The sequence below is a fragment of the Megascapheus bottae genome, chromosome 7 (genome assembly GCF_031878675.1).
Source record: "Megascapheus bottae isolate mThoBot1 chromosome 7, mThoBot2.hap1, whole genome shotgun sequence".
Classification (NCBI taxonomy): Eukaryota; Metazoa; Chordata; class Mammalia; order Rodentia; family Geomyidae; genus Megascapheus; species Megascapheus bottae.
In genome coordinates this window covers 7,471,012-7,534,326 of record NC_143515.1, presented here as the reverse complement: position 1 = coordinate 7,534,326, position 63,315 = coordinate 7,471,012, and the positions used below count along the sequence as shown (strand labels likewise).

The 63,315-nt window shown below is 43.8% G+C and overlaps 2 protein-coding genes across 2 annotated transcripts; both read left to right on the top strand.

Moving 5' to 3' along the window:
• Positions 1-6,205: 6,205 nt before the first annotated feature.
• Positions 6,206-34,771, top strand: Polr1b (RNA polymerase I subunit B). The gene is made up of 15 exons (XM_090336367.1): positions 6,206-6,412; positions 9,005-9,172; positions 9,595-9,741; positions 10,878-11,010; positions 13,212-13,348; positions 14,746-14,969; positions 15,647-15,818; positions 17,260-17,431; positions 18,939-19,220; positions 22,053-22,186; positions 23,660-23,830; positions 24,353-24,509; positions 28,776-28,972; positions 29,437-29,690; positions 32,078-34,771. The coding sequence occupies exons 1-15, from the start codon at positions 6,236-6,238 to the stop codon at positions 32,958-32,960; spliced, it is 3,408 nt and encodes a 1,135-aa protein (XP_090192493.1). The 5' UTR covers positions 6,206-6,235; the 3' UTR covers positions 32,961-34,771.
• A 2,920-nt stretch (positions 34,772-37,691) lies between these two features.
• Positions 37,692-40,099, top strand: Chchd5 (coiled-coil-helix-coiled-coil-helix domain containing 5). The gene is made up of 4 exons (XM_090336366.1): positions 37,692-37,853; positions 38,496-38,636; positions 38,722-38,884; positions 39,929-40,099. Coding segments are annotated over exons 1-4 (330 nt in total). The 5' UTR covers positions 37,692-37,851; the 3' UTR covers positions 39,953-40,099.
• The last annotated feature ends 23,216 nt before the right edge of the window (positions 40,100-63,315 follow it).

Genomic DNA, 63,315 nt, shown 5'->3' with positions numbered 1-63,315 from the left:
ACAGTGTCCAGGCCCAGAGTTTAAGCCCCACGACCAACCAAAAAAAAATTGCTTAGTTTTTCATATTAATTATGGGACATGGAAAGGACAAGTACAATACTACCCATACACAGAAAGGTAGAAAATAGAAACTGTCCTGAAGGAGCCCAAACATTAGACCTATTAGACAAAGACGTTATCTAGCCATCTAAAATACGTTTACAATATTGTGTATATGTTTCTTTATTTATTTGAAAAAGGGAAGGTAAGGGAAAAACAAGATGAGTGGGAAGGAGTGTGGGGGGGGAAGTGGAAGAAACACATTGGAAGGAGTAACATGTTCAAGAAGTAATGTACCCACTACCTGATGAATGTAACTGTAACCCCTCTCTGTACATCACCCCAACAATAAAATTTAAAAATAAATTAAAAAAAAATAAAGAAGCTCATTGGGATGATGTGTTCTAAAGAAGATATGAATAGAGATTAAAAAGTATAAATAGTTGAAAGTACAATTGCACAAATGAAAAACATTGACTAATGGAAATTCAGGAAGTTTTGACCTGGCCAAAGAAAGAATCACTGAATTTGAAATCACTTAAATTTATCCAGTCTGAGGATCATAAAAACAAATGAAGAAAAATTACTTTTCAGAAACTCGTCTAAAACCATCAAGTAAACCAACACATAAATGTGTGTGTGTGTGTGTGTGTGTGTGTGATAGGAGTCCCTGAAGAAAGGAGAGATACAAAAGGATAGAAAAACACTGAAACAAATGATGATCAAAACTTTTCTTTGAATATTTATTTTAAAGATATTAAAATGTGGGGTCGGGAGTTTGGCCTAGTGGTAGAGTGCTTGCCTAGCATGTATGAAGACCCAGGTTTGATTCCTTGGTACTACATATAGAGAAAAAGCCAGAAATGGGGCTGTGGCTCAAGTAGTAGAGCTCTAGCTTTGAGAAACCCAAGGACAGTGCTCAGGCCCTGAGATCAAGCCCAAGACCGAAGAGAGAGAGAGAGGGAGGAGAGAGAGAAAGAGAGAGAGAGAGAAACAGAGAGAGAGAGAGAACCTGAGAGAGATTTCCTTACAATAGAAAAAATATTAAAATGTGTTCAAGAATTTTAGCACAGGGGCCGGGAGTTTGGCCTAGTGGTTAAAGTGCTTGCCTAGCATGCATGAAGACCCAGGTTCGATTCCTTGGTACCACATACTTAGAAAAAAGCCGGAAGTGGTGCTGAGGCTCAAGTGGTAGAGCTCTAGCCTTGAGAAAGTCCAAGGACAGTGCTCAGGCCCTGAGCTCAAGCCCAGGACTGGCAAAAAAAAAAAAAAAAAAAAAAAGAATTTTAGCACAGTAAAATGGACTTAAAAGAGAGCCACACCATCAACCACTAAGATGTTAAATATGGCGTAAAGACAAGGCATCTAAAACATTGCACCAGCTGGATTCAGTGGCTCACACCTGTGATCCTAGCTACTAAGGAGGCTGAGATCTGAGGATCAAGGTTCAAAGCCAGCCCTGGCACTAAAGACCATGAGACATCTCCAACTAACCTCTAGAAAACTGGAAGTGGTGCTGTGGTTCAAAGGGTAGGGCAGTAGCCTTGAGCTGAAGAGCTCAGAGACAGTGCCCAGGCCCAGAGTCCAAGCCCCACGACTGTCCCCGCCCCCTCCCCCAAAAAATTACACCAGAAAAGATTTAAAAAAAAAAAAGATAGGGCAGGAGTGGGCAATTGGTGGCTCACATCTGTAATCCTGGCTGCTTAGGGAAATGAGCACTAGAGAAGCATTGCTGGAGGCGGACTTCTCAACCCACAGATGTGCAGTGGTGTGGGCCTGTTGTCATGGAATGGCAAAATTGAAGAATCAGGGCAGCCTCCGGAGAACAGTGGGAAACAGAAATAGGATGATGGAGTTCCAAGACCAGCCCAGATAAAAGCAGGAGTTGACAACACAAATCCCTTCGAAGAAAGTATAGGTGTAAATCCTGATGCTCCTTTGAGGCACCGACTAAAGCACAAGCGACAAAGGAAAACAAAACAAAACCTTCAAAACTGCTTTGAAACTTCCTTAAAAACTTGTTTTGATTCAAAACAAAAAAACAGACAACGTATGAAATGGGGGGAGGGGGAAACAATTGTAGATTACATGCTTAAGAAAGATGGGCTGGGTGTGGCAGCTCGCACCTGTAATCCTAGCTACTCAGGGGGCTGAGATCTGAGGATCAAGGTTCAAAGCCAGCCCAGGCACAAAAGGACTTGAGACCTTTATAAAATGGGAAATGAGGCTTGGCTCAAGGGTAGGGCCGTAGCCTTGAGCCAAAGAGGTCAGGGACAGTGGCCAGGCCCAGAGTTCAAGCCCCACGACAAAACAAAACAAACTCACTTGTTTTGCTGTTCAGGTGTTTTGTCACTCTGACAAGGTAAAAATGAACATACACATAAGTGTAATACCTAAGAGAACTGAAAACATGTATGTTCAAAAATGTGTGCACTGATATTATAGCATTGTTATTCACAATAACCACAGTAGAAAAAAGTCCATCAACTATACAATGGATGAAAAATGTGCTATATCCATACAATGGATTTCTATTCAGTTATTGATATCAATAAAGTACTGACATATATTGCAACGTGAATGAACTTCGAAAATAACAATGAGACAGGATAGTCACTCCTTTAATTTGTGTTCTAAAAGGAAGCAGAGAACTGGAGTGAGAGCCCCAAACGCTGAGCAGTGAGACTGGAAAGGACTGGAGTTTAGAAGGCTTCTCCTAACATCCTATCAGAATGCTGAGAGGTTTCCTAGAAAGTCCTAGCTTGATAGAAATTCAGATTTCTATTCTGGGTACAGACTAATTCCACCTGAAACTTTCTGGGAGCTTGAGGGTAGACAAAAGCCGATGCAATTTGTAAGTCATTTATTGCTTACGTCTACTTCCTACGATGCATAAGGCATTTATCACTTGAGTAAGATCAGTGCTTATGACTCCAGAGTATTGAATAAGATTCTATCACACAGTTGGTGTTTCTGATTTCAAGAATATTGTGACCTCACTTCCTGCACGTATGCCCCTGTATCCTACTCTGTAAGTTTTTAGTGTGTGTGTGTGTGTGTGTGTGTGTGTGTGTGTGTGTATGTGTATGTGTGTGTGTGTGTGTTTGCCAGTCCTGGGCTTGAGCTCAGGGCCTGAGCACTGTCCTTAGACTTTCTCAAGGCCAGAGCTCTACCACTTGAGCCACAACACCACTTCTGGCTTTTTTCTGTGTATGTGGTACTGAGAAATCGAACCCCAGTCTTTGTGCATGCTTAGGCAAGCATTCTACCACTAGGCCAAACTCCCGGCCCCTTTACTGTGTTTTTGTAACTGTAATCCCCACCCCTCTCTCTATATATATATATATTTCCTTTTTTGCACCAATCCTGAGGTTTGAACTCAGGGACTGGGTACTGTTCCTGAGCTTCTTTTGCTTAAGGCATGCACTTTACCACTAAGCCACATTCCCAACCTCAGGCTTTTATTTTTCGTTATTCTCATAAAGGTGCTACATAGGGTTACAGTTATGTAAGTCAGGTAAAGACTATATTCCTTTTGGAACAGTGTCCCTCTCTCCTGACAGCCTTCATCTCAGGTTATCCAAGAGCCAGGCCTGGCCACAGTTGTCCATTCCCACCCAAACTGCACATACCCTTCACCCAGCTGCATCAGCAACATGCAGCCGCCTTGGTCACTATGCTCATTCCCAGTTACATGCTATTTCTAGTGTCCAGCTGCAAGATGCCCTGCCCTGGCTAAGTGCCTGGTATCGAATGTTTTCCAGCCACCTGCCAGCTATAGAATGTTCTGCCCTGGCTGTATGCCAGAGACAGGATGCCCTGCCCTGTTTGTCTGATATCTCCAGTGTTCAGCTGGGTCTAGGAAAGACTTCCTGCTCCCGGCCCCTTCTCCTGCCCTCAATCTTCTTACTGCCCCTGACTGAAAACAGACTGCGACTCCCTATCCCGTGAGAACTAGCGTGTCAGCATGTCGGCTGATAATAAATTCTGTCTCTATTCTATGTGACTGTGTCTCTGCATGGTTTTCTGGGCAGGTGCTTACAAGGGCCACAGCTGCAAAGGGTTCACCCTTTGTCCCTCCATTTCTGTGTCCCCTCTCCCCCTCCCAAAGACAGATAAATGAACAAACAAGACAAAAAGAAAACAAAAACAGCAACAAAGGAAAAAAAAACCCTCTTGTTTCCATTTCCTGGAGTTTATTTATCATTTTATATGATCAGATGTACCTTTGTGTTCCTTTAAGAATATCCTCCTTTGGTCTCACTGTGTGTAAATGGCTAGAGACCTGTAATAAGGTATTTTTTCCCCCATTCCTGAGGCTTGTACTCAAAGCCAGGGCCCTGTCCTTGAATCTCTCTGTGCCCATGGCTAGTGTTTTACCTCTTGAGCCACAGCATTACTTCTGGCTTAGATTTGGTGATATCAATTTTTAAAAAGCAAGTACAGAAGTTAACTTTTTTTTTTTTTTGGCCAGTCCTGGGGTTTGAACTCAGGGCTTGGGCACTGTCCTTGGACACTTTTTTGCTCAAGGCTAGCAATCTGCCACTTGAGCCACAGTGCCACTTCCAGCTTTTTCTGTGTATGTGGTTCTGGGGACTTGAACCCAGGGCTTCGCGCATGCTAGGTGAGCACTCTACCACTAGGCTACACTCCCGGCCACAGAAGTTAACTTCTTTGAAAGGTTTGTAGACATGAAAATTTCTGTCCAACATGTTGTAAGGACACTCAGTCATGAGAAATAGAGAAGCTACCACATAAGAGGCTGATTTGTGGACTCTTGTTTCAAAGACTAGCAAGCAGTCTGGAATGCAGCTAGTACAAGAGTTATGTGGGCCCAAACCACTCAAGGTATGTGGAACAAAAGTGTTACACATAAGCAAGGCAAAGAGTTGAATAGAAGCAAACTATTTAGAGAAACAATCAGGGGAAATCAAGGGATGCCAATTATCTAGAAACATAGACTCAGTCTCTTTACTTCACAAGTAAAAATGAGTTGATTGGCGAGAGGGATTCCCGAGGGGCTGGAAGACACTTTGGGGAGTGATAAGGTTTACTCATTGTCCTAATTTTGGCATTGTTTTCCTTGTGTACACACAATTTGCCAATGCTACCATTTTACATATGTATAATGTATTATATACCAAATGCATGCATACCACAGCTCTTAAATACACAGGATCAAGTTAAAAGATAATAGTATTTCCTGACCAATCATTATTCTGAGGAAATGAGTGATTCACAGAAAGACACAATGGGTTGTACTAATGTGGAAATCCATGGGGAACACTGTCTTTGCACCAACAACTTTTCCATTTGGGCCTATCTAAGCTTTTTTCCACCCCACAAGAATTTCAGTTCAGCCCATCTTTGTGGCTCACACTTATAATCTAGATAATCAGGAGGATGAGATCTGAGTTCAAAGTCAGAACTGGCAGGAAAGTCTGTGAGACTCTTATCTCCAACTAACCATCAAAACACTGGAAGTGGAGCTATGGCTTCAGTGGTAGAGCCTTGAGGAGAAAAAACAAAAACCTTAAAAAAAAAAAAAAACCCAGGCCAGCACCAGGCTCAGAATTCAAGCTATATGCCAAGAAGTAGAACTCGGGCTTACATTACTCAGCAAACCCAGAGGAACTGAGCCCCTGCTGCATTGTGTGGGTTTTTATGGGGTCGCACAGGGAGGTCAAACTACAGGGTTGTGTAGGAAGCTTTTGGCGAGAAGCCTATTTACAGAGGCAGAAACAGGTTATCTTTGGTTTAAGCAAATTAGCTGGTCTCTGAATAATCTCCCCTTGTCAGGGGCATGCTGACCTAGGCCTGCTTTGAGTAATTTTTCCTGCTCACCAGGACGGCCATGCAGCTGGGACATCCCCTGACCCCCAACCCCCACCATCTTCCTGTGCAGAAGCCTCACTGGTGAGTGGGGTAGAGAGCACAGAGTCCGCCGCTCAATGTCTGCTTGGTTCGCCATCGCCTTGGCTGAGTGCGATGGGCAACAGGGAAGATCAGCCCGGTTTGGCTGTTTAGCAGGCCCACTTATGCCACAGTTTCAGTTCCAAGCCGACCGGGTTAAACGGAAGCACCGGGGGCGGGCCAAACACGAGGAAACTACATTTCCCAGCAGGCAGCGGGGCCGGGACTCCAGCCTCCGCTCCTCGCGTGCCGGGCCTCTGCCGGCATCCGGGCGCGGGCTGCCATGGATTCTGGAGGCCGCTGGAGAAACCTGCCCAGTGAGCCTAGCCTGAAGCACTTGACGGACCCCTCGTACCGGATCCCGCCGGAGCAGCAGAAGGCGGCGTTGCAGGACCTGACACGCGCGCATGTGGACTCCTTCAACCACGCGGTGCAGGAGGGGCTCGGCCACGCGGTGCAGGTGAGCTGAGCCGGGGCCAGGCGGGCGGGGGCAGCGGTGAGCGCGGGCCCGGCCCGGGGAGGCCTGGGCCGGACGGGCTCGGCGACCCCGAGAGGCAGCGGGGGCTCCAGAGAGAACAGCAGTTGTGCGGCTTGCGGGCGGGTAGAGCAGGGAAGACGGTCGTGGCCGTCGCTGTCGTGGGGCTTGAACCCTGGGTCCAGGCGCTGTCCCCAGCTCTTCAGCTCAGTGCCAGCGCTGTGCCCGCCGCTTCCGGCTTTCAGGTGGGGACCTGGAGCCGAGGCTCGCGGACGTCAGTGCCGGGCCGGCTTTGAACCTTGATCCTCAGGTCGCAGCCTCCCGAGCAGCTGCGATTGCAGGCGTGAGCCGCCGCCCCTGGCAGGTAATCTGTTTCTGTAGGACAGTTTCTGGGCGCTGTGAACGAAGATGTACACCGTTTTGGGCGTGTTCCCAACTATCACAACACACTTGAATTGATGGACTCACGTGAAAGTTCAAGCCCATCCTCCCGGTCTCCTCCCTGCCTGGGGCTCATACTCTTGGGCCTGGGCTTTTTGGCTCAAGACCAGCCCTCGACCACTTGAGCCACAGTTACACTTCTAGCTGCTCTTTCCCCCCACCACCCCGTTTAATTGGAATTAAGAGTCTCAAGGACTTTCCTGACAGGCTTGGCTTTGAACCCCTATCCACAGATCTCCGTATCTTGCATAATAGCTAGGACTCAAGCCTCATCACACACACACACACACACACACACACACACAAGAAAGAGGAAGGAAGGAAGGAAGAAGGAAAGAAGGAAAGAAAATGTAAAATTAGCTATGTGCTAGTGGCTCAGGTCTATAATCTTAGCTACTCAGAAGGCTGAGATCTGAGGATTGTGGTTCAAAGCCAGCCTAGGCAGAAAAGTCTGTCAGATTCTTAGCTCCAATAAACTACTCAGAAAAGGCCAGAAATGATGCTATGGCTCAAGTGGTAGAGTGCTAGCCTTGAGCACAAAGAGACTCAGAGAGACAGTGCCCAGGCCCTGAGTTCAAGCCCCAAGACCAACAAAAAAAAAAGGAAAAAAATTTTGAGGGCTATCTGTATGATGTCTGGAGTCTTATGAGTATATGTCTATAAGAAAAATTATATGCAGTTAAATGTTAATTAATGCTGTGGTTTATCAACATAAAGACAGGAGAATCTAGCATTGAGATTGCTTTATTTTATTTTATTTTTATATTACTCAGCATACACACAAATTAAGTTCTTTGAGATTATTATTATTATTATTTTTTTTTTTTTGCCAGTCCTGGACTTGAGCTCAGGGCCTGAGCACTGTCCTTGGACTTTCTCAAGGCTAGAGCTCTACCACTTGAGCCTCAGCACCACTTCTGGCTTTTTTTTTATATATATATATGTGGTACCAAAGAATCGAACCCGGGTCTTTGTGCATGTGAGGCAAACACTCAACCACTAGGCCAAACTTCCGGCCCCTGAGATTGCTTTAAAATATACAAAAGTTAACATCCAGGAACTGGTAGCTCATGCTTGTAATCCCAGCTACTTAGGAGGCTAAGATCTGAGGATCATAGTTCAAAGCCAACTCAGTTTGGGAAGTCTATGAGACTTTTATCTCCAATTAATCACCAAAAAAAAAGCTGGAAGTGGTGATGTGTGTCAAATGGTAGATCACTAGCCTTGAGCAAAAAAAAACAGGAACAGTAGACTGGCCCAAAAAATAAACAGAAACAAGCAGAGCAAAAAAAAAGCTGGTGGCATGGCTTAAACAGTAAGTCACTTGTCTAGCAAACTCAAAACTCTGAGTTCAAACTCTAATGCTGCCCCCCAAAATTGTTTTAAACAAGCCTTGGAGCTGGCCATTAGTGGCTCATGCCTAAAGAGGATGAGGTCTGAGAATTAAGGTTTGAAGCCAGTCTAGGCAGAGATTCATTACTGTTTAATCAGCAAAAAGAGTAAAGTAGGCCAGGAGCATGGTTTACTGATAGGGTGCTTGCCTGGCATGCACAAAGGTTTGATTTCCTGGTACCATATACATAGAAATAAGCCGGAAGTGGAGCTGTGGCTCCAGTGGTAGAGCTCTAGCCTTGAGAAAGTCCAGCGGCAGTGTTCAGGCCCTGAGTTCAGGACCCAGAACTGGGAGGGGGGAAGAGTAAAGTAGAGGTGGGACTCAAGTGATAGAATACCAGCTGTGAATAAAATAGCCGAGCAAGAATACAAGAACCTGAGCTCAAGCCCCAACACATGCATGCACGCACCCACAAATAGTACCTTCCGACTGTTCCCAATTCTTTGTGTTTGCAGCGGTCCATTTCCTTTGCTCTGCAGAGGATTAGAACTTGGTTTAGAGATGGCAGTTCTTCACAGCTTAACACAAAATCTGACCTACAGTGCATAGTCGAATAGCTAATACATTTTAGTATTTAAGTACCTGCTGAAGTTACAAGATTGAGTGTAGCCTTAACTGTCCGTTTTAGATGCACACAGCGCCAGCATGTTGACTAGCGCTGTGTAATGCATGGGGTTTGTAAGTTTTAGAGAAAAAATGCCTTTGCCCTGCAGGCAGGTAAATTTCTGTGCATTGTATTTCAGGCTATCCCTCCCTTTGAATTTGCTTTCAAAGATGAACGGATCTCTCTTACTATAGTGGATGCTGTCATCAGTCCACCCACAGTTCCCAAAGGAACTATCTGCAAAGAGCTTAACGTTTATCCGGCAGAATGCCGAGGCCGGAGGAGTACCTACCGCGGGAAGCTGACAGTGAGTACCGTGGTGTTACGTGTCTGTCTCCACACACCTTTGACACTTGGCCTCATAAGATTTACGCGAGAATTTCTGCTTTCTTTGTCATCTAAGAGATCCTACTTTATAAATTTTTGCTATTCCTCACTTTAAAATACTTATTAATCCTAGCTGTTTAGGAAGCAGGAGATCAAGAGGACTGTGTTGTGAGGCCAGCCCAGAAATACATCTGCAGAACCTCTCTAGTGAAATAAGCCGAGTGCGGTGCACATGCCCATCATCCTTGCTGTGCAGAAGGCTTAAATGGGGCCATTACTCATTGAGTAGAGCACCTGCCTAGCAGTAATGCCGACAGTCAACTAAAATTTAAAAATAAAATGCTTCTTTGTTCTTGTAGGTTCAGATACTTTTAAGTAATTTTTCTTTTTCCTTTTATTTAGGCGGATATCAGCTGGGCAGTGAATGGAATCTCAAAAGGAGTCATTAAACAGTTTCTTGGCTATGTACCCATTATGGTGAAGTCCAAGATTTGCAATTTACACGGCCTTTCTCCACAAGCCCTCATTGAGCATCATGAGGAGGCAGAGGTAAGGGCAGAGATGGCCCAGGGCTGGGAAACCGTAGTGGAGGCCTGGGGCTGGAAAAGAATGGGAAAGCCAGAAGCTCATCCCACAGGGCCAGTTTCTGCTCCAATTTCAGTACATATGTGGGGTGTTAACATCTCTTTACACTGCCCCTGACTGAGGCAGCAAAATAAAAACGTGGCTGTTTTAGTGGAAGAAGTGGTAGATTTTCCTCTAATTTCCTTTCTCCTCCTGGGGATTGAAAATGCTATGACTCCACAAACTCCAGTCAAAGCCCTAACTTTCCAAATTATAAAGTAAGAGACATACGTCTAGGGGGAAGAAAAGTTTTGTGTGCATTTTGTTGTTTTGTCTTTTTTTTTAAACCTTCCAAACTGTTGTCAGAAGTGCCTGTTTTACAACAAGTAGATGCAGTGAGCATCTTCTGTCCCCTTGTTTCTTTCGGCACTGGGAACTTTGGAATATTGGGTTGAAGGAGTCGGCGTGTTTAGCCCTTGCCTGTCACAGGGAGATTGCCATGCCTTGGGAGGGAGAGTTGGGTGTCAGAAACAGATGTAACACTCAACCCTTCCACCTTTCAGTTGTGTGGCTTTAGAAAGTTTAATTTCTTCAAGCTTCACTTTCCTCTGCTGCAAATTGGCCTAACAGCTGTCTGCCTCCTCATTCTTACAAAGATTAAATGCTGTAACGGATGGTTAATAAAGAGTAACTCTTTTACTAAAGAAATGTGACTGGCCAGAAACTGTTGAAAATGTTTTTTCTCTGTTTAGTTGAATCTAAATTTCTGGTTTGTAAAGCTGTCATATAGCAACATTTTTTAAACCTGTTAGAAACCCTGGAAGAACAAAATGATTATTTTCATCAGGCTTCTCTTTGGGTTAAGTCTTTCATTTTGATGTCACAAGAAGGTGGGGATCATGTTAGGGGACAGGAGACAAGCTAATTTGAGCCCTCTGGTAGATAGAAGTACCCTTTAGTGAGTGCTTCCCTCCCCTGACCCAACGCCTTGCTTTTGTGTTTGGAAAGGTGCTAATTCACTTACCTCTGTGCTGTTGTCTAGAAAGGGATCAGTAATCCCTCTCTGCCATGTTTACAGTTGCTCACATGTCTTTGCCCAATACATTGTCCATCTCTGGCAGGAAATGGGAGGCTATTTTATTATCAATGGCATTGAAAAAGTCATCCGAATGTTGATTATGCCTCGGAGGAATTTTCCCATTGCAATGATAAGGCCAAAATGGAAAAGCAGAGGTCCTGGCTATACTCACTTTGGTAAGTATCAATGATTTTTGGAGTATTCTTTTTTGCCAATCCGAGGGACTGAACTCAGGGCCTGAGCACTGTTCTTGGGCTTTCTCAAGGCTAGAGGCTTACCGCTTGAGCCACAGCACCACTTCTGGCTTTTTCTATATATGTGGTGCCTAGGAATTGAACCCAGGTCTTTGTGCACGCTAGGCAAGCACGCAACCACTAGGCCAAACTCCCGGCCCCCATTAGCATTTTTGTTTGTAAGATTACTAGTAGAAGTAGGGAAGAAGTGAAGAGATATTGGGAAAAGAGTCCAAATTTCCAGTGATAGGATGAGTGTGTTCTGTGCTGGTGTACAGTGTGGCCACATTGTCTGTTTGAAATTTATTAAGACTAGAATTTAAGTGTCCTGATCTCACATGTGCACTTGGGCAGGTTTGGCTTTAATAAACCCATAGTGAGTTGGAAGTATCCTATGTCAAAGATGCCTTAGAAGCTGGGAATATAACTTAGTGGTAGAGTTCGTGCCTAGCATGCACAAACCCTTGGCTCAATCCTGGCATCACAAAACGAAATGCATCAACCCAGCCAGACGTCAAAGCTTAGCCTAGCCTGGCCTGGCCTACGTTAGCCATGCTCAGTCACTTGCATTAGTCTACAGTTAATTTGCCAAGGTCTACTGTATAAAACTCAGTGTCTGTGCATAGCAGGGAGTTTTGTAGCTTGGATGGACATAAAAACACAAAACGGGCTGGGAGTTTGACCTAGTGGTAGAGTGCTTGTTTAGCAAACACGAAAACCTGGGCTCACTTCTTTGGTACCACATATATAGAAAAAAGCCAGAAGTGGTGTGTGGCTCAAGTGGTAGAGCTCTAGCTTTGAGAAAGCCCAAAGACAGAGCTTAGTCCTTGATTTCAAGCTCCAGGACTAGAAAAAAACAAAACAAAACAAACAAACAGAGCTGGGAGTTTGGCCTAGTGGTTAAAGTGCTTGCCTAGCATGCATGAAGACCCGGGTTCGATTCCTCGGTACCACATACATAGAAAAAAGCCGGAAATGGTGCTGAGACTCAAGTGGTAGAGCTCTAGTCTTGAGAAAGTCCAAGGACAGTGCTCAGGCCCTGAGCTCAAGCCCAGGTCTGTCAAAAAACAAACAAACAAACAAAGCCACCACAAAACATGACACCCAAAGCCACTGGTAACACGGTGTATTGAATTCTAGCAGTTATTCACCTTAATGACTGGGAGCCGCCACTTCTTGCTCCTGTCCAGTCATGGGATAATGCAGAGCACTGCAGGCAGAGTGTGACTTGTGACTGTCACTGAATGGAGTAGAATGGATGTGGGTTTTGTGACATTATAACCTTAAAAAAAATCACAAGAATCCTCATTAAGTTGGGCTTTTGTGTGTGTGTGTGATCTACCAGTTAAGTTTTTTCTAAAAATTAAAAACATATCTACCATATGACTTTACAGTAGAAAAACTATTCGTTTGTATATTCAGACGAAAAATTATATACATGTCTGTGTTTGTGTTTTGTACACATAGTAGACATGTAGAAATGTCCTCGGGGAAGCCCTTGAAGGACCCAGCCTCTACTTCAGTGCTCTTTGGGACAGTGTCTGATTTTACAAGACAACATATGGCATTCTTTCCTAACTCCTGACATTTAAACAGTTCTTAAAATGGAGATAAAAATGTCACCTTTAGTCGTTGCCAAACACGACATCTTGAAAAATGGTAAGGCAGTGTGTAAAAATGCCTCCTCATTTATTCTTTTTTTTTTTTGCTTTTTTTATATATATTTTTATTGTAATTAATAAAAGGGTTAGATGATATTTGCCAGATAGAATCCTCATTTATTCTTTTGCTTTGATTGATGCAGTATGTCTTAGCAGTCTTGGACTATACCTAAAGTGTCGCCATTCTACATTTGGATCTCTTGACCAGTCTCCAAGGGTGTGTGTGGGGGTAGGGGGGTGGGGAGACTAAAGTACTGCACCAAGGACAAGGAAACGTGGAACTTGGCCTGGAAGAAACTGTACGACTTGGTTAAATCTATAGCTTCAGTAGTTTTGTATCAGTTTTACAGTGGGAGAGGGGCATTTGGCATGGTGTAGAGACTTTTGGTTGCCATCTTGTCTGTACAAACTGATTTGATGCATTATGTTTAGGAGAGTAGAGTAATTGTAGTTTCTCTCTTCTTTTGCTCTTTGTTTCGGTAGGCGTCTCCATGCACTGTGTGAGGGAGGAGCATTCTGCTGTCAATATGAACCTTCACTATGTGGAAAATGGCACAGTTATGTTAAACTTTATTTACCGGAAAGAACTGTTTTTTCTTCCTTTGGGGTTTGCACTTAAGGTAAGACTTGGGATTTTTTTTTGGGGGGGGGAGGGGGGAGTTTGGTGGTAAGCTTGAACTCTGGGTCTAGGCACTGTTCCTGAGCTCTTCAGCTCAAAGCTACCGCCCTACCCCTGGAGCCACATCGCCACATCTGGTTTTCTAAGGTTAATTGGAGATTAAGAATCTCCCAGTCTTTAGTGCCCATGATCCTCAGATCTCAGCCTCCTGAGTAGCTAGGATTACAGGCGTGAGCTACCGTGTCCGCTAGTGATGTTTTTTATGAAGAGATGAATTGGACGCAGTATCTCTGAAAGTGGGATGGGCTCTCTTTGTTTAATGCATGCTGTGTAGTCTGTAACTCTAGCTACTCAGACTGAGGCTAGAAGATAGTAAACTTTGAGGCCACGCTGAGTAATTAATATAGGAAGGACCTGGCTTGAATAAATAATTAAACATATTCATTCTAATTCTCTACTGGCTTAAAATACCAACAATACTTTCTCAGTTTCTGTGGGTGATTAATTGGTGAATGACTTGAGATTAGCCTGTGACTGGGGTTTTTCACACGGTAAGGTATCCTTGGTCATTGAAGATTTGATCAGAGGCCACCTGACTGATGATTCATTGCTAGGTTTTGGTAGGAGGTCCTTGTTCCTTCAGTCATCTGTTACCAAGAGTTGGCCAACAAACAAGATGCAAGCCAAAGGACCCTCTCCTCCCACCCCCACTTTTTTCTTTTTTCGGTTGTGGGGCTTGAATTTGGGGCCTGGGCGCTGTCCCTAAGTTCTTCAGCTCAAGGCAAGTGCTCTACCTCTTTGAACCACAGCGCCATTTATGGTTTTCTGGTGGTTAATTAGAGATGAGTTTCATAGGCTTTCGTGCCCAGGTTCTGGCTTTGAACCATGATCCTTAGATCTGTAATTTGGTGTGGGAAGACACTATACAAGTTGACCCACACCTTTTTTTTTTTTTGCCAGTCCTGGGCTTGAGCTCAGGGCCTGAGCACTGTCCTTGGACTTTCTCAAGGCTAGAGCTCTACCACTTGAGCCTCAGCACCACTACCGGCTTTTTTCTATATTTGGTACCAAGGAATCGAACCCGGGTCTTCATGCATGCTAGGCAAGCACTTTAACCACTAGGCCAAACTCCCGGCCTGAGACTATACAAGTTGAATACCAGGAAGCAAGCAGGGTCATGCTAGCATCTGACTGTCCTATAAAGAATGCTTCTATTTTGGAGAGTTCAATTTAGTGTAGTGGAAGCTAATATTTGGTGGAGTTTAAAAATGATTAGAGGAGAAATTGGTAACTAAGTGAATAATAATTTAGTGATGATTTGCAGACAATTTAAAAAATAATTTCTCTCTCTCTCTCTGTCTCTGTCTCTGTCTCTGTCTCTCTCTTCCTTTCTTCTAGGCACTTGTCAGCTTTTCTGATTATCAGATTTTCCAGGAGCTCATCAAAGGAAAAGAGGAGGACTCCTTCTTCAGGAACTCTGTTTCTCAGATGCTGAGAATGGTGACGGAAGAGGGTTGTTCCACACAAAAGCAGGTCCTTAACTATCTAGGAGAATGCTTCCGAGTAAAACTCAATCTTCCTGACTGGTACCCTAATGAACAAGCTGCGGAGTTTCTGTTTAAGTATGTGTGCTGGGTTTGGGTTGAGTTAGGGCTTGGATTGAGGGGTGTCGAGGGTCCTTTGAGTGCTATCCCAGAATGTACCTGGGATAACATTATGTTCTCCACTGGCCAGGGCTCGTTTTTTCTATATGGCCATCCTTTCTTGTTATGCTCGTTCATTTCATTTTGCTGTTTAACTTTTATTTTGAGATAATTTCAGACTTCCAGAACAACATCCAAATAGGGGATCGGACACTTAGAGTCGCTAATGTTCTCTCTTACTACATTCGCCCGATTCCTTTGTGTTGTTCGAGTCTTTCTGAATTGTTTGGAATTGTAGGCAGCATGCCACTGTATTTCCCCAAAGGAAGGACTTCATCATACATAATCATTGTATAAAGAAGTAAAGGAACCCTGCTCCAGACATGCTTGTCCGACTTGTCGCTATAGCCATGTACTGAGGAATTGAGATACGGCCAATGCAGCGGAGAAACTAATTTCCTAATTTTACTTAATTTTAGTAAGAGATGGCTGCTATGATTAATTGTTTACATATGCTAACACAGCTTTATGATATTCTTTTGTTATTTTGAGAATGCTACCAGAAAAAATAAAAAGTAAACATGAATTTGAGTCTTTGGTTATTAAGAAAGCTATGTAGAATTGACAGCTTTAAAGGCTTTTCTTCTGTTTTGCAGCCAGTGCATCTGTATCCACTTGAACACCAATACTGAAAAGTTTTATAAGCTGTGTTTCATGACCCGGAAGCTCTTTGCCTTAGCCAGAGGAGAGTGCATGGAAGACAATCCTGATAGTTTAGTGAATCAAGAAGTCCTTACACCTGGCCAGCTCTACCTTCGGTTTCTCAAGGTAACTATGCTGTTTTGCCCCGGTCCACCTTATCACTCATGCCATGTGGTATTGTATGAATGGTAATCATTTCTAGTTTGGGCATTTTTCAGTCTTTGTAGTTTAAGGGACTTAATAAGAAATAATCTAGCTTAAAGCCTGTGCCTTTGTAATGTACCAGCCATTTTGGGGGGTTCCTGAACCCCCTAATAGTAGTTACCAGAACTCAGTGAATGGAGCTAGGAGTCATTTTAATAGCAGCCCAGCGGCTACTCTACACCTTCGGGCTGAGAGCAGCCCCCACCTTCCCTGGGGCTGAGCTTTTAAAAGTAAACACAACACACAGGTGGTAGTCACCTTATGATGTCACCTTACGATGCCCGATGCCTATAGTCAACTACAAGATGAAACCATCCACAGGTGGTCCTAATCACTTGCAGGTGGTTGAGCAGATTAAACATTTCTTACAAAAAAAAAAACTTGGGCCGGGTGTGGTGGCTCACGCCTGTAATCCTAGCTACTCAGGAGGCTGAGATCTGAGGATCAAGGTTCAAAGCCAGCCTGGGCACGTGACCTGAGACTCCAGTCAATCTCCAGTTAACCTCTAGAAAACGGGAAGTGCGACTTGGCTCTAGGGTAGGGTGGTAGCCTTGAGCTGAAGAGCTCAGGGACAGCACCCAGGCTGAGTTCAAGCCCTACCCCCCGTCTCCCCCCCCCCCCAAAAAAAAAAAAAAAAACTTGGCAGCTAAGCCTGCTGAGTTATTATACCATTTGCTCATGCCTATAATCCTAACTACTTAGGAGGCTGGGATCTTAGAATCATGATTTGAAGCCAGTTCAGGCAGGAAAGTTCATGGGACTCTTTAGTTAACTAGCAAAATGCCTGTGGAGCTATGGCTCAAGTGTACAAGCTCACTCACACAAACATACACACACACACACACACACGCTTAGCAACCAAGGTTCAGAATTTTATTTTTTCAACAAAGTTTCTTGCAGTCCTGTCTATCCGCCTACCTCAACTTCCCATGTGCTGAGATTACAGGTGTGTACCAGGGTTTGAACTTGGGACGTTAAGCTTTCTCAACAGGCACTCTACCACTTAAGCCTTTCTATGGTAGATACTAGGTAGGTGTGGTGTGTTGTTTCTCATACTGTCTCTGGCTTCTGCTCAAAGGCTACTGCACACCAAGGGAGGCTTTTTTTTTTTTTTTTTTTTTGCCAGTCCTGAGCTTGGGCTCAGGGTCAGAGCACTGTCCTTGGGTTTTCTCAAGGCTAGAGCTCTACCACTTGAGGGACAGCACCACTTCTGGCTTTTTTCTGTGTATGTAGTACCGAGGAATGGAACCTGGGTTTGTGGTTTCCACATAAAATGTATAAAATAGTGGCTTTCATTTTGTGTGAGTAAATGATATTTGTGGATATTAAAACATTACTGTTTCAAATGTAATTTTTCTTTTAGGAAAAAATGGAAGCTTGGTTAGTGTCTGTTAAAATAGCTTTAGATAAAAGGGCCCAGAAAACCAATGTGTCCATAAACAGTGAAAATTTGATGAAGATTTTTACTATGGGAGCAGACCTTACAAGACCATTTGAATATCTCCTTGCTACTGGGAATCTGCGTTCAAAAACAGGTGAAATTAAGTAGATGGGCCTCATTTTACTTTTTTTTTTTTTTTCAAATTAGTTGCATAATTTGTATGTCTGGTTTATAGGTAAAGTTACTTTCAGTATAGGCAATTTTTATGTTAAAACGTCTGTTTCTTGGGCCAAGAGCATACCCTAGTGGTAGAGTGCTCTCCTAGCATGAACATAGCCCTGTGTTCAGTTCCTTGATACCGCATACACAGAAAAAGCCAGAAGTGGTGCTGTGACTTAAGTGGCACAGCACTAGCCTTAAGCAAAAAGTGTCCAAGGACAGTGTCCAGAGCCTGGCACATGCCCAGGGCTGGCAGAAGCCAAGGGGAAAAAAAATCTGTTTCTTTGAAAGGTTTTGTCCCCATACCTTTAAAATCCTATTCTTGTGAAAATGTATTTCATTGACTCATCTAGTTTTCAAAGTTGGATCTTGGAAAGCCTGGGAGGCTTATTGTGCAAGTCTTTTCCTAAACAAGTTGTGTCAGAGTGAATTGACAATCTAAAGCTGTGCTGGAGGTCCAGAAATCTGTTTCATTTTGTTTTTTAGCTTAGTCATTACTGATGCAGGTTTTTTTTGGATTGGGGGGGGGTCATGAGACTTGAACTCTGGGCCTAGGTGTTGTCCCTGTGCTCTTCAGCTCAAGGCTATTGCCCTACCCCTTGAAACCCTTTGAGCCACAGTGTCACTTCCGGTTTCCTGGTGGTTAATTGGGGTGTCACCAACTTTTGTGCCTGGGCTGGCTTTGAACATCGATCCTCAGATCTCAGCCTCCAGAGTTGCTAGGATTATAGGCCGAGCCACTGAGCCCGGCTGATGCAGAATCTTTTGTTAGCATGTTAACACGTGCTTGTGTGTCATGACTTCGTCAGATTAATTTTTGCATGTTTTTATATGCATTTTATGTTTAAAAAACCTTTTGACAGCTCTGGGACTTGAACTCAGGGCCTGGGTACTGTCCCTGAGTATCTTTTGCTAACATTCTAAGGCTTGAGCCATAGCACCACTTCTGGCTTTTTCTGTTTCTGTGGTCCTGAGGAATCGAACCCAGAGTGCATGCTAGGCAAGCACTCTACCACTAAGCCACATTCCCAGCCATTTCAAATGAATGGAATGCTGTTTATCATTTGGGTAATTTTCTCTCAAAGGAGTGAAAGTAGTACTAGAGGAGACAGGCTGGGTCAATGTTATAGTCTGTGAATCCTAAATTTTTTTTTTTTTTTGGCCAGTTCTCGGGCCTAGGCACTGTCCCTGAGTTCTTTTGCTCAATGCCAGCAGTTTAACACTTGAGCCACAGTGCCACTTCCAGCTTTTTCTGTGTATGTGAAACTGAGAAATCAAAGCCAGGGCTTCATGCATGCTAGGCAAGCGCTCTACCAGTAGGCCACACTCCTAGTAATAAAAACACATTCAGTAAGGGTTTTGTCATCTTCTGCAGTTTTGTGGGGGTTGTTTGTTTGTTTACATTCGGTCTGTTTTTGAGTGAGCTTGTTTTTTTTATTAAGGTCTTGGCTTCTTGCAAGATTCTGGACTATGTGTTGTGGCTGACAAGCTGAACTTTGTACGCTATCTCTCCCATTTTCGCTGTGTGCACAGAGGAGCTGCTTTTGCCAAGATGAGGACCACGACAGTCCGCAGGCTGCTGCCAGAGTCCTGGGGCTTCCTTTGTCCTGTGCATACCCCAGACGGGGAGCCCTGTGGACTGATGAACCACTTAACTGCCACATGTGAGGTCGTCACACAGTCTGTGTACACCACGTCTATTCCAGCCTTGCTCTGCAGCTTGGGTATGTGGTTTACAGCCATAAGCCGTCTCATTTGGGTTGATGGCTTTGAATAGGTGCAAACCATTAAGTTATGATCAGCTAGAAGCCTTGAAAGCATGCTTTCTCAGTGCTCCATGCAGGAGTTAGGTTATTTCCATGGCTTCTAACTTGAAAAATGAGGAAACGTTGTTGGCATTTTCTTCTCTTCCTTAAAACAAAATATTAAAATCTAAAACAAGCTGGGCGCTGTGGCTCACACCTGTAATCCTAGCTACTCAGGAGGCTGAGATCTGAAGATCAAGGTTCAAAGCCAGCCCAGTACAAAAGAACCTAAGACTCTTATCTCCAGTTACCTCTAGAAAATGGGAAGTGGGGCTTGGCTCAAGGGTAGAGCAGTAGCCTTGAGCTGAAGAGCTCAGGGACAGCACCCAAGCCAACTTCAAGCCCCACAATGACCAAAAAACAAAACAAAAAACCAAACCTGAAACAGACTAGCAGTTAGTTTGAAGAGAGTACGAGGCTTTTGTGCATCTTCCTGGATGATTTGATGGACTCCTGCATTTCTAAGTGGAAAGCAGTGTTGGTCTGCAGGAAGAGTTCAGTGTGCTCATCCACTGTATATAGCCTGCTTTCGCCAGGTAAGTTTGAGACCTTTGCTGCTGTGTCCTCTCAGCTGCTGTCTCCGCTTTGACCAGAAGCTCTCAGTTTTTTATTTAGGCTTGATATTGGGTTTGGTTTACCTTCCAGTTGAAGATATCAGCCTTGTCTAATTGTGAGGGGTTTCTTGGGTGTCACTTGGAAACCAGAAGTTGGCCTTTGATGGTCTGTGGGTGGTTGTCCAGTGGGATTTACATTTATACAAGACAGCTTGCAGCTCATCAAGGGGGAGCTGTTCTCGAGCAACCAGATGGAAACTTCTGTGTAAAAGTCTATCTCCAGTTAGAGTCATTAGGGAAAATGGAGCCCCAGACAAAATGAGAATCAATACAAATTTGTCCATTCCGTCTCTACAAGGAAAAGAACGATCTTGTTTTCTACTCGTCATTAAGAATGCAGTAAGGCAGGGCTGGGAGTTTGGCCTGCTGGTAGAGTGCTTGTCTAGCATGCATGAAGACCCGGGTTCGATTTCTCGGTACCACATACATAGAAAAAAAGCCGGAAGTGGTGCTGTGGCTCAAGTGGTAGAGCTCTAGCCTTAAGAAAGTCCAAGGACAGTGCTCAGGCCCTGAGTTCAAACCCAGGATTGGCAAAAAAAAATGAAGTAAGATAAAGGACATGGCCCAAGTGGTAGACACAGGTCAAGGCCCTGAATCCAAGTCCCAGTACTGGCAAAAATGGACATCAGTCTTCAGAGAGGGTAAACGGGTAAAGCACAAAAAGTAGAGAGATAAACGGTTATAGAAGAACAGGTAGGAAAGATTATTTGCTCTGACACTGAAGAGGAAGATAGCAGGGGCTGGGAGTTTGACCTGGTGGTAGAATGCTTGCCTAGCATGCATGAAGACCTGGATTCAGTTCCTTGGTACCACATACATAGGGGGAAAAAGCTAGAAGTGGTGCTGTGGCTCCAATGGTAGAGAGCTAGCCTTGAGGAAAGCCCAACGACAGTTCTCAGGCCTTGAGTTTAAGCCCTAGGACTGGGGATGGAAAATGGGAAAGATTAGCTAGATCTGGTCATATTAGAGTAACATATAATATCCCAGCCATTTTGGGGGGGCCCCTGGAACCCGTCAATAGAGTCACCAGCATCAGTGAATGGAGCTAGGAGTCAGTTCAGTGCAGATCATCTGTAGGGCTGAGCTTCTGAAGGTAAGCACCACACGCAGGTGGTAGTCATCATGTGTCACCAGGGATGAAACCGCACACAGGTGTGGTTGCTTCTAACCACTCGCAGGTGGTCGAGCAGGTTAAGCATTTTTACCAAAATAAAAACGACTTGGCAGCTAGTCCTGCTAAGTTATTACATAGCAGAGGAAACACCGGATACCCTGTGACGCTCAGGAGAACACTTGACGCTTCAGAAAGTAGCTATGGTCTGTGGGAAAGTATGCTTTTCACCTTAAGGATAGTCAGTTCTTGCTATTTACAGTCCTCGGATAGGTTGTTTGGGTTTGTTTGTTTTTTACTCATTGCCTGGCACTTGCTAGGCTGACAGTCTACCACTTGATTCATTCCACCAGCCCAGTACGCAGTCATTCTATTCTGTGACATCATCACCAATGTAGTATTAACAAATACTGACCCGCTGTTCTTAGGGATCCCCTAGGGCCCAGTGTCTGTGGGCCTAACATTGAACTCTAGGCCAACAGTATTCATAAGTACACCTGGCACACATATTTTCTCTGTAAATATACCACCCTATACTTAGGAACACTAGACACTGCACTTGAGGGCTACCATAAGCATGCTCTAAAAAACAATATTGTGGCATTGAGCACATCTCTGAAAGGACACTTGTTTACCTTGGGAGTGCTGAGACCAGAAGGCAGAGAATGCTCAGGCAACTCAGATGTTTTCACCACGTTACCTTAAAGTGCCCATTTGTTAGTTTTGTGGTTACAGGTCTAACCAGCAGGCAAATTTGCCATTAATGATCACCTGCAGTTAGAAGTTTTTTGGTCAAAGAGGCTAATACATTTATGTGGCTCAGAAATCAAAATGTAGAAAGCTACACAGTGCCAGCCTCCCTCTGTCCCCAGCTAGTGTCGTCACCACAGTGGTCTACACTTGGGCCACGATGCAAAGTCATGCCCGTCCTGGGGATCCAACGAACTGGTCGTTGAACGCACCTGGAGGGGATTGGCTGTGTTGGATGAAACCTGTTGTGGTCATTCCATGTGTTCCCTTTGCCAGGAGTCACCCCGGTCGATGGAGCGCCACACCGGCCCTATGGCGAGTGCTACCCTGTGCTGCTGGATGGTGTCGTGGTGGGCTGGGTGGATAAGGAGCTTGCTCCTGGGATTCAAGAGTCACTCCGGCATTTTAAGGTGATCTGGAGTCTTTGTGACTTATCCTATCTCTGGCCTTCAGTTTTAAGTCTTTTTCTTTTTCTCTTTTTTCATTTTCCTTTGCCAGTTCTGGGGCTCGAACTCAGGGCCTAGGCACTGTACCTGAGCTTCTTTTGCTCAAGGCTAGTGCTCGAACACAGGGCTTCATGCATGCTAGGTAAGCTCTCTACCCCTAAGCCACATCCTCAGGCCTAGTTTTGAGTCTTTTTCTAGTTAATGAGGTGGCCCTGAAGCTCCCTGCAGTGACCCCCCTTCCCCTAGGAATTCGTTTGTTTTCATCTCTGAGTGGAAAGGTCTGCTCCTATGATGCATTGAAGTGAAATCAGTAATCTGTATTTCAGACTTCTGAGAGTAGATTGGCTTGCTTGGGATAGTGATGCTGCAATCCCAAAGTGCCATCTCAGAATGTGGGGTGGGTGGCCCTGGATGTGGATGTGAGTGGCTTTGGAGCACATGCCTGATTTAATTTCTTTCCTTTTTATTTTATTGTTGGGGTGATGTACAGAGGGGTTACAGTTATATTCGTCAGGTAGTGGGTACTTTACTTCTTGAACATTGTTACCCCTTCCTATGTTTTTCTCCTACTTTGTTTTTTCTTTCTTTCTTCCTTTCTTTCTTCCTTCCTTCCTTCCTTCCTTCCTTTCTTTCTTTCTTTCTTTCTTTCTTTCTTTCTTTCTTTCTTTCTTTCTTTCTTTCTTCCCTCCCTTCCTTTCTTTTTTTCTTTCTTTTTTTTTTCCAGTCCTGGGGCTTGAACTCAGGGCCTGAGCACTGTCCTTGGGCTTTCTCAAGGCTAGAGCTCTACCTTGTAAGGCACAGCACCATTTCCCAAGAATCGAACCTAGATCTTCATGTATGCTAGGCAAGCACTCTACCACTAGGCCAAACTCCCAGCCCCTTCTCCCACTTTGCCTCCCACACACACACATACATGTGTTTTTCCCTGCCCCCCCCCCTTTTTTTTTCCCCAATTCTGGGCTTGAGCTCAGGGCCTGAGCACTGTCCTTGGACTTTCTCAGAGCCAGAGCTCTACCACTTGAGCCTCAGCACCACTTCCAGCTTTTTTCTATGTATGTGGTACTGAGGAATCGAACCTGGGTCTTTGTGCATGCTAGGCAAGCACTCTACCACTAGGCCAAACTCTTGGCCCGCCTTCCCTTTTTCAAATAAACATATATACAATATACCAGGTACCTCATTCAGATATAATAACATGAGATAAACCATAAGGGGAAAAGAAGAGAAAAGAAATAGCTTCACATAATACATTAAGAATAACAATCACAAACATAAGCCTCTTGTTTCCATATCCTGGAGTTCATTTTGCAAAGAAGGTTATCACATACTGATTTAATTTCGTGGCCACTGGTTTAACCTGCCTTCTGGTGGGGGGTGCGTGGGAAGGGTGTGAAGCATTCCATTTATTCTTCATCGAATTCTCTTGGTTGAAAACAGGTTTTGAGAGAGAAAAAGATCCCTCCCTGGATGGAGGTGGTTCTTATCCCCATGACAGGAAAGCCCAGTCTGTACCCTGGGCTGTTTCTCTTCACCACTCCTTGCAGACTAGTACGGCCTGTGCAGAACTTGGAGCTAGGCAAAGAAGAACTGATTGGAACTATGGAACAGGTACCTAGAATGTGTGATGAGTGGCTGGGTGTTTGACTCTTATACAGCTGTTAGGGGCCTACCTGTTCCTTTTAAGGCACTGAAGGAAAGCCAAACTCTGTTTATCTCCTCTGTGAGCATTTTTGATGTCTTGCCTCACTCCATGGAACCTGAGGGGAAGTTGGTCTTTGTTGCCTACCCTTCCCATTCCACCCAGCTCCCAGGCCCCTTTGCGCCTGGTCCTGCCCTGCCTGGGGTCAGACACTATTAGACTCACTCGGTCTGTGCCTACACCTTTGCTGTGGTCTTTGTGCTACTTAACAAGAACGATCTTTGTTCCTGTCCCATTGGCTGCCCCCGCTCTCCCATGGTAGTAGTGTCTCTATTGGGAGCTTTCCTGGGCTTCTCTTTAGGGTTCTTGGTGCTGGGTAAGGAGAATGTTTGGAGCGTCGGAGTGCTACCATCTGGGTCAGTGGAAGCGTTAAGATGATGGTAGCCCTGCTTACGGCATGCCTTGAAACTGCTTCATCTTCTCTCCCGCAGCTCTTCATGAATGTTGCTGTCTTTGAAGATGAGGTCCTCGCGGGCATTACCACACACCAGGAGCTCTTCCCCCATAGCCTGCTGAGCGTGATTGCCAACTTCATCCCCTTCTCCGACCACAACCAGAGCCCCCGGAACATGTACCAGTGCCAGATGGGTAAGGCGGATCAAAGGCGGTGATGGGAAATGCACAGACAGAAGAAAAGCACCTGGAGTTTATTACGAAGGGTTTTCAAACCAGGCTGGGAGTGTGGCTTAGTGGTAGAGTGCTTGCCTAGCATGCATGAAGCCCTGGGTTCGATTCCTCAGTATCACATACACAGGAAAAGCTGCAAGTGGTGCTGTGGCTCAAGTGGTATTCTCAATCCTAGAGGAAAGTGGCAAGAGTAGTACTGAGAAACTCACAGATTGCTGTTAGTGTGCCCCCCAGGTTTCGCTTTGGTTTTTCCGTGAAGTTACTGGAACAATGGTCCTCTCCCTGCACACAGTTCAGTATATGTCCCCAACAAAGGCCTGCACTTGCACAGTTTAGAGTAATTGTCAAAACCAGGATATGTAACAGCAATACTCTTTATTTTAGGTTTTACACCCAAATTTAGATAGTCCAGCTTATGACTTCAGCAAGCACCCAGCTGAAGATCACACATTTTATTGTCTTAGTCTTCTTTAATATGGAATAACTGTATAGCCTGTTTTGGGCTTTTTTTTTTTTTTTTTTTTTTTTGCCAGTTCTGGGCTTAAGCTCAGGGCCTGAACACTGTCCTTAGATTTTTCTTAAGGCTAGAACTCTACCACTTGAGCCTCAGCACCACTTCTGGCTTTTTCCAAGTGTGTGGTACCAAGGAATTGAACCCGGGTCTTCGTGCATGCTAGGCAAGCACTCTACCACTAGGCCAAACTCCTGGCCCTATTTTGGACTTTATGAATGTTGACTTTTTTTGGTCTGCTCAAGGTTGTCACTCTACCATTTGAAACACAGCTCTACTTTCTACTTTGTGATGATAAATTGGACTTTTCTGCCCAAGCTGGCTTTGAACTGTGATCCTCAGGTCCCAGACTACATAAATGATGCTGGGAATACAGTGTGAGCCCCTAAAACCTGACTAATGTTGACCATTTTACAGAAACTTACCTTGTAGATAGTACATACATTTGAGTTTCCCTGAAATACTGTTGGCTGGGTTGTTGGCGGATATAGCCATTAGAGTCACTCACCTAATTACCATTTTAGTGTCCCTTATATCTGTTTGAACATTCAACTTTTTCCCACACACAAATTCCTTTACACGTGAAAAAATTTCTTTTTAACTTCTTTTGTGTGGGAGGGCAGGATCTCACTTTGCCAAGTGTAGTGTCCCCTCCACGCCTGGCTCCCCTTGCATTTCTTATGCAGGTTGCTGTATTTTTCTGAAATCTTCACAGCCTATGCCGATTTTGATTGATGGTTCTTTTTTTCTATACTTTAAAGTTGCTATCTTGTCTCTTCTGTCATTTCTAATTAGAAGGCAGTGCTTATATCGTATTTCCTAGTGTACACTGTTATCATTTTCCCTCTGTCCTTAAGATTTTACTCTAGTTTTTTGTTTGCTTGTTTGTTTCTAGGAGATTGACGATAGTACACGTAGATACAACTTTCTTTGCGTTTGTCCTTGTCAGGGGAATCTGTTAGAAAGGCAAGTTGATCAACTGGAGAGTTTTGTGCCATTATTCCTAAAATTACTGTTTGTGCCTTTTCCTTCTCTTCAGATATTCCATCATGTGTCATGGTGAAGCATTTGACATCTCATAAGCCATTGAGTATTGCATTTCCTCCTTTCCTTCCTCCCCCTTCTTCCTTCTTTCCCATCTCTTCTCATTTTATTTTATTTCTATTTTTATTTCTGTTTTATGCTCCCATCACTGATAGTGTGACAAGCACATGACATGTCCAACTTTCAGTTGAGAACAGTGTCTGAGAACTTTGTTACTTGATCTGGCCTTGTATTGAAATCCTCCCAATCTTATCACCAGTATCTAATAAGATACTGGTGCCTAGCTGCATGTTTTCTTTTACTTTTTGAGTCTTACTTTTTACAATTGTTATGATAGAGGTGTTGCATAGAGGGGTGACAGGTATATAAGTCAGGTAATGAGTACATTTCTTTTTCGACAGTGTCCTTTCTTCCCCACGCTCTCCCAGTTTTCCCTTCCATCCCCATCCACAAGTTGTCTAGTTCATTTTCAACATAGTGTCTAATGAGTACCATTGCTGCATTTGTGGATCCTTTGTTGCACTTTTTTTTGGGGGGGTGGGGGCAATCCCGGGCCTGAGCTCAGGGCCTGAGCACCGTCCTTGGACTTTCTCAAGGCTAGAGCTCTACCACTTGAGCCTTAGTACCTCAGCACCACTTTCATCTTTTTTCTATGTATGTGGTACCGAGGACTCGAGCTTGGGTCTTCGTACATGCTAGGCAAGCACTCTTCCATTAGGCTAAACTCCCGGCCCTCTTTGTTGCACTTTTAAAAAAAAATGCACATCAGGGTTTGAACTCAGGCCTCCAGCTTTGCTATTCAGGCACACTACCACTTGAACCAGGCCTGCAGCCTTTTGTTTCAGTGGTTTATTTTTTCAGATAGGATCCCATACTTACGCCAGTGTAGGCTGGACCTTGATCCTCCTAATTATACTTTCTATGTGGCTGGGGTGACAGGCACATGCTGCCAGCTCCAGCTTACTGATTGAGATGAACTTTTTACCTTGGTTCACCTCAAATCATGATCTTTCTCAATGTCTCCTCCCTGGAATTACAGGTATCAACTCCTATACTTGTTTTTTTTCGCTTGTTTTTCCCTTGAGTTTACATTATGTTTTACTGTTCCGAATGGCCAGTGACATTATATCATGGACATTGTGAATAATATTTTTAAAACCATAAGCTGCATGATGCTTTTCTGAAGAGTTGTTGTTTACTTTTAGATTCTTTTTTTTTTTTTTTCCCTTTTGGTCAGTCTTGGGACTTAAACTCTGTTCTTGGGCATTGTCCTTGAGCTCTTCAGCTCAAGACTAGTGCTCTACCACTTGAGCCACAGAGCTACTTCCAGTTTTCTGGCAGGTTTAATTTGGGGTAAGAGTCTCACAGACTTTCATGCCTGGGCTGGCTTTGAACTGCAGTCCTTGGATCTCAGCTTCCTGAATAGTTAGGATTACAGGCGTGAGCTACCCGTGCCCGGCTTATTTGTTCCCTTAGCTGAACATGGCAGGTGATGCACAGGCTTTTAGTCTTAGGTGGGCTGGTTGGCGCTGTCTTGTGCACACATAGTTCAGGAGTCCACCAAAAGTTTGGAATTGGTTTATGTGCAGAATTTAAGGCTCTCTGTAGTTCTTTTGTTTTGAAATTTGTAGTTACTTTCAGTTGCTGTCATGCTTTGAACTCTTTCTTGGGCTCTTCAAAGCAGTGAGGCTGTAAGTTCTCAGTTACAGTTGTTACACTGACTACACCAGGAGGCAAAAGTAAGATAAGTAATTAATTGGAAACTAAAAAACAAGTTCACCCAGGCCAGCACCTTTAGTTCATCTATAAATTCCTTTCATTTTCTGATTACTGCCCCGTGGTTCAGGCAATGGGGAAATGTATATGTTAGTCTTATGTTGTTGAAATCTTGTTTCCTTACTTGTTAAAGCTCCATTAATATATTTTAGTTTTTACGGTCATTTTGTTCTGAAATGATTCTCTATAAAGTAGTACAAAGACACCTGCCTATACTCCTGTATCTTACTACCCAAAACTTACACAGTCTTAAACATTTTTATATGTGTACTGAAGTAATTGGAGAAAAGTACCATCCTTTTTTAACTTTCCCTTTCTCTCAGAAGTGTCCTGTAGCTTGTGGGTAGATTTTATTTGTATTTTATTTATTTAGGTCAGTAGTGGGATCTGAACTCTGGGCCTGGGCATTGTCCCTGAGCTCTTTAGCTCAAGCCTACCACCCTATCCATAGAGCCATATCACCACATCCTGTTTTCTGGTGATTAATTAGAAATGAGAGTCATGGATTTTGGTGCCCAGTGCTGGCTTTGAACTGTGATCCTTAGGTCTCAGCCTCTTGAGTAGCTAGGATTAGATGCGTGAGCCACCACGCCTAGCTTGGGTAGACTTTATTATATCCTTTTAATGGTTCTATTCTTGAGCCCATAAATATAGAATTACTTGGAATGCATCACCAATAGATGTAATAGCATTAAAGATCATTTTGTGCTTCTTGCCAATGGTCTGGTTTTCAAGGTCTGGGCATGCTGATATGTGCATATACTTCCCAGTATTAATCTGTAGCAAGCACAGCCACCTTCTATGATGAATGTTTAGTTGTATCTGGTCTACCTTTATAGTAGAGGACTAAACATCAAAAATGCACAGATTTTTTTTTCTTTTAATTTTTTCTATAGGTAAACAGACTATGGGCTTTCCACTTCTCACTTACCAAGACCGATCTGATAATAAACTCTACCGTCTTCAGACTCCACAAAGTCCTTTAGTAAGACCATTCATGTATGACTATTACGACATGGATAACTATCCAATAGGGACAAATGCTATCGTTGCTGTGATTTCATATACTGGCTATGATATGGAAGATGCCATGGTAAGTTTTGCCAGGTGTAATTCCAGCTCTTTTTGTGTGTGTATGTATGTGTGCGATAACACTGAAGGAATATTTATGTGTCCCCAAGCACCTAGTATTAGGCATATAATTGTTTCATTAACTAGTTAATTCCTGGTCTAAATGGAAAGTGGTAGCCCTTGAGGTAGATTCACTAAACAGACATGCATATCTCTTCCTTGTTTAAGTATATAGCAAATATTGTATGACTGTGTTAAGTACATAATAAATTGACCGATTTGACTATATCTTTTACACTTATGTGTGATTAACTATTAACCATTAATGTGTCTGGGTTTTAATAGTATTGATAATTTGAAAAATAGACAGTTCTAACATCAAGTACTAGTTTTCTTTAATGAAAATCTAGTAGAATCCTCCCTGACTGATTTTATTTTTTTAGATCTTTGTTTGGCCTTACTGTTTGATATTCTCTGATTTCACAGATTGTGAACAAGGCTTCCTGGGAGCGAGGCTTTGCACATGGAACTGTCTACAAGTCTGAGTTCATAGACCTCTCTGAAAAGGTCAAAGAAGGAGATGGTAGTCTTGTGTTTGGGGTCAAACCAGGTGACCCCCGGATTGTGCAGAAGTTAGATGATGATGGATTGCCATTCATAGGAGCAAAGCTGCAGCATGGAGACCCCTATTATAGCTACCTAAACCTCAACACTGGGGAGAACTTCGTGGTTTACTATAAGTAAGTTTTGGGGGTCTGTGTTGGGATTTTGTTTCTTGGGCTAGTTTCTTGATGACACTGGTATTTGAGCTAAGTAAGCTCCTTTTGCTTGCTAAGCAGGCACTCTACTACTTGAGCTACTCTACCTGTCCCTGTACCTTTTTACATTGATTATTTATATTCGTTCTCCCTCCCCCCGCCTCTCTCTCTTTCTTTTTTGCCAGTCTTGAGGCTTGAACTCAGGGCCTGGGCACTGTCCTTGGGCTTTCCCAAGGCTAGTGTTCTATTCTTGAGCCACAGCACCACTTCTGACTTTTTCTGTGTATGTGGTAAGTTAGGCATTGAACCCAGGGCTTTATGTGTGCTAGGTGAGCACTCCACGACTAGGCCATGCTCCCACCCTGAATTGATTATTTTCAAGATAGGATCTCACTGTGCCCGGGCCCAGCAGGATTGAGATCTTCTATTGCTACTTCCAGCATGGCATGTGTACCCCATCCCACCTAGCTGTCGATGGAGATGAAGGGTTTTTTGATTTTTTTTGTTTGTTTTTGTGGGCCATGGGGCTTGAACTTGGCCTGGGCACTGACCCTGAGCTCTTCAACTCAAGGCTACTGCTCTACCCTTGAGCCAAGCCCCACTTCTCATTTTCTAGAGGTTAATTGGCGATAAGAGTCTCAGGTCCTTTTGTTCCAGGCTGGCTTTGAACCTTGATCTTCAGATCTCAGCCTCCTGAGTAGTTAAGATTACAAGCGTGAGTCATTAGCACCCAGCTTAGTTATCCTTTAACCACAGAAGTTTTGAAAAAAGTAAACCATAAGCACTAACTCTGCTTTTGTCTTTGAAGCCTGTTGCCATCACAGAATTAAAGCATCACAAAATTAAAACCCATTTATTTCTGATGGATCTGGAAGCTGGGAAGTCCAGGATCAAGGCACTGCCTGATGAGGACTTCATCCTTTTGGGGCACGTCTCACATAGTAGAAGGTGGAAGCTGAGTGCTGGCTGCTTAAGCCTTTTTCCTAAGGTCGCTGTATTCCTGAGGGTTCCGTCCTCAGGATTTGGTCATGAGATAAAGGCTTTGACCCCACCATAGTGGGGATTAGTTTTCAGATGAGCTTTGGAGGGGACATTCAAACCATGACAATTAGGGTTCCAGTCAAGCTAGACTGGCATTGCTTAAATGGTCCAAAGTTCCATCTGCTTTTCTGGTCAGTCTGATATGTGAGAATTTTCTCTATATATATTTTTTAATTTTCTACATTCTTAACATTTAATTGGAACTCTGATCTCATACAGTGTTAAGGGTTATTTTCTAGAAAAAAACAATACTAAGTTCATTATGCCTTATTAATTATTTATTTATTTTACTTGTTTATTTATTTATTGCCAGTCCTGGCTTGAACTCAGGTCCTGGGCACTGTCCTTGGACTTTCTCAAGGCTAGAGCTCTATCACTTGAGCCTCAGAACCACTTCTGGCTTTTTTCTATGTATGTAGTACCAAGGAATTGAACCCAAGTCTTTACGTATGGTAGGCGAGCACCCTACCACTAGGCCAACCTCTGGCCAAATTTATTTTAGTTTTATGCAGTCTTGAGACTTAAACTCAGGGTTTAGGTGTTGTCCCTGACCTTTTTCTTAAGACCAGCATTGTGCCACTTGAACTACTACTCTACCCTACTCTGCCTCCTGCCCCCCCCCCCCCCCCCCCCGGTCCTAGGGCTTGAACTCAAGACCTGGGCACTATCCTTGGATTTTTCTCAAGGCTAGAGCTCTATCACTTGAGCCATAGTGCCACTTTGGCTTTTTCTGTGTATGTGGTATTGAGGAACCAAATCCAGGGCTTCGTGAATGATAGGCAAGCACTCTACCACTAGGCCATGTTTCTGGCCCTACAAAGATGATGGTGATGATTGCCAGCCCTGGGGCTTGAACTTAGGGCCTGGGCACTGCTCTTGGGCTTTCTCAAGACTAGTGGTCTACCTCTTGAGCCACAGCACCATTTCCAGCCTTTTTTTGTGTATGTGGTACTAAGGAATTGAAGCAGGGCTTTGTGCATGCTAGGTAAGCACTCTACCACTAGGTCACACTGTCTATTTCCTGAGTAGCTAGGATTACAGATATGAGCCACTGGGAAATGAAAATAAAATTTTATTTTTTATAACATGAGATAATGATAGTTATCTTCATAATAATGTTTTGTCTGACTTTGCTTTTGATAATTCATTTCAGATACAAAAAGGCTATAGATTTAGAGAAATATCAGCTCTATTCCTGTTGATGGGCAGAGCGAGAATAAGTTTTATGAATACCTTTATGAGCCTTGATTATATTAATGAAACTTAAGACTATCAGCGATTTTAGGCAAATAGCTTAATTGCTACATGTTGTTTTTATTTTTCCCTAGGAGTAAAGAAAATTGTGTAGTGGATAATATCAAAGTGTGCAGCAATGATTCCGGGAGTGGGAAGTTCAAGTGCATCTGTATCACCATGCGAATTCCCCGGAACCCAACTATTGGAGACAAATTTGCCAGTCGCCATGGGCAAAAGGGCATTTTGAGCAGATTGTGGCCAGCACAGGACATGCCTTTTACCGAGAGCGGGATGGTTCCCGACATTCTGTTCAATCCTCATGGTTTCCCCTCACGTATGACCATTGGCATGCTAATTGAAAGCATGGCTGGGAAGTCGGCAGCTCTGCATGGCCTCTGCCATGATGCCACCCCCTTCACCTTCTCTGAGGAGAACTCAGCCTTAGAATACTTTGGTGAGATGTTGAAGGCTGCCGGCTACAACTACTACGGCACCGAGAGGTTGTATAGTGGCATCAGTGGGGTAGAATTGGAAGCAGACATTTTCATAGGTGTAGTTTATTATCAACGCCTACGCCACATGGTATCTGACAAATTTCAAGTCAGGACAACTGGAGCCAGAGACAAAGTCACCAACCAGCCTGTCGGGGGAAGAAATGTCCAGGGTGGTATCCGTTTTGGGGAGATGGAGCGGGATGCTCTTTTGGCTCATGGAACATCTTTTCTTCTTCATGACCGCCTCTTCAACTGCTCTGACCGCTCAGTGGCACACGTGTGTGTTGAGTGTGGCAGTCTGCTCTCTCCACTGTTGGAGAAGCCACCCCCTTCTTGGTCTGCCATGCGTAACCGCAAGTACAACTGTACCCTGTGTAATCGCAGTGACACCATTGACACTGTTTCTGTGCCTTATGTTTTCCGGTATTTTGTAGCTGAACTGGCAGCGATGAATATCAAAGTGAAACTGGATGTTATTTAGCTTGATTAGGAGATCTAACAAACCCGGGCAATGGTGCTTACATCTGTAATCCTGGCTACTCAGGAAGTAGACATCTGATGGGCATAGTTCCGAAGTCAGCTCAGGCAGCAAAGTCCATGAGACTTGTCTCCTATTAACTGTTAAGAAAAAAGCTGGGGCCGGGAGTTTGGCCCTAGTGGTAGAGTGCTTGCCTAGCATGCACAAAGACCCGGGTTTGATTCCTCAGTACCACATACATAGAAAAGCTGGAAGTGGTGCTGTGTCTCAAGTGGTAGAGCATTATCCTTGAGGAAAGCCCAAGGACAGTGTTCAGGCTTGAGTTCAGTTCCTAAGACTGGGAAAAAAAAAAAAGAAAGAAAGAAAGAAAGGAAAAAGCTGGAAGCAGAGGTATTGCTCAAGTGGTAGAGCACAAAAGCTCAGGAACAGAACCCAGGCCCTGACTTCAAGCCTCAGGACCAGCGTGCATGCTGTGCACACACACACATCTACACATACACACAAAATAATAAAGTATAACAATTTCAGTGAGGATTCCATTGCTTGGTCACTCTGTTCATACTTTAAATGAAGACTACTTTAAATGAAGACTAGGTAACCAAAACTTGAAGGTTTCTCAGTTTCTGGTATAAGTACTAAAGTTTTTTGTTGGTATGCTTGTTTAAAAAAATTCCATGTGTATTTTCTTTAAAATGAGGTATTGGGAAGCTGGACACTGGTGGTTTATACCCATGATCCTAGCTGTAATCCACATAACTCCTCAGCAGGCTGAAATCTGACGATCCCTGTTCAAAGCCAGCTCAGGTAGGAAAGTCTGTGAGTTACCTCCAATAAACTACCTCCCTAAAAAGCTGGAAACAGATATGGCTCACATGATAAGAGGATTCACTTGAGGAAAAATGCTCAGGGACAGCATTTCAAGCCCCAGGACCAGCATAAAGAAAAGGTTATTGGTAAATAGGAGTCATACAAGGAGTCTCCTGCCAGCTCCAGGCTTCCTGTTCCTTTATCTGTTCATCTGTTTAGAGTGGAAGAGCGTGATAAATATAAAACACAAGCCAGAAGGGTGCTGGTGGCTCACATCTATAATCCTAGCTACTCAAGAGGCTGAGATCTGAGGATCGCGGTTCAAAGCCAACCCAAGCAGAAAAATGGAAGCAGCACTGAGGCTCAAAGTGGTAAAGTGCTAGCCTTATGCTGAATTGCTCAGGGACAGCACCCAGGCTCAGTTGAAGCCCCATGACTGGCAAAAAAAAAATAAGCCATATATGTATTTTTTTTTTTTTTTAGTGTCACAAACTAGTGGAAATTTTTTAGCAATGTTGTTGAGTATAATTATAAATCTAATGTACACAGTTTTAAGGCATGTACATAATTTATAATGCCATCACCATGGTCAATGTAAATAAACATAAATGTCATCTCCAGAGTTGTAAGAATACTAAACTCAGGATTTATCCTCTTGACCCGTTTTCAAGTGTGCAATACAAGACTCAACTGTAGCAACTGATACTCATCTATGTACTTTTTGAGCAGCTTTCCATTTCCCTATCTCCTGGCACTCACTGTTCTACTGTCTCTGAATTGGTACTATTTTAGATAATTCATATAGCACTTGTCCTGTGACTAGCTTACCTACTTCACAAGGCTGAACAGTGTTGTAGAATTAAAAGGACTCTTCCTTTAGGACTACAGGTATCTTTATTATACCCCAGGTATCACTTCAATATGTAAAGAACATTAAAAATTTGGGAAATCTATGCCTCTAAGATTCAATGTATATTTAATAGTCTTACATTTTTATATTGAGCTGACTTCATACCTATTTGTTGATTGTGGGTTTCTTTTTTACGTCTTTTTTGGGGGGCAGTACTGAGGTAAGATTCTTGCAGTCCAGGCTGGCACAGACTGCAGTCGTCTTCTTTTTTGTCAGTCATGGGGCATGAACTCTAGGCCTGGGCACTGTACCTGAGCTCTTCAGTTCAAGGTGACTGCTGTACCCATGATCCACAGCCCCACTTCCTGTTTTCTAGTGATTAATTGGAGTCTCACATTCTTTAGTGCCCTGGCTGGTTTTGAACCATGATCCTCAGATCTTAGCCTCCTGAGTAGCTAGGATTACAGGTGTGAGCCACTGCACCCGACTTAGACTAGTCTTATTTATACTTACCTTGAAGCTGGGGTGACAGGTGTTTGAGTGACAGGTATATGCCACCAAGCCCAGTTTTTGACTGAGATAGGGTCTCAAACTCATGACTTGACTAGATTTAACCATGGTCCTGATCTCTACCTCCCAAGTAGCTAGGATTCTAGACATGAGCAGCATTATCTAGCGTGTATACTATCTTCAATACATAGCTATACTATTCCTATTACTGGATGTTTGAATTGTTTCCCCCTTGCCATTAAAAAAAGTTGCTGTATCAATCTATATGCAATGTAAGGGCCTTGGTAGTACACACTCCCTATCTCTTGGCTTCCTATGCCATTTTCTGTCATACAGTTATGATCCCAATATATGATGCTACTGCCTCAGGCAGTCAGTTGCCTCTTGAGAGATTTATAAAACAAAGGCTATTTAATGTTTGGCACTATAGTTGGCCAGGTCTGGAAGTCTTTATTTTAGATGCCAGATTTCCATCTAGTTATCATCCTTCAAGGCGAATGGCTTGCTTCACTGTTTCTTAGCTTTCTTTGATCCAGAAGCCAGGAAGCAAATTTTCCCCACTCTAGAGAATATCAAAATACTTGGCACCCAATGTGCAGTTTTGGTTCACCTTAAAGCTGTGGATTTTGCTTCCTTCTTGGGTCTCTCCCTGGCCTCCAACACTGTGACCACAGACATGCTCTGAGCTCTTGGGCAACTCCTGGCAGATCTGTGCAGCTCTACATATATTCTAAGGGCCTTAACCTCCCCAAGGTTCTCAACTTTATTTCATTTAGGGAGAGCACTGAGATATACAGTATTTTAATTCTCCCTGTGCTGTGTGGCTTGGAAAAAATAAGCTGGGTCTTAGTGTCACCTCATTTAATGTTTTCTTCATCTTGGGTATCATTGTACCACATGCTTTCGTAACATCTGAGCTGTATCTCCTGTTTTGTCCATATTTTAGTTGTGTCAGGAGACTAAACCTAGCCTCTAACTTCATCAAGGAGAAAAGCCACGCGTGTTTCACATGAACTGTGTAACTTGTGGGCTGGGACAGGTGGGGGAGGGAAAATGAAGGAAGGAGTGACAGTGTCCAAAATGAGCTGTTGTCACTACCTGACGTAGTGGTAACCCCTCTGGACAACACCTTCATAGCAATAAAATGCTTTATAACAAAAGAAGTAATAGCTGGGTGCAGTGGCTTACACCTGTTATCGTAGCTACTCAGGAGGCTGAGATCTGAGGATCATGGTTCAAAGTCAGCCCCGGCACTAAATAAAGACTGAGACTTATCTCCAGTTAACCACTAGAAAACCAGAAGCGGTGCTGTGACTCAAGGGGTAGGGTAGTAGCCTTGAGCTGAAGAGCTCGGGGACAATGCCCAGGCTCAGAGTTCAAGTCCCATGATCAACAACAACAAAAAAGTAATATAAAGTCTTCAATGTAAAAAATATACTGAAAATTGAATTGAGTAGTTTAGTAGTAATTTAGTTCATTAAAACAGTAATCAAATTATAGTAAGCAAAGGAAGTCAGACCCAAAGAATCAGGTTGGATGGTTTCCTTCATTTTTAATAATTAAACTGCCCGTACACCTACAAGTAAATCAAATGGATGGTAAAAGACAAAAAAATTACACTTGGACATGATTAAACAGAACTCTATAACCATTCCCAGTGAAACCAAAGGAGGATATATTTTTAAAACTTATTGTCAGGGTGATGTATATAGAGGGGTTACATTACATTCATAAGGTAGTGAGTACATTACTTTTTTTTTTTTTTACAAGTCCTGGGGCTTGAACTCAGGGCCTGAGCACTGTCCTTGGACTTTTTTTCTTTTTGCCAGTCCTGGGCTTGAGCTCAGGGCCTGAGCACTGTCCCTGGATTTTTTCTCAAGGCTAGAGCTCTACCACTTGGGCCACAGCACCACTTCTGGCTTTTTTCTATGTATGTGGTACCGAGGAATCGAACCCCGGTTTTCATGCATGCTAGGCAAGCACTTTAACCACGAGGCCAAACTCCCAGCCCAGTATATTACTTTTCTTTTTTTCTTTTTGCCAGTCCTGGGCTTGAGCTCAGGGCCCGAGCACTGTCCTTGGGTTTTTCTCAAGGCTAGGGCTCTACCACTTGAGCCACAGCTCCACTTCTGGCTTTTTTTTAATATTTTTTATTGTAATTAGTAAAAGGGTTACATGATATTCACCAGATAGAAGGTGCGTTAATTCACGTACATCGATACCCTTTCACATGTCTTGGTTCCCATTTCCGCAGCGCGGAGGTGGCCGAGCCGCGGGGAGAGGGAGTCGGGTCCCGGCCCCCGGCCCCAGCGCGGGCCGCGCAGCGGGTAGGGGTGCAGCCCCGCCCCAGGCGAGTCCCGTCGGGGCCTCGCAGCGTCCCGGGCGCGGAGGCGGCACGCCGAGGGGTGGCGGACGCGGAGGCACGCGCCCCCGGCCCCGGAGGGAGCGTCGGGACGCCCGGGCTCGCCGCGCCGAGACCGCTCCCGCCGCGCCTGCGAGGAAACTCAGCACTTCCGGTGCCCCGGGCCCCGCCCCGCAAGGCGGAAGTAAACGTGGACCAAATGCGCGGCATGGCCGGAAGTGGCTCCACGGGCGCCGCCAAGAGCGGGCCGTCGGGCTCTGAGACCGGAAAGGCGGAGGCGTGAGGCGGGGCCGCCATGACGGACAGCCGGAAAGGGCGGGCCGCTTCCCTCGCCTGACCGACCCCACGCCGGCACCCGCCTGGAGATGTGAGTAGCGGGCGCTGGCCCCGGGTGTGCCGCCGCCGTCTCTCTGTTCCCCGCGGCGGGAGCCAGCGCGGAGCCCCGGCAGCACTGGCCTCCCGCGCCGTGCAGACCCTCCCCGAGGCGCCCGCGGCCCCAGCGTCTGCGTCCGGCCCCGGCTCCCAGAACCGTTATCTCGGGGCCCCCGGAGGCTTCAGTGCCTTGTCTTGCAGCTCTGGCTCCTGGTCCGTGGATCGCCGAGCCTGTATTTTCGAGACATGGCCAGGACCCCGTACCTCCCCTGCACTCACAGTTCCGTCCCACTGTGCTTCGGCTCCTCAAACCTCAAGATCGCACACTTGAGGATTCAAAGCTTTCCTACTTCCAGGGCCCCCCAACTCTATCCAACACTGCCCCATCAGCCCAGGGCCCGAAGTCTCGTCTCCAGTACCCTTGTACTTTCCTTCCATCTCCAGATTCCTGGCCCACAAACCCGTAAATCTGCAGGCCCTCCAGGCATTGTGAAATGTCAAGACTCTTCTAGGATGCCTGCCTGGGGCTGATCAATCAGGCTGTCCCCAGATCTGCCCAGGATCCCTAGTCTAGATCCAGATCAGAACCTTTCTTTCCTACTATTTGAAATTATCCTCAGCCTCTCCTGTCCCACAGGCAGGCAGCCCTGGAGATCACTGCTCGGTACTGTGGTCGTGAGCTGGATCAGTATGGCCAGTGCGTGTCAGCCAAGCCAGAGTCCTGGCAGAGGGACTGTCACCACCTGAAGATGAGCATTGCTCGGTGCACGTCTTCTCAGTGAGTATAGCCAGGGATAGGGGAAGGGGCTAGCTAGATAGTGGAATCAGAATGTTCCGGGGTCTGAAATATTCTATTTCCACAGCCCAATCATCAGGCAGATCCGCCAGGCTTGTGCTGAGCCTTTTGAGGCCTTTGAAGAGTGTCTCCGGCAGAATGAAGCAGCTGTTGGTAATTGTGCTGAGCACATACACCGCTTCCTGCAGTGTGCTGAGCAGGTGCAGCTGCCACCTTCCCCCAAGGCAGAGGTAAAAGAGGCTTGCCAGATCGTCAGCAACTGTTGATCCCCTCATAATCTCTATCATATTTCTAGTCATTCATGGTAAAGCACTACTCCAAACCTGCCTTCCCCCTGCATCTGGAAGCCACAACCTGGTCACATCTCCGGAACCTCTTGGCAGCTACTTTAGCCAATTTTTCCCACAAGGACAGATATCCAGGCAGAGAATATTTGCCCGGGTATTCTGCCTCCTTTATATGAATCTGTTCTCCCCCCCCCCACACACACAGTGGTGTGTAATCTAGTCACATGACTAATGGCTTTTCATGCCCATTGAAAATGAAATCTCAGGTCCTACTGGGTACCGCATGTTCTTCCCCGATAGCTTCTGCCTCATTCCTTCCTGAGCCCTGCCCTTGGACTTTCTCAAGGCTAGAGCTCTACCACTTGAGCCCAGCATCACTTCCGGCTTTTTTCTATGTATGTGGTGCCGAGGAATCAAACCCGGGTCTTCATGCATGGTAGGCAAGCACTTTAACCACTAGGCCAAACTCTGGGCCTTGGGCCTCTATATTCTATCTTATTCTTTTCAGTCCTTTCTCTGATTGTTGCAAAATGATCAGAGTGAATCCGGCATTCTGATTAGAAACTTCTGCACAGCTGTCTTTTTCTACCAATCCAGCTCTCAAATTCAGCACAACCTAGATCCCCCATCATCTCTGACCTTGCCTCTCTCTCTGTTTCAATTTGATCTCTGTTCTGGCCCTAGAACACACATACTGTACTTGAGTCTGTGTCTCTCCTGCTTCTGTCTACTGGTTCCCTGGCACCTGTATCACAACGGTACCTAGTATTGCTCATGCAATAAAACTGCATGTTGCCTTTCCTGTTCCCCTTGATAGCTCAGCATGGCTGGTTATTCCAGTGGCACATCACCGAGGTCATTGCCCTTTCCCTCTACACTGGGCTGTGCAAGATCAGCCTCTGCTGTGTCTACGGCATTTCTCCAGCAGTGGTCCCAAGGCCAAGCACAGAAGAGGTACCAGTACATACCACTGTGTTTTCTCCGTAGGCTCAGCCGCTTCCTGCCTCATGAAGGTCTCTTGACTTCAGAACATCGGAACTAGATTGACTGGCCCTTGATGCCCCCATCTTCTGCAGAGTGGCCATTTGAGTCCCTGGTGGTGTGCTTGGCTTCCCTGGACATCAGGATTCCCAATAAATAAAGACTACTGGATGTTGACTCCTGCCGTTAGCACCTCAGGGGGCATAGGGACGCTGACTGGGCAGAAACCCTGCTTATCCATCCACTACAGAACTCACCTGGTCTGCCAAGGAAAGGCCCAGGAGGAGCATGCTGTCCTATCTGTTCACCAAGTTAAAATTACCCTTTTCCCCTGTTTTCTTTTTTTGGTAGTGCTAGGTATAAGCTCAAGGCCTTGTGTTGTGCTAGACAGGCACTTCACCAATTGAGCCATGCCTCCCATCTCCTTTTTGTGGTTATTTTCGGGGTAGAGTCTTGCCTGGGCTGTGAGCATCCTTGTGTTTCCCTGTGCCGCTGAGGATAACACGCTCACTACCACATCCAGCCACTGGTTGAGTTGAAGTCCCATGAACTTTTATAGCTGGACTGGTCTCAAACTGATTCCCTCGTCTCTGCCTCTCAAGAAGCTGGGATTACAGGTTTGAGCCTCCTCAACAGACTTCTTCCCTTATTCACACTGCCAAAGTGTCATTCCTTGCCTCCTGTTGTATATGGGAGAGGCCCTTTCTCAGTTTGCTCTACCATACCTTTATTGAGTTTCCTTGCAGGGGATGTGGAAATAAGTAGCCTTGCTCAGTTCATAGCCATTTGTGCAACAGACTTGGCCAATGGAGTTGAACCTACTGGCCCTACTGAACACAGCTTTGTGGAAGGATGTGGCTTAGAAGTCACAACCGGGGACCAGTGGCTCACAGCTATAATCCTAGCTACTCAGGAGCCCACAATCTGAGGATCCTGATTAGAGACCAGCCTGGGCAGACAAAGCCAAGAGAGTCATCTCATCAACCAGCAAAAATCCAGAAGTGGTGGTGTGAATCAGGTGGTAGAGTGCCAGCCTTGAGCCAAGAAACTAAGCCAGAGAATTAAGCCATGCATTCAAGCCCCAGTACTGCTAGATACACACACACACACACACACACTGTTCTGTACTTCTGTGTAGGTTTTCATTCCCCCCAGAAAACCATTTCTGACAATTGTAATTTGAAATTTGAATCTAGAAATATTCCTGGTGAAAGGAGGCAGAAGACAGCCAATAAAAAGTACATTATTAAAACTAATTTCTTTGATGAGAAATGGGTTCGGTTCCCTGGGGACCTCTGGGAAACTGCATAGAATTTACAATGCCAAGGGGCAAAGAAATTGGGGTTGCTTATCCACCAACTTTACATCTGCTATTAAAGACTTGTCCTGGTCACTCACCTGGCACTTGTGGCCTGTATGGGCCTCAGTGCTACCACCAACAGAAGAGGGCTAGGTTAGTTTTAGGAATAGACAAGGAGCCTTTGGTGTATGGAAGAGATGCTGAGGGTATCTGAGCAGTTCTGGCTTAATACTTCTAAGAATCATAAGCTCCTCAGATCCAGTTCACTGGCTCCTTCAGTATGTACAAGTCACAAAAAGCAAAATAAAAGTATGTAAGAGGCAGCCAAGAACACTGAGATTGACTATGCAGCTAAGAAAAAAAAAAAAATGCAAGATGTTGCCAGGCGATGGGGGCTCATTTCTGTAATCCTGGCTGCACGGGAGGCTGGGATCTGAGGATGGTAGTTTGAGTCTAGCCTTGAAAGAAAGTCCATGAGACTCCTGTCTCCCACTACTCATCAACAAGCCAGAAGTAGAACTGTGCCTCGAGTAGTAGAGCCCTAGCCTTGAGCAAAAAAGCTTACGGATGATGCCCTAGGAATGGCACCAGAAAAAAACAAAACCAAAATGTCCTAAATTTAATTACCTAGAATGCAGGGACAGTTAGGGAGAGTTTAATAAGTGTAAGCTGGGTGGGAAAAAAAATACAAAAACAAAAACATTTAAGCCAGGCACTGGAGTCTCACACCTATAATCCTAGCTACTCAGGAGACAGAGATCTGAGGATCAGGGATCAAGCCAGCCTGGACACATAAGTCCATGAGACTCTTACCTCCAATTAACCACCAGAAAACTGAAAGTGGCGCTGTGGCTCAAGTGGAAAAGCACTAGCCTTGAGCTGAAGAGCTCAGGCCCAGAGTTCAAGCCCCACCACTGACAAAACAAACAAAAAAACCTTACATTTTTGTATTTATTAAAACTTTAAATTGCATTATAGTACACCACTAGGGCTACTATTCACGAACTTTTTAGATTCTTTAACACCAAGACCCATGAGCACTTTATCCCACCACGACCAGGAGAATATGCAAAGAAGGAAACCAGACCATGGAACTGGTTTTGGGGGGTCTAGGGGGCCTTTGCCTCTTTTCCACAACCGTTTGGGTATTTATTGATTATCCAACAGGGGAGTATGTACAGGAAACAAGTTACTAATCTCTTTAAAGTTATAGATACAGACACGTGGAACCGTCTCAGGATGGATGACTTCCTTATCTTAGGAAGCGGAGGTAGACAGCAAACAACTATAATTTGTTTAGGCCTTCACCTGACTTCCAGGTCCAAGGAAGTTTGGATTCTGATTAACTCACGTTTAGGCCAGAATCTTGGGTCTCTGTAAGGCTAAGAGCAATTAATTTTTCTTTGAGACACTCCCAGCTTTCTGGGAGTCAGAGAATAGCATTCCAGTTCTCTTTATTAGAGCTCATGGCTCAGCATTTACAGGTTCCCACAATTACTTCTCTGTCCTATCCTAAGCCTTCACCCCCATGGTTTCATCTCTCACACCTCTCTAGCTATATATGTGGCAACATGAGTGACAATGCTTTCCTTCCCAAACTCAAGAAATTCTAGCTGTGGGCCAGCTGACATTTTCCAACTGCTACTTAATTCTGCTGCGGGTCTTTGCAGGACCTTGTCCCCGTACATAATCTGCCTTTCCCACGACCATTGCTAATCATTCAATAGACCCCTTTATTGCAGAAATTCCTTTGTCTCTGGAGTTTTAGTTTAACAATACCTATGGCCTACACACAGATATATGGTTGCTCCTCCTTTTAGGTGACTCCAAACCTCCGGAAATTAGTGTAAGGAACTGGGAGGGTGGCCTAGTGGTAGAGTGCTCGCTTAGTATGCACAAAGACCCGGGTTCGATTCCTCGATAACCACATACATAGAAAAAAAAGCCAAAAGTGGTGCTGAGACTCAAATGGTAGAGCTCTAGCCTTGAGAAAGTCCAAGGACAGTGCTCAGGCCCTGAGCCCAAGTCCAGGACTGGCAAAAAAACTGAAAAAACCTAAGACTTGCGCCAGGAATTTGGCCTAGTGGTAGAGTGCTTGCCTAGCATGCACAAAGACATGGATTCAATTCCTCAGTACCACATACATAGAAAAGCCAGAAGTGATGCTGTGGCTCAAGTGGTAGAGCGCTAAGCCTTGTGGGAAGCCCAAGGACAGTGCTCAGGCCCTGAGTTCAAACGCCAGGACTGGTAAAAAACCAAAAGAAAAATAAACAGAAAATCCCTAAGACTTGGGGCCAGGAGTGTTAACCTAAAATGTAGCTTAGAGATAGAGTGCTTGCCGACCATGGGTTCAATTCCTCGGTACCACATACACAGAAAAAGCTGGTAAGTGGTGCTGTGGCTCAAGTTAAGTTGCAGAAGCCACCAAACACTATGTGGTTGAGACAGGAGAGTGGAGTAGAGAGGGCTGTGATCAAGAATCTGTGGTCCAGAAAGGGCTGCTTTGGTTCTGGTGGCTTTCTCCTACCGGCTCATTTTCCTGGGTTATGCATTAAAGCCCTTGGATTTGGGAGGATGTTTGCTTGGGTGAGCTTGAATGCAACTAGAAGTGTGAAAAGAAAAGACTAAATGGAGATCCCACCTACATTTGAGAACATCTCTTTATGACCTCTCTTTCAATAAGCTACAATAACCTCCTTTGATGGTAGTCTCTAGGGACCAAGAGTGTGCAAATGGAAACCTCAAACATCACTTTTCCCACATTCTATTGGTTCATGAATCACACACCTTATGAGGGTCGAGACCACTTCATTCTGGCATTTGGCTGCAAAGCATTTATGTCCACATGTACACTAACACAACAAATGCATAGTTTTTATTTTTGCATCTGTTTTGGTAAGTTGTATTTTTCTTTTCTTTTTTGCCAATTGGGGGTGTTGAACTCAGGACCTAAGCACTGTCCTTGGGCTTTCTCAAGACTAGAGCTTTACCACCTGAGCCACAGCACCACTTTTGGCTTTTTCAATGCATGTGTTACCAAGGAATTGAACCCAGGTATTCATGCATGCTAGGCAAGAACTTTTACCACTAGGCCAAACTCTCTGTCCCAGTTATATTTTTCTGAAGTGTTTTCCATACTACCTCTGGTTTTGAATAACCATAGATTTGAATAATTCATAATCACATAATTTTAAAGTTTGCTTAATTTGTGTGTGTGTGTGTGTGTGTATGTGTGTGTGTGTGTGTGTGTGTGCGCGCGCGCGCATGGGTGCACTGACATGTATTCAGAATTGGGGCTTGAACCCAGTGCCTGTGCTCTTGCTTGGTAATTTTGCTCAAGGATAACCCTACCACTTGAGTTCTACTTCCACTTTTGGTTAACTATAGACAAGTGTCTCATAGATTTTCCTGCCCAGGCTAGCTTTGAACTACACCCTCAGATCTCAGCCTCCTAAGTACAAATGTCATTGGTGTGTGGTAGATTTTCTCTTCTGATATTGGTATTTGTTTACCCTTCCTTTTTTCTTGATCAACCTAAGCAGGAATTGTTAATCCTGTTTTGCTGATCTATCTGCCTATTTAGCTATCTATCTATCTAGTAGTGGTGCTTGAACTCTACACCTGGGTGCTTTCCCTAAGCTGCTTTGGTCAAGATGAGCACTTTACCACTTGCACCACAGCGCCACTTCTGGCTTTTTTAGGAGTTTATTTGTGATAAACTCAGTCTCAGGAATTGTCCTGCCTCAGCAGGTTTCAAACCATGATCTTCAGATATCAGCCTTCCGAGTAGCTAGCATTATAGTCATGAGCTACTGGTACTCAGCTTATACTTTTTATTGTATATATTAATTTTTAATTAGTTGCTTAGTACTTATTTGAGACAGAGTCTCATTATAAATCTCAGACTGGCCTTAAACTCACAATTCTCTTGTCTTAGCTTGGTTCAGGGATTATAGGCATTTACCAGGCTTTTCCTCTGGTTTTCAGTCTTCTTTCTTTTCTGATGTATGTATTAAATTCGTCATGAGGCATGGCTTTCTGTTTTGATTTCTTCATTGATGGTTCTTCATCAGATGCTTTCGAAGTTTAGAATTATATTTCTTTATTTTTTAACATACGGGAGTTATTGGTCTGGGAACATATTTTATGTGCTTTCAATCTTTTGAAGTTTGTTGAGGCTTTATGACTTGGCATGTGCTCAGGTTTTGTGAGTGAGTCATATGGATCTGAATCATAATCGTTGGCTCATAATGTACTATCTTAGCTTGGGATGCTAAGATGAGCATTTGGGAACGGATCCCAGGAAGCCCTGGTAGGGCAGTGAGAAATAAGACAGGGTAGGAAAACAGTACATAACCTTCCCATCATGGAGCAACAGCCTGGTTCTCTGGGGAACTAAGAGAAGCAGTGGACATAGGATCCCCCAACCCCGCCCTGGGTCATTGCTCTTACTCCAGCAGTTGTTTGTTCATGGCTTGTTTGGAGGTTGCATCTCCCCTGGCCCCTTTCCCCATCCCAGACAATTCCTGCTTCTACGCAGATGGGCAGAGTGGGCTCTGATAGATAGAAAGCTCTCCAGGAAAGAGAAACTGCCTCAGCTTTGCTCACCCACTGAATTCATTTTGAGTGGTAGCCCAGGTATGGCCGCCATGCACTGTAACAATGGGCATGGTCTGAGTCTGTCATGTCATAGCTGCTTCTGTGGAAGCCACCATCTTCTTTATAATTTCTCCTGGTTGTCACCCGTCATCTCATCCCATCACGACTCAGGTTATATGAGCACCATGTTATAGTGACATCACCACAGGACAAAGTATTGATATAACAAGAAAGTGTTCACTCTGTGACCTCCACAGACATGGGGACAAGGACTTTTCTTAAGTTGTCTATTCTCTTTCAGATGGCTCTATATTCTTTACCTTGTGTACATTGTATCCACGTGCACATCTGTAGGAAGGTGGAGGAAAAGCGCAGAATCAGAGGAGCAAGGGTGAAAAAGGGCAGCAGTCGAGCCCACTGGAAATTACAGAAGTGAACTGTGTAGCTTGTGAGTAGAGACAGGAGGGAGTGAGGGAGCACATGACGCCGTACGAAAGGAAATGTACTCAGTACTTGACCTGTGAAAACGTAACCCACTGTACATTACCTCTAAAATAACAATAAAGTAATTACCTTTTGGCCAATCCTGGGGCTTGAGCTCAGGGCCTGAGCACTGTGTTTGAGCTTTCTCAAGGCTAGAGCTCTACCACTTGAGCCACAGCATCACTTCTGGCCTTTTCTATGTATGTGGTACCCAGGTCTTTGTGCGTGCTAGGCAAACACTCTACTACTAGGCCAAACCCCCAACCCCGTAAGAATGTATATTTTTGAGATGCAGAAATGAGATACATAAATGCAAGACATCTAAGAAGAATGTAAATACAACAGCACTAAGTAAACTGGATATCTTTAATTTTTAAAGAGCAACCATGTTATAGTTCTTTCTGTCCTATGATGCAGAGGATTTTTATTTTGTTTTCCTGTTTTTCTAGTAATACTTTTCTATACTGCCTGAAGTTTTTAGGAATCATTTCTTTTGTAGTAGAAAACCCAGAACTTCTAAGTGTGAGCCTCATTAGATTTAGTCTCCACATGCATGCTTATCTGTGCCTCCACTGACCGATGCCAGGTTTTATTGTGCATAGTGTGCAGTCTGAATTGCTTTGGATATGTCACAGTTTATTCGTGGGTTTCCTTCCTTTTGTTATTAAAACAACATAACCACTTAGTCTTTGTTTTCAGTGATGTCTGGGTCATTTTGACACTGGTCTTGTTAACATTCTTATTTTCACTATGGGAGCTCTTAAAAAACATGGTCAAGAGATTAATAACGTTAAAAAAATAGACTAGGCTGGGAATTTGGCATAGTGGTAGAGTGCTTGCCTAGCATGCACAAAGACCCGGGTTCGATTCCTTGGTGTCACATACATAGAAAAAAAAAGCAGGAAATGGAGCTGTGGCTCAAGTGGTAGAGCTCTGGCCTTGAGAAAGACTTAGGACAGTGCTCAGGCCCTGGCCCTGAGCTCAAGCCCAGGATGAGAAAAAAAATAGACTAGCGTCTTAAAATACAAAGCACAACAGTTAATCCTCAAAGATGACTTTGAACACATGGCTACAATGTACTTAAGTGGCATATGAGTGTCCCATCACTCAAAATGATGTAGAGATGGCTGATTCATTGGGTGAGTCATAAAGTATGGCTCAGAAGAAAACCAGCCACAGTGACTTATGGAAAAGAGTCAGCTCTGAGACTTGATTTCCACAGAGCATCCAATATCCAAACCTGAACTTGCAGTTCAACCACCATCCAGCTCCTCTGTTTTTTTTTAATTGCCAGTCCCAGGGCTTGAACTCAGGGCCTGAGCACTGTCCTTAGGCTTTCTCAAGGCTAGAGCTCTATCACTTGGGTCACGACACCACTTCTGGCTTTTTCTGTGCATGTGGTACCAAGAAATCAAACCCAAGCACTTTACCGTTAGGCCAAACACCACTGTTCTGATGTCTGAAAGCACTCAGGCAATCTTGCCATGTTTAGAGCTGAGCTCCCGGCCCAACTGTGCTTGAGTCAGGTAGTTCCATTCTTCCAGCTGCTCAGGTCAGAGACCATTGCTCACTTTTCTTTCTTATTCCATTATCTAGCATTAGGGAAATCCATTAGGCTCTTGTTGGTGTGGAGCTGTCCCGTGACCAGATCTGAAAGAGGCACTACTTTCATCCCCTGAGCTTTTGGGGAAGTTCCTCCTGGGTTGCTAGCTTTTACTTTGCTCCAACTTCGATTCGTTCTTTATACAATTGCCAAAGACTTTTTTTTTTATAAAAAGACACAAAGGTCAGAATGTGTAGCACTTCTCTTAGTCAAAAATGCACAAAGAGGCTGGATGCCAGTGGCTGGTGCTGTGTGCCTAGCTATTTAGAAGGCTGGTCTGGTGCTGGAGACTCACACCTAGAATTTTAGTTATTCAAGAGGCTGAGATCTGAGGATCATGGTTTGAAGCCAGCCTGGGAAGAAAAGTCTGTGAGACTCTTATATCTAATTAACCACATAAAGCCAGAAGTAGAGGGGAGTTCCAGTGGTAGAGCTCTAGCTTTAAGCAGAAATGCTAGGTACTGGAAGCTCACACCTGTAATCCTAGTTACTCAGGAGGCTGAGCTCTGAGGATCATGGTTCAAGGATAGCCAGGCAGGAAAGTCCTTGAGACTCTTATCCATCCACTTGCCTTAAATAAGCTAAGGGACAGTGTCCGAGCCAATCTCCAGAACAGTCCCTCTCTCTCTCTCTCTCTCTCTCTCTCTCTCTCTCTCTCTCTCTCTCTCTCTCTCTCTCTCTGTCTCTCTCACACACACACACACACACACACACACACACATACACGCACGCGCACACACACACAATGTAAAGGTATATGTCTTATTTTGAGAAAAAGCCTATCTCCTAACAGTGGCTTCCAAAGACCTATGCATATAGAAAGCCTCCTCCTCCTGCTCCTCCTCCTCACTCCGCGCGCGTGTGTGTGTGTGTGTGTGTGTGTGTGTGTGTGTGTGTGTGTGCGCTGTTCCTGGGGTTTGAACTTAGAGTCTGGGCACTGTTCCTGAGATTCTGTCAAAGTTAGTTCTCTACTACCTGAGCCATAGTGCTACTTCCAGCTTTTTCTGAGTAGTTTATTGGAGTCTCATGGACACTTATGCCCAGGCTGGCTTCGAATTGTAATCCTCAGATCTCAGTCTCATAAGTAGCTATAATTATAAGCATGAGCCACCATCACCTAACCTCTTTTTCACTTCTTAGATTTTTTATTTCCTTCCAAGTTTCTAAGTATCTGCTTTCCCTATCCTTTGAACCCTCCAGGATTGACTCTGCCTCCAATTCTTTGAATAATAGTTATTCTCTTTTCCTCGGTGTCTAACTCTCTCAACTCTGTCTTTGTGCAAATGTCACCTTACTTATCGCAGCCACCTACCTCTGACTCTGCACTTCTGACAAGCCATGGTTGGCTCTATCCATTATTGTGTCTATAAGGGCTGGAATCTTTTGTTGTCAGTTGTGGTGCGTGAACTCTGGGCCTGGGCACTGTCCCTAAGCTCTTCAGCTCAAGGCTAGCACTCTACCACTTGAGCTACAGCACCACTTCCAGTTTTCTGGTGGTTAATTGGAGATAAGAGTCTCTTGGACTTTTCATGCCTGGGCTGGCTTTGAACTGTGATCCTCAGATCTCAGCCTCTTGAGTAGCTAGGATTACCAGAGTGAGCCAGCAACACCCAGCTGGAATCTTTGTCTTATTTATTCCCTACACACCTAACACATTTACAATAGTTCCAGGCACACAGTAGGTGTTCAATAAATACTTTGAGTGTGAGTAGGAAGTGGTGACCATGGTCTTTTGAGATCCCACCCACCCTAGGAAATGATCTGTAGCTGCTGTGATGGAGTGAGAGGACTTGGCATGGTGGGGCCAGAGGCCTGGGCCTAGTGGTCTCCTTGTGCTTTCTCTCACTTCCTGTTCTAAGTGGCACTAGCCAGGTCATTCCAGGCTGCGCTCATTGTCTGGCACGTCTTTGCCAGGCAATCAGAAAACAGCCAGATCCCTCTCTGAGGTATTCACCTCCATTCCCTGCATAGCCAGGAATGTTCTAAAGCTCAAATCTTCCACCTGAGCTTCTGCACGCATCAAATGATTAAAAAAGAAGATGTAGGGGGCCGGGAGTTTGGCCTGGTGGTAGAGTGCTTTCCTAGCATGCACAAAGACAAGAGTTCGAGTCCTCTGTACCATGAACATAGAAAAATCCAGAAGTGGTGCTGTGGCTCATGTAGTAGAACTCTAGGCTTGAGAAAGCCCAAGGACAGTGCTCAGGTCATGAGTTCAAGCCCCAGGACCGGCAAAAAAAAAAAAAAGAAGATGTAGAATTTAGGGATTGTAGAGGACAGTTCCAGAAGCCTTCATTATTGCCAGAATCAGAACTCATCCCTACCTTGCTGCAAAGGTTTCTGGGAAGTGAAGTTCACTTGTGTGCACATGGAAGCACCAAAAACACTCCACATCACTGCTGCCCCTCCAGATCCTCCTCACCATTAGGGGAGAATGCTCACTGCTGGAGCAGAGGTACATTGCGGTGTAGATGGCATGTTAGGGAAAAGCCTGGAACAGTCTTTCTGGAAGGCAGCATGGACGAGGACGAGGAAAGAGTTTACTCTGTGCGGTGCTGATGGCTCATGCCAATAATCCTTGTAAGGCTGAGATCTGAGAATCTCAGTTTAAAGCCAGTCCATGCAGACAAATCTGAGAATCTTTCCATCTCCAACGAAGCAGCAAAAACTAGAAGTGGAAGTGTGTGGCTCACGTGGTAGAGCCCCAGTCGTCCCTGAGTGAAAAAGCTGAGGCTTTCTAATTACAACGTTCCATCTACCAACTATCACAATGTTCTAGTCATCCAAGGTCAAACAATCTAAGAATGTTTTCTTGCACATTCCTCAACTTTGAGAGATGTGTAGTTCTGTATTGTTTGGAACAGCAGCTATTATTGTATTGGGGCCTAGATTCCTTCAAGGACATCTGAAGTATATAAAGTTAAAGAAAAAAAAGACAAACACATGTGCCTGCATTAGTGAAATACCAGTAGGCGTCAAGGACAGACTGAAGGACTAGATCAGCGGAAGGCTAGGTAACGCATCTATAACCCTCTTCCCCTCAGCGCCTCTTCCTCCTGTTCAGCTTGCTTGCTTGGATGCTCACTGAGTCTCTTACTGAGCCATTCTAATCCAGCACTTTACTGGTTAATTGGATGTAGAGTCTCATGGGCTTTTCTGCCTAGACTGGCCTCAAATCATGATTCTCCCAGGCTCTTCACCTCCTAGCTAAGAACCCAGGTGTGAGCCACCACGACCCAGCTTTTTTTTTTTTTTCTTTTTTTAATTGAATAAATCTTTTTGTTGTTTATTCACTATGCATTTTTGAGACCTTAAAATAGAACAGAATTTCTTTTTGAAGATAAATGATTCATCACAAAATACATGTGAAACAGTTTTATGATTGGAAAAGAATTACTTTGCTATATACTTTTCTTTATTGAATATAATTTTTTTTAAATTCACAAGTATGGGGAAAGAATAAAATGGAATTTCTTTTGTTGTTGTTGGTTGTGGTCGTGGAACTTGAACTCTTGGCGTGGGTGCTGTCCCTGAGCTCTTCAGCTCAAGGCTACCACCCTACCTCATGAGCCACAGAGCCACTTCTGATTTTCTGGGGGTTGATTGGAGATAAGTGTCTCACTGACTTTAGTGTCTGGGCTGGCTTTGAACCTTGGATCCTCCGATCTCAGCCTCCTGAGTAGCTAGGATTACAGGGGTGACCCACCAGCTCCCACTAAAATTATTATTAGAAAGGTTTTTACTTGGGGGTTACGGTTACCTAAGTCAGGTAAAGAGTCCATTTCTTTTTAGACAGCGTCACCACTTCCCCTGCTGCTCGCCAGGTTTTCCTCTCTCATCCCACCCACAGGTTGTGTATTTATTGTCCAGTGAGTACCACTGCTGTGCTTGTTTCATATCGTCCCTCTAGTTCTGTGCCCCACATCCTCCAAAGATACATAAATGAACGTACAGAACAAAAGGGAAAGAACACAAAAACAGGAAAAAAAGGAAAAAACCTCATTTTCATTTTCTGGAGTTCATTTTGATAAAGACATTTTGTATTAACAGATGCACATATATACTTTCTATATTTTATATATTACCTCCCTATCTTGGTGTGTTTATAAATACACATGTGCACAAATAATTTTAAGACATACACATGTAAATACACAGGATTTACACATAATTATGGAAAATGCACAGTAGACAATTTTTACAACCATTTAAATTTATATTTTCTGTTTTCTGTGTGTGTACCAGTTCTGGGGCTTGAATTCAGGGTGTGGGCCCTGTCCCCAACCATTTTTGCTCAAGATTAGTGCTTTACCACTTAAGCCGTAGATCTACTTCTGGCTTTTTTTTTTTTTTTTTTTGCCAGTCCTGGGCTTGGGCTCAGGGCCTGAGCACTGTCCCTGGATTTTTCTCAAGGCTAGGGCTCTACCACTTGAGCCACAGCACCACTTCTGGTTTTTGCTACGTCTGTGGCTTTCTTATAAAATACTTCAAGTTAAGTATAATTCCTTTTGTATATCCATGTATTCAAAAAAAGAATGAAAAGACTGTTCATATATAATAGGGGATGATTGCCAAGTTAAATTTTTTGGCGACAAAAGGAATGGGTGGAAGGATATGTATGGTAAGTTCGTATTTTTATAAAAAAAAATTCAGGGAACAAAAATATGCATAAATCCATGTGGGAGCATGCCCGAATATTTATGCATTTGCTGAATTTTGCATAAAGTATTTCCAAAAACTGGTAATATTGGTTGCCTACCAAAAAAGGAACTTAGCCCTTGTGTTTCTTGTACATACCCTTCAGGCTTCCTCCCATCTATCCAATTATTCCTCTACTGTATCCCATTCAACCATGACATAAGAAGAGACTTTGAAGCTTAAGCCAGGACTCTTTGTTCTCCATTCTGTACAGTGATCTTACTCAGAGATTATCAAACCAGGAATTGGGCCACAGATAGTTACTCCAACTTAAACCTTTGGCTTGGGTTTCATTTTCCTTGTATGATTCACTACTTAGATTTCTCCAAGGGAAAGTTCTCTGACTTAAGATGTCCAAAAAGAATGCCGTCAATCTCCCCTGAATATTCTTTCTCTTTCTTTTTTTTTTTTTTTTTGCCAGTCCTGGGCTTGAGCTCAGGGCCTGAGCAATGTCCTTGGACTTTCTCAAGGCTAGAGCTCTACCACTTGAGCCTCAGCACCACTTCCGGCTTTTTTCTATGTATGTGGTACCGAGGAATCGAACCCGGGTCTGCATGCATGCTAGGCAAGCACTTTAACCACTAGGCCAAACTCCCGGCCTCTTTCTTTCTTTCTTTCTTTCTTTCTTTCTTTCTTTCTTTCTTTCTTTCTTTCTTTCTTTCTTTCTCTTCCTTCCTTCCTTCCTTCCTTCCTTCCTTTCTTCCTTTCTTTCTTTTCTTTTTTTTTTATTGTTTTTAATTTTAATTGCTACTGGTAAGACAATTTCCACAAAGTAACTACAGCATAATGTATTAACTTTCAAGTCAAGTTTACATGAGCTATATTCTAGCCATATATCTGTATATATACAATATATACATCTATGTATAAACATATAGACACACACACCACACACACACACACACACACACACACACACACACACTACATGTTTGCCAGTACTGGGGCTTGAACTCAGGGCCTAGGTGCTGTCCCTTAGCTTTTTTGCTCAAGGCTGATGCTCTACTGATTTTTGATGGTCAATTGGAGACAAGAGTCTTATAAGCCTGTCTAGGCTGGCTTTGAATGGTGATTCTCAGATGTCGGCCTCCATTTTTTAAGACTGAATTTTTAATAGAGTTAGATCAACAGCACCATTGAGAGGAAGGCACAGAGGTTCTACACACATTTTCTGTCCTCATAAGCACAGTTGTTTCTTCCCATTATCAGCATCCCTAGAGAGTGGCACATATTTAATAACGCATGCACCTGCTTTGGCACACAGTCTTCCTGTGAGGCTAGGTTAGTGCTTATGCTTGGTGAATTTTTTTTGCCAATCCTGGGCTTGAGCTCAGGGCCTGAGCACTGTCCTTGGACTTTCTCAAGGCTAGAGCTCTACCACTTGAGCCCCAGCACCATTTCCAGCTTTTTTCTCTGTATGTGGAATCGAACTCTGGTCTTCGTGCATGCTAGACAAGCACTTTCTTTTCTTGTCGGTTGTGGGGCTTGAATTCTGAGCGTGGGTGCTGTCCCTGAGCTCTTCAGCTCAAGGCTACCACCCTAACCCTTGAGCCACAGCACCACTTCCAGTTTTCTGGTGGTTAATTGGCGATAAGAGTCTCATAGACTTTAGTGCCTGGTCTGGCTTTGACCTGCAATCCTCAGATCTCAGTCTCCTGAGTAGCAAGGACGACACATGTGAGCCACCAGTGTCTGGCCCCTGCTTATCATTTTTATTGGTCACTCCAATATCTTAGTCTGGAATATTGCAGTTCTCTGCAGCGCAGGACCTGAGATCAGACAGGTTCTTGGACAAGGTAGCCTGTGTTGAGGGCCAACTTGCCCTCCTGTGAATATTCATTAGGGCACCATAAGCTGCTTGCTTCTGGACCCACTCCAGTGAGAAACATCGTGTTCAAACCAAGCGAGTCAATCCACGACTATGCTGGATTTTTCAATATTGTCAGTATCACGAGGGACAGGAAGAACTGGGAAACTGTACTTAACAAAAAGATACTAAGAAACCTGCTCTGGCAGGTTTAGAGCCAGCTCTAAACTTCATTACCGGGGAGGTAAAAATCTGGATTGTATATTAGGCCTAGTGTTAGTATTGTATATTAAGTATAGTAGAAAGTGCAGTGCTAAAGGCCTTGAGTTTGAGAATAATATTGAAGTAATAGAAATTAATGTATTTACTGTTGGGTGATGTACATGGAAGTATTTAGAGGTAATTTCACAACAACTGCACCTTATTCTTAAATAGTTCATGAAAGAAAGAAAGAAAGAGAGGTATACATATCTGGCTTCAACCCTCAGTCCTCAGGTCCTTTCGTCCTAGCTACCACTAAGATTCTAGGCATGCGCTACCAGTTCTTGGCTTTCCTTCAGGTTTTAATTTCTTGCAAGGTACCCTTGTATCTGCCGTGTTCTACACTGTTACCTGTCTTTGTGTTGAATGAATTGCCTCCTGCCTCTCAAGTCTCGCAGCCCCTGAGACTTTCTTTGCAGCAATGTAGGCAGGAACTCAGGCATGATAGAGAAGCTAGATGTGTACTAATTATTACAAGTGAGGGAAACCATGGAGCCTTTGGCTTGCTTTGCTTAATATGACTTTTTTCCAAGTCTTTTCATTTCTTTACAAATGGGGTGATGTTATTCTTTCTGATGGCAGCATAGAATTCCCCTGTGTATAAGTACCACATCTTCTTGATCCATTCATCTACTGAGGAGCATCTAGGTTGGTTCCATATCTTAGCTATGGTGAATAATGCTGCAATGAACATCATTGTGCTAGTGGATTTCGTGTGCCCTGGACATTTAGTACACATCTAGGATTCTCCTAGCAGAGGATCACAATAGCTCAAAGGCTATGTACATATGGCCATATAGGATGAGACTAAACAAAATGAACTCTAGAATATGGATAAAGGAGGTTTATTTTTGTGATTGTTGTTCCTAATGTACTATGTGGAGTTTTTTCTTTTCTCTTTTTTTCCTCTTATGGTTAATCTCAAGTGGTTAATGTATCTGATTTTGTTACCTGATATATTGTATATTTGTTTATTTGAAATAGGGAAGGGAAAGGGGAAAACAAGATGGTTAGGAGGGGGTGGGGAGAGGGAAAAGGGGACAAAAACATGAGAAATACAGCTACTACTTGACAAATGTAACTGTAACCCCTCTATACATTACCCCAACAATTAAATACAATTTTATTATGTTCCAAAATTTATGTGCCAGTGATTGTATATAGAGATTTCCTTCTTGAATACTTCTTGAATACTTGTTTGTTAAACATGGCATTTGAAATATGATGTAAAAGTCAGTGTTAATAAAATGTTTTAATTTAAAAAAAGCCAGGTGCAGTGGCTCACACCTGTAATCCTAGCTACTCAGGAGGCTGAGATCTGAGGATCAAGGTTCAAAGCCAGCCTGGTCACAAAAGGACCTGAGTCTCTAGTTAATCTCCAATTAACTTCTAGAAAATGGGAAGTGGGGCTTGGCTCAAGGGTAGGAAGGTAGCCTTGAGCTGAAGAGCTCAGGGACAGTGCCCAGGCCGAGTTCAAGTCCCATGACCCCCTCCCCTCACACACACAAAAAAGCCAGAAGTGGTGTTTTAGCCCAAGTGGTAGAGCTCTACTCTTGAGAAAGCGCAAATGCTATGGCTACATTGTCTCCTTTTTCTCATCAGATTCTTCTCTTCTGTGCAATTGTAAGCACAGCAATTTATGGATCTTGTTTTAAAAAAATGATTTCCTTGAGAAATTGGGAATGAAAGGTGGTTTTTTTTTTATGGGTCATGGGGCTTGAACTTTGGGCCTGGGTGCTGTCCCTGAGTTCTTCATCTCAAGGCCACCACCCTACCCCTTGAGCCTTAGCCCCACTTTGCATTTTTCTAAGGGTCAATTGAAGATGAGTTTCTCAGTCTTCAGTTCCCAGGATGGCTTTGAACTTCGATCCTCAAATCACAGCCCCTTGAGTGGCTAGGATTACAGGCATGAGCCACCACGCCCGGCTTGAAAGCATTTTGTTGGTGTCTATTACTGTCGTCTAAGTCTAGCATTTGTCCTACAATCTTATCACCTGCCACACAACAGTCAATGAAGTTACATATAAGAATGAATTATGAATTATCCTACGCATAGTAGAAAATCACATGAATGTTCTTCGGCAAGGAGAACTCCCTGCAGACTGCCTCCTGTGCATAGTTTTACAGGCATTGAGGCCACTTCAGGTTAGAGAGACAGCATCAACAAAATATGCTTTCATGCTCCTTGTCAGAGAGTTGGTCAGAGTCCCTGAGAGAATCTGAGTCCACAGAGATCACTTGTAACCTGTGTTTATGGAGGGGAACGATACCAAATGGAATCACCTCATGATTTGTGCTCATTCTACAAAGCAGATTTCCAGATGAGTAAGCCTGCCAATTGCTTTCTTTTCTTTTTCTTTTTTTTTTCAGGTTGTGGGGCTTGAACTCTGGGCCTGGGCACTATCCCTGAACTCTTCAGCTCAATGCTAGTGCTCTACTACTGTGAGCCACAAGGATACTTTCTGTTTTCTGGTGGTTAATTGGAGATAAGAGTCTGGTGGACTTCCCTGCCAAGGCTGGCTTGGAATTTCATTTCTCAGATCTCAGCCTCCTGAGTAGCTAGGATTACAGGCTTACGCAGATTGCTCTTAAGCATTTTAAAGCAGTGTCCTTGGGCTACCTCCACTTAGTCAAATAGTGAGTTAGTTTCAATTGGGAGAGGTCCTCTCATCTCCTACTTTAACTCTAGAGCCTTCTCCCAGCGGTTGTTTGCATGTTCTATGTGCAATATCTATCAGATATGGCAAGGAAAGAAAAGAGATTCGTTGTCCAAGCAGAGACAGCAGCTTCCAGCTGGGCCCCAGTTTTTTTTTTTTGTTTTGTTTTGTTTTTTTTTGTAATCAAGATAAAAATCCAATATTCAACAGTGGTAGGTTGCCTGGCACCGGAGGCTCACACCTGCAATCCTAGCTGCTCAGGAAGATGAGATCTGAGGATTACAGAGTTTATTTCAGTAAGTATTATTTTATATGGTCATACACACATATTGCACTATTGTGACCCCCGCCAAGAACATCTCAGCCATATTCTAGTTACTACAGCTGAGAGAAACCATGCAACCTGTGTTTCTTTGATATAACTTTCTTCCAAGCCTTTCCATTGCCTTATGAATGAGGCGATGTCATTCTTTCTGATGGAAGTATAGAATTCATACACACACACACACACACACACACACACACACACACACACACACACATATACTTTTTTGTTTTCTTTTTGCTCCTTTTGGTTTATTCCCTGTTGTCACTGTCTTTGATTTCTGTACCCTTTCTCTTGTATGGGAGTTTATCTGATTTGGGGAAGGGAAGAGGAGTTGCAGAAATTATGGGAGAAAAGGCGAATGCAACAGCTATACTATGCTGGAAATGAACTTTACAACTTTGTGGGGCGAGGGGAGGAGTAGTATGGGAGGGACGTAGGAAAAAATGAGGGGCAGATATCATTCTCTTACTTATGTAACTATAACCCTCCATATATTACCTTTACAATGAAATTTAAAAACTAAATACAAATAAACATTTAAGAAAAAAAGAAAGGCAAGATAAAGAAGAAAGAAGAAGAAGAAGGAAAAGGAAGAGGAGGAGGAGGAAGAAGAAGAAAAAGGAAAAGAAGAAAAGAAGTTCCTCAGGGTCAGTGCCCAGGACTAACAGAAAATAATAAATAATAAATAAAAATTTTCAAATAATTTGTGAAGAAGCAAGAGAGTGAGTTCTATTGGAAATTGAGAATTATTTTTTTTTTAAAAATCTATGGCCTGGGCCAGGAGTTTGGCCCAGTGGTAGGGTGCTTGCCTAGCATGCACAAAGACCTGGGTTCGCTTCTCTGGTACCACATATATAGAAAAAAAAGCCAGAATTGCTGCTATGGCTCAAGTGATGGAGCACTAACCTTGAGGAAAGCCCAAGGACAGTGCTCAGGCCCTGAGTCAGTCCCCAGGATTGGGAAAAAAAAATCTATGGCCTTTGTAATTTCACACCTTTCTGGAGAAAATATGAAATGGTGCAGCTATGGGCCGGGAGTTTGGCCTAGTGGTTAAAGTGCTTGCCTAGCATGCATGAAGACCCGGGTTCAATTCCTCGGTACCACATACATAGAAAAAAGCCGGAAGTGGTGCTGAGGCTCAAGTGGTAGAGCTCTAGCCTTGAGAAAGTCCAAGGACAGTGCTCAGGCCCTGAGCTCAAGCCCAGGACTGGCAAAAAAAAAAAAAAAAGAAATGGTGCAGCTATTTGGAAATGAATCTGGCAGTTCAACATGGCTAAGTACAGAGGCTTACTCCTGTAATCCTAGCTGCTGGGGAGGCAGAGATCAGTGATCTGAGCATTATAATTTAGGGTCAGCCCAGAGACTCCATCTCAACCAATGGCTGGACCTCCTGGGACCCTAGCTCTAGGGAAAGCATGGAGGCAGGCAGGAAAGAAGACTATTTGGGGGTGAGGTTGGCAAATGTAAGTTGAAAAACATCTACCTCAACCTTGGTAGGTTTGCTTTGCTTGATAATGAGGATTTGGATGAACCCAAATAATTCAGGTTTCATTGCAATTTACCATTTAAAGACCTAACTGTTAAAGTCTGAGGCAAGTACACCATTTACATCTATTCTGATTCTATGGAAAATTAAAATTATTGTGGAAGATAAAGTGTCAGAATCCATTACAGGGTATAAAAATATTAGGAGTCTGATATCTATATTGCTTTTTTGTTTGTATATAATGTTCCTAACCATTGAAATTATGTTGAAAGTTTTAAAAATTAATGTGTGTATTTCTTAGATGATATATAAAACATTTTTATCATTGTGTAACATGTATATATACATATAAATATATAGATATATATATAATTTTGCTTCAAGCAACAGATTTAAAGGAGATTTAACTTTTAAAGACTCCAGTGTCTACCTTTCTACTTCTTCCCTGCCCACTCATCTTAATATGGTGGTTTGATTTCGATGGTTGATGCCTTGTTATATGTGTAGTTGGCTAGATTGAACTACATTTTTCCTGTGTGTGTGTGTGTGTGTGTGTGTGTGTGTGTGTGTGTGTGTGTACAATACTGGGATTGAACTCAGGGCCTGGGGTCTGTCCCTTAGCTTTTTCACTCAGGACTGCCACTCTAACACTTCAACAGCTGCTCTACTTCTGTTTTGGGTGGTTCATTGGTAATAAGGGTCTCAGGGACTTTCCTGGTGGGGCTGGCTTTGAACTACAATCCTCAGATCTCAGCCTCCTATGTAGCTAGGCTTACAGGTGCGACCCATTGGCACCTGACTCATTTGCCAGAAAGGTTGCTTCTCAATGTTGGGCATTCATTAGAGTTTGGGCCATAGCAACACTGGAGAAAGGGAAGCCTTCATGCTTCATCCATCCACTGCGGCCAGGCTATCTCACACAAGGCCTCTTCCCTGCACATTCCTCCTACCTGTAGCTGGGCCCAGATGAGGAGTGGCTTTACTTTGTGACTTCATTTGGGAAAATCTATGGCCTTCCTTTTGTACTGAGAAGTCCTTATTGTCCAAATCAGGAGAGAACTGGGTGTGGAGTGGATTCTGTCTGCCAGGCTGTGTATTTGTGATTTGCAATTGTGTGGTGGAATTGCAAAACCACAGCAAGATTTCTTTCTGAGTCCCATATGACCCATTGGGAAATGGACTCAGGCTAAAGCTATCTACTGCTCTCCATTAACCCCTCTGTCTCCAGTGGACCACAGGACACTTACAGATACCCAAAAGCTAGATCTACAATGCAGGTTTGAGTGAATAAGCACCAGCTTTGAAAAAGATCAGGATCTTTTTCCACAAGTGGTTTGTTGTTGTTGAAGGTACAGATGGGGTCCTTAAAGTTCCCTGAATCCTAGACAATTTTCCCTGGAAATTGAAGCTAAGGAAATGTAAAGAATATACCCAATCAGGGCTGGGAGTTTGGCCTAGTGGTAGAGTGCTTGTCTAGCATGCACAAATACCTAGGTTCGATTCCTCAGTACCACATACATAGAAAAAGCCTTGAGTGGTGCTGTGGCTCAAGTGGTAGAGCTCTAGCCTTGAGAAAAACCAAGGACAGTGCTCAGGCCCTAAGCCCAATCCCAGGACTGGTGAAAATAAAAAATAAATAATAAAAAAACCCCAGAAACCTATCTCAGTTGCTATTGTGACTTCATTAATATTTTAATAACTTGCATTATACAATGCTTTGTATTTTCCTAATTTGCTTTCAAAGCTTTTACATCATTTAATTATTCATAATATCACTTGGAAGTAGACAGATTTCCAATGTGAAAACTCAAAGAACACAAATGGGTTTTACCCTTATTTTTAAATAATGAGCTATAAAATTGGACTTACATTTTAAACATGCATGTTTTCTCCTTACCATAGTGTTTTGTTCCACAAGCTGTTATTTAAAAATATCTGTGATTAGGCCGGGAGTTTGGCCTAGTGGTTAAAGTGCTTGCCTGGCATGCACGAAGACCCGGGTTCGATTCCTCGGTACCACATACATAGCAAAAAGCCGGAAGTGGTGCTGAGGCTCAAGTGGTAGAGCTCTAGCCTTGAGAAAATCCAAGGACAGGACTCAGGCCCTGAGCTCAAGCCCAGGACTGGCAAAAAAAAAAATATCTGTGATTAGCTGGGCGTAGTGGCTCACTCCTGTAATCCTAGCTACTCAGGAGGCTGAGATCTGAGGATCAAGGGTCAAAGCCAGCCTGGGCACAAAAGTATCTGAGACTCTTATCTCCAATTAACCTCTAGAAAATGAGAAGTGGGGCTTGTCTCGAGGGTAGGGTGGTAGCCTTGAGCTGAAGAGCGCAGGGACAGCGTCCAGGTCAAGCCCCATAAACCACAAATATATATATATATATGATTATGTAGATATATATATATATATATGATTATGGAGAGAATTGTTCTCCAACTTAACTCTGGGAGTAAATAAGAAAATCATTCTATAGAAGAAAAAAACAAAGAAAGACTTAAAAGACCCAGGAAAACCTTAACCCAGCAATTAACAGTATAGAAATGCATTACCAGGAAATAAATTCCATTGGATAACTGGTTACCTGGTTGACAGGGTCTTGTTATGTAGCTCAGGCTGGCCTTGAACTTGTTAAACTCTTGCCTCAGCTTTCTGGGTATTGGCACTTACAGGTATTCACCACCATGCTGGCTATGAAAATAATGTAAATCTACAAGGATTTAGGTACAAAGGTTTCATCACATTATAGCCTATAACTGTGGAGAGAAAGGGAGTAATATAATTATTTCAAATTGATTGGTTCCATCTAGATAATAGAGTACAATGCAGTCACTATATATATGAACAATGTATTGCAATTGTATGCAAATGTATAACATATTCAAGGTTCCACATCTGTGGATTCAGCCAATCACAGAACAAAAATATCTGAAAACAACGGCATCTTCACTGAACATGTATAGACCTTTTCCTTGTCATTATTCTTTTCCTGACAACAAAATCTAATTACCCACTGCATCTAAAAGCAGATTCTAATTTTTTTTTGCCAGTCCTAGAGTTTGAACTCAGGGTCTGAGCGGTCCTTGGGGTCTTGTCAAGGCTAGAGCTCTACCACTTGTGCCACAGTACCATTTCCAGCTTTTTCTATGTATGTGGTAACCAAGGAATCGAACCTGGGTCTTTGGGCATCCTTGGTAGGCACTTCTAGGCCCAGAGTTCAAGTCCCCTGACCAGCCCCCCAAAAAAGTAAACTTTAGCAATGTGAATTGCAGGTATTCGTTTCATGAAGTCAACATACATGTATTATAAAAATGTAAGAGTTTTCTCTTCATCTCTGGACATTGTATTTGAATCACTTTTCAGAAACAATAATGGTACATTTTGCCATGATATGATCGACCAATAAAAAGTATGTTTAGGGAGCCGGGAGTTTGGCCTAGTGGTAGAGTGCTTGCCTAGCATGCATGAAGACCCGGGTTCGATTCCTCGGTACCACATACATAGAAAAAAGCCGGAAGTGGTGCTGAGGCTCAAGTGGTAGAGCTCTAGCCTTGAGAAAGTCCAAGGACAGTGCTCAGACCCTGAGCTCAAGCCCAGGACTGGCAAAATAAATAATAAATAAAAAAGTAAAAAGTACTTTTATTAAAAACAAAAACACTTTCATGCCATCAGTGAAGTACTGAGGCTTGAACTCAGGGCCTTGGTTTGGGTTTGTCCACTTACAGCTGGACTCTATCACTTGAGCCACACCTTTTTGTGGTTTATTGAAAATATGAATCTTACCAACTTTTTCTGTTTGGGCTAGCTTCAAAATTCTTTGATCTCAGCCTCCTGAGAAGCTAGGATTATAAGTAGGAACCACCAGTAAACAACTTATTAAACCAAAACAAACAACAACAACAACATGCAACTTCTCATTTTGAGGCAAATGCCTCTCAAATTATGAAAATTATTAAGATCACAGCTGTTAATGAAATAATAAATGATCCTGCTAAAGAGATAGTGTAAGCATCAGGACTGAAAAAGCATGAATAGAAAATAAACTTGTGATTACTAATATACCAGTGCCTTTAGAGTTGTAATATTTGTGTAACTGGCTGTTGTTCTTCATTAGAACATTCAATAAAACTGTTTATTGCTGATAATGTGACTTCATTTTCAAATAAACACTCATAT

Bases quoted from the DNA above. Each gene is read 5' to 3' on its own strand.
- Polr1b (XM_090336367.1), top strand. From the start codon at position 6,236: ATGGATTCTGGAGGCCGCTGGAGAAACCTGCCCAGTGAGCCTAGCCTG. The intron at 11,011-13,211 runs GTAAGTATCAAT...TTGTTTCGGTAG, and splicing joins TCCTGGCTATACTCACTTTG to GCGTCTCCATGCACTGTGTG. The intron at 19,221-22,052 runs GTATGTGGTTTA...TCCCTTTGCCAG, and splicing joins AGCCTTGCTCTGCAGCTTGG to GAGTCACCCCGGTCGATGGA.
- Chchd5 (XM_090336366.1), top strand. The intron at 38,637-38,721 runs GTGAGTATAGCC...CTATTTCCACAG, and splicing joins GCTCGGTGCACGTCTTCTCA to CCCAATCATCAGGCAGATCC. The intron at 38,885-39,928 runs GTAAAAGAGGCT...TTTTCTCCGTAG, and splicing joins CACCTTCCCCCAAGGCAGAG to GCTCAGCCGCTTCCTGCCTC.